We start from the raw sequence: 72,089 nt of genomic DNA on the forward strand, positions 1-72,089 counted from the left end.
CTTTTCTTTTTTCTCTTCAGATTACAAAAATATAAGAAAACTTGCTTTATTTAATTCCTTAGCAACTCTTGAAGAAATTAAAGAGACACTTATTTTTTATCCTCTTATTAGAATGTAAACACTTCATCATCATATAGTCCTTACAGTTGCTCAAACATATTCACCTTTCTATTGTTCTCTTGACTCCTGGTTCTTGTTTTTTTGTTTGTTTGTTTTTGTTGTTGTTGTTGTTGTTGTTTGCATGCCCAAGTGTCTACCCAGTTCTGGTCTCTTTGTCAGGAATGTTTGGAAGTCCTATATTTCATTAAAGGTCCATTTGTAAGATAATAGTCAGTTTTTCTGGGTAAGTTATTTTTGGTTGTAAAACTTTCCCTTTTGCCTTATGGAATAACAAATTCTAGGCTCTCCTCTACGATGCTGACCCTCTTCTGCTATTGGAGAGTTCCTTTTAGGGTTTCCATTTTGGGGAAAGGCCCAGGCTAGTTATGGTTCGTTCCCTTCCCTGCTGTGCTTCTGACTCTATGAACTTTGCTACCCTGCCCCTTTGGGTGTTGTTTGTCCTTCATTTTCAAAGAGACCAATGACATCACAGGGTAATGTCTTGACTTGTGAGTGACTTGGATTTAAGTGAAGCAGAGTTGCACAAAGTTCTCAGCCTCACTCTCTCTTCCAGAGTCATTGAAGTCCAGGGACAAGGCAAAAGTCAGCATGATTGGTGATGACCCAGCATGTAGTAGATGACCTTGGCATCTTTGATATCTGAAGAAGCTCTAAGTGCTACACAGCACCTGCTTCAGCCACCTTCATGGCCATTGGAACAAATTGTTCTCATACACCCATTCCACTGGGGAAGTCTTCACATGATTGGGATAAACTTCTTCTAACTCACTGTTGTGTTTGAAGCCCATTGGTTACCCTCAACCTGTTTTAGCCTGTTTGCCTAAATGGTTTACCAGGCTGTGTTCACTGTACATGCTACATCTGATTGGAACCACAAGTGAGAGTTGAGTGCCAGGGAGACACCAAAGGATGAGCAGCCCTGAAAAGGCCCAGCAAGCCCTCACACCAGATGTCAGTCCTCCTTCAACACCCCATATACCCCAAGCTAGTGGATAGAGCACTAGGCCTGGAGTCAGAAAGACCTGAGTTCAAATCTAGCCTCAGACACTTCCTAGCTGTGAGACCCTGGGCAAGCAACTTAACCTCTGATTGCCTGACAAAATGGATCCACTAGAGAAGAAAATGGGAAACCGCTCTGGTATCTTTGCCAAGAAAACCCCAAATGGGGTCATGAAGGGTCAGATATGACTGAAACAACTGAACAACAGCCATTCTCTCCTTCGGATACCCTTTATCTCCCCCTTTCCAGCTCCCTTTTATGTATTTTCTTCCCCTATTTAAATAGAACCTTCTTGAGGGCAGAGTCTATCTTTTTGTTTGAGTGTGGGATCTTCAGTGCTTAACACAATGCCTGGCTCATAGTAATTACTTAATAAATGTTTATTGTGGTCTGTCTGCCTGCTTGCCTTAATAGTGGTAGTTTACAGGTCTTGTGTGAGTGATCCTGACTAAGGTTCCTTGGCTCTTGAACTCTTTCTTTCTGTCTACTTGCAGTATTTTCTCTTTGACCTGGGAGCACTAGATTTTTCTAGACATTTCTAGGAGTTTTGCTTATGATGTTTCAGGAAGTAGCTGGTGGATTCTAATCCTAGGATAAAATATAAAATCTTTTATTTGGCGTTTAGAGCCTTTTACCACCTATAAATGACCTAGCAACTTTTCTCATTGGATTTACTAGGCAGTGCTAGGTCTGGTACCATTTCCCCCTCTAATTCTTGCTGGAGTACTTGGGAAAGGACTGTGCCATTCTACTTCTGCTTACTCCACCATCTTATGGAGAGTCCATGTCTGCATTATTTTGAAAATATCTTGGGATGTCTAGTGAGAACTGCAGACTACTCAAAAATTGATTACAAAACATTTAATGATTTAAGCCCACTATTTGAGGAACAGAAAAAGACAAAATGAGAGAAGACAAGACCCGAGTGACGTTGTTGCAGTATATTTAACAGAATAGTAAGATTTATAACACACCCAAATTGTCTTCTTAGAGACTCTTTTACTGTGGGCCAAACCAACCTTTACATGAGAAATATTTTACTTCAATCCTTTAGGAAAATACATACAACTTTCTTTAAAAAAATTTTGTTGATGTCTTTTGTTCTTTGCATTACCATAGTTTTCCTCAGTATCCTTTCCCCACTTCCTGCTATCCCATAGAATAAATAGTATTTTTAAACACAAGAGAAAGAGAGAAAAAGAAGAGGAAAAATCAGCACAACCGATCAATACATTGAAGAAGTCTGAAAACATGAGCAACGTACAAAATCCATGGACCTCCTTCCTCAACGAAGGACTAAATTGGGAGCATCCTCTCATCTCTTCTTTCAAGTCATGCTTTTTCTTTGTCATTTTGCTACATTCACTTTTGATTTGTGTTTACATTTTGTGTATATTTGTTTTCTTGGCTGTGCTTATTTTACCCTTATCAATTCATGTAGTTATTTCCACACTTCTCTGTATTCATCACATTTGTCATTTCTTACAGAACAGTAAAATTCCATGGACCACAATTTGTTTAGCCATTCTCCAAATCATGAACATCTACTTTTTTCTTTTTTTTTTCTAATTTTTTTTTAAGTGAAGCAATTGGGGTTAAGAGACTTGTCCAGAGTCACACAACTAGTAAGTGTTACATGTCTGAGGCCATCTTTGAACTCAAGTCCTCCTGACTTCAGGGCTAGTGCTCTATCCACTGTGCCACCTAGCTGCCCCCTCTAATTCTTGATATCACAAAAAATGCTGCTATAAATAGTTTGGCATATATAGGGACTTTCTTCTTATCAATGGCTTATTAATCAAGCCCAGTAATGGAATCTTTGGGTCAAAGGGTATGGAATTTTAGTCACTTTATTTGAATAGTTACAAATTGCATTCCCAAATGGCTATGCCAATACATAGCTACACCAATAATACACCAGTGTGTCTATCCTATGATAATCCCTCCAACATTGATTATTACCATTTTTTGTCATCTTTGCCAACCGTATATATAACTTTCTTATCCAACTTATTGGATTGTTAATTTGGGTTTTGGGGGGTTTCATTTTATTTTGCCTGCTAACCCACCTACCACAGGACATGTAGGCTAAACATAGAAAAAGAAAAATAAGTAGCTGTTTATAACTTTTCCCCCTAATGGCTCAGCATCCACTTTTATTTGCTCTTAATAAAACTGCTATGTATAAAAGCTGCCTTTTTCAGACCGTGGCAAGGAGGACAAGGATGTGAAATAGCTGATGAAAAGAGGAAACTTCCATGTATGTAGCATTACAACTCTCAACTATCTTAAGAAAGTTTAAAAAAATGTTTTAAATTAGCAGTCCACACAATTAAAAATGACTAGAATAAATTCTACAACCTCTCTCTCTCAAAAATCCCCCAGGATCCAGATCAGGGGTAGGGAACCTGTGGCCTGGAGGCCATATGTGGTCCTCTAGGTCCTCAAGTGAGGCCCTTTTACTAAATCCAGACTTCACAGAACAAATCCCCTTAACAAAAGGATTTGTTCAGTAAACCTTGGACTCAATCAAAAGGCCACACCCTTCATGTGTTGTCTTTCTCCATTATAATGCAAGCTCTTTGAGGGCAAGGAGCATCTTCTTTTCTGGTATTTGTATCCACAGTCCTTAACACTGTGCCTGGTACATAATACATATTTCATTCTTTAATCATTCATTTATTGATCACTCCCTAAATTCTGGATTCTATCCACTGCCCTCATGAATTCACAAGGTTGTGCCACATTCCTGGACAAGTCACTTAGCCTCTCTCACCCTTGGTTTCCTCAGCTGTAAAATGGGGATAATGATATTACCAACCTTGTTGGGTTTCGCAAGCATCAAATGAGAGAACACATGTACAGCACTTTGCAAACCTTAAAAAAAGGCAAAGCATTCTGTCACAGGTCTGTGATCCCTGCTACTGTGGAGGCTGAGGCTGGTAAATCATTTGAATTAGAGTTTCTGAGATGCAGTAGAGCTAAAAGTGATTGGGTATCTATTTTCACTGTCTGGCACTAATAAGTCCCTGGGAAGAGAGTGCCACCAGACTATTTAAGGAGGGTCAGACTAGGCCAGGTCAGAAACATGAGCAGGTTAAAGCTTCCCTACTGATCCACATTGGGATCTTACCAGTAGCCCCTGCACTTGTAACTCAGGTGAGATGGAGAGATACAGAGAAAAGAAAAGAAAGAAAACCAGAAAAAAAAGAAAGGAAGGAAGGGAGAGATAGAATGAGAGAGGAAGAAAGAAACAAAGAAACAAAGAAAGAAAGAGAAAGAAAGAAAGAAAGAAGTTTGTTGACTGATCCTTCTTTATTGGAAAAACATCCAAATGGAGGAGACAATTGCTATTCTGGTGTGATAGGACAAACTCAGGACATTAGGACAAGAGGTACATTAGCACAAGATTAATATAAAGAGAAGATTCTAGGGAAACAATGTGGTTCAAGCAACAGAATTATTCCATCTCCTAAATTCATTATGGCAGCTGGGTGGCATAGCAGATAGGATGTGGGACCTAGACTCAGGAAGACCTGAGGTAAAATCCAGCCTCCATTTACTCTTCTCTAAAACAAAGGTATTAATAGCACTTACAATCCAAGGTTTTTGGGTTGATAATAATGATAATATTTGTAAAGTACTTTGCAAACTTAAAAGTGCTAAATAAATGCTAGCGATTATTAAAATTGCTCATAATATTCTTATTTTTTTATTTTAGAGGTGTGACATGTGTGAATGAATGAAGAGGGAAAAACTATCACTCTATTTCTATTTTATTTGTGAATGTTCCGTGAAGGAGATAGTTTGAGTGTTTGAAGGCATCAAGAAATAGTTTTGTTCTTACACACACATACAATAAAACATGTTATTTATATAACTCTCTTAAGATTTACAAAGCACTTCCTCAGAACAACCCCGTGAGTAGTAAAAGGTTTTGTTTGTTTGTTTGTTTATTTTTTTTGTCCAGATCTGCAGCTGTGCCAGTGTAATGAATTCCTGGTTAGAAACATTTTTCATCAATGCAGACTGAAAAAAAATCTCTGCACACCCTTTGCAAAGGGTTTTACGGAATTGCCTCTGGCATTGAGATATTAAGTGACACAGCCATGGATGCACAGCCAGTGTATGTCAGAGGTAGGATTTCACAGAAATCAGGTCTTCCTGATTCCAGTCTTATATATACTGTGCCTCACAGCATCTCTGTGAAAATACTATCATTCTTATTTTACAAATGAGGTTTGAACTGAGGTTCAGAGAGATTGTGACTGGTCCATGTGGGCTAGGAATTGAACCCAGGTCTCCTGACTACAGGTCCAGGACTCTTTCCACTAAATCACACTGCCCCTGTATCCCCCAATTTTACCTACTGATGTGGCAAAATGTTGTTTTAGAGTTATACTAAAATAGCTTCAAGCTGTATCTAACTTTAAAATCAAGTATAGTCTGTTCCTCCTATAACTGTATACTTTAAACACCAGCCTAAATCAAAGGAATACCTCAATCGGAGTGAGCAACCTGCAGCCTTGAGGCCACATGTGTGGCCCTCTAGGTCCTCAAGTGCAGCTTTGACTATTGACTATTCAAAGGGCCACACTTAAGGACCTAGAGGACCATACGTGTGGCCTCAAGGCTGCAGGTTTCCCACCCCTGACCTAGATCATCCCTGAACTGCTGGCCAGAGATTGCTCTGTCCCTGGTGTCTATCTTGCCATGTTTTCTATCATTACAGGCATTATTCTTTATGATTCTTCCTCCATGCAATTTTAAGATGCATCTTAAACTGTGTTATCACTTTAAACAAATTTACTTTGAACCCTCCACTGAGTTCACCAAAGACAAGTAATCCTCCTGAAACTGGTAGAGCTGAAGATTAAACCACTCTGGGCAATTAAGCCTATCTCAAGGTTCAGCTGCTGAGATGTGTTTTACATTAATTACAGCTGTTTAGGGAGGTTCTATGGCAACTAGCATTTGTATGCTCACATCCTTACTTGGATTGAGTGTTTGCATGCTTCATTAGTATTCTAGCATCCGGCCATAGTATTCTTCCCTAGCTCCAGTCCAACCATATTAACAAATTCAGAGATTAGGGCTGTGTTATTCACCCTTCTGCCACTAGTGGGGCTCCTCAGTGAATTTTCTATTAACTTTGCCTCTGTGTGAAGCTGTGCCAATTTCTGAAGTGTAAGGCTGGAATGGATGCCAGAAGTAAGTGTAAATGTGATTGGCGTTGTTTATATTGTTATAGAGTCCCAGGTAAGATGCCACTGGAGAAGAGGGTTGTGGTGAAGGTCTAAAGTGGATACAGAAAGAGGGTGGCTCTTTCAGGATGCCAGATTGGACCTCTTTTATGAAGGGGGCAGGTCGAGGTGGGATCCAGGTTTAGTAAAAGGGTAAACCAGCAAAGAGACTAGGAAGCATACCATTAGTGGAAGGGAAGTCAGAAACTCTTTTTGATAATGAATTTTTGATAGTTTGATAATTTGTTTTTAAAAATAGAATACCACCTGGGTCTTCAATTAATATATAATCCTTAATTGTAAAATAGTAGAACTATGAAGGACTCTAAAGGACTTAAAAAAAAACATTTTAAGGACAGAGTCTATGAGGCAGGGTAAAATATAACTCTTATGAACAACAAAGCCAAAGGACAAAACATACCTGGAGTACATTACACATTGAGATTTTAAGACAGTTTTGAATGTGTGTGTTTTATTAGTGAGGGTGTGTGGTGAGGTAGAAAGAATAAAGGTCTGGGAGTCAGGGGATCTGGAGTCCAGGACTGGCTCTACTGCTAACTTATTGTGTGACCTTGAGCAAGACAATTCACCAATGTGAGCCTCAGTTTCCTCATCTATTAAGATGAGAAGAATATACTAAACAATCTTTAAGGTCTCTTCTGGTGCTAACATTTTATGATTAAAGATTAATTATTAAGATAATATATAGCCATGCCCACTAATCAACCAAATAATTTCCATGAGCTTATTTAAGAATACTACCACGATAAATCATGACAAATCATCAAACCATGTTCTTAATCAGAGTCAGTAAAAAATACCACAGATTTTTCATTTATTTATTTTTCTTTTTTACAAGTCACAGACCAACAGATCCCAAAAGATTTTTTTGTTTGTATAAGGCATGGAAATTAGCTTTTGCTATGAGGGGTGGGAGGTGGGGAGAGAGAAATAGCCCTATTACAGGTAGGGCCCATAGGGTTATGTGGGTCACAGAAGGAGGTCTTTCTTGGGAATCACCAATCTGAGACAGGATAGCTTTTTCTGATTTATAATGGCTACACCAGGCTGGCAGAGATACAGGTATAAGCAGTGCTTTTGCCAAAGATTTTTGTAGATTCCAATTTCAGAGGTTAACAAAGATTCCCTTTTGGTTTATGCACTGCTTCCCAAAGTCATTGGAAACTGACAGATAAATGTGTAGCCTCCTTTGATAGCCCCTTTTACAGTTAGGTACAGCTGGATGGAAATCAGTCACAAAGGACAACTCAGCGTTATCATTAATGGTGACTTTGTGTAACAGATGTTGTCTACATATTAGAGAAGGCTGCTTAATTTGTCTCTTGCAAACATGAAGCCTCTTAAAACGATTATGTGCTAAACATTGTCTGGAAAATTCCTTGCTTTTGTAATGCAGTCCTCCTTCAGGGAAAGAAGCAGTTTAGAATTGAAAGAATAAAAGGAAGACAAAAATAAAGGAATACCACGTCCATTACATTCATGTAGATTATGATTAGGATGAACAGAGACCAAAGCTGATATTACAGTATTGCCAAGGGAAAATACACAGATTTAAAACAAAAGAGTAAATGAATAGACAGACACGGGAAGGGTGATGAGAAATTTGAGTGGTGTTTAGGTTTTGCTCCCTCTTCTGTTACTGGCAAAGCTCCCCATGGACTTGACTACCTGAGAATAGCAGGGTGGGTAACAAAGAGAAAAAAAAAACCTTATACACAATAGTGGTAAAATGATTTTTTAACCCCATTGATCAGCTGATTGATTAACCCCATTGATAAGCTCAGTCAATATTTCTTAGTAAATCTAGCACTCTGGATCACCTCTACATAATTTCCCTCCCTGACGTTTTGCCCTTACCGTGTTGTTGCACAATAGTTTCTGGCTTAGTCAGATATTCTTCTCCTTATAGGCTTATATTTATTCAGTTCCTTTTTTGATATCCCAAATGACTTTGGCTCTGATCGAGGAAACCTTTTTGAAGTCATGCAAAGCAGCAAGCATTTGACAACCTAAGTAGCCATATTTTCTTTTCTTTTTTTTTCCTCCTCCCTCCTCAATGGACACTTCAATTAGGTTCTAATCAATACAAGAAATTTTTCTGCTTATTAGCCCATTTCATTACACACTTCACATTCTTCGCTGAAAACAAAAATTACAATTTTTTCCCATATTGCTCAGTGTAATTTACTCAGAGAAGGTAATGTCATTTGGGATATTGATGCAATCGATAATGACAGCAATTCCATTTTTCCTTGTGACTCTCCTGTGAGCTCAGAGGGTCACATTCTCGTCTTTTTCACAGAAAAACATCAAGCTTGGAACTACTGCCTGGAAATACACAATAAAGACAAAACACAATCCTGGCATGTCCTATCTAAATACAATTCTGCTGCTAATAGGTACAGAATAGGTTCTTGTGTGTGTGTCATTGCAATTATATTACTTGATAATAAAAGACCAATCCACCTTGTAAACCCCTTTAGAGTTCTAAGGGTTGAAGAGTTGGTTGGCTCAAGAGATTATTAATGGACTTCAGAGACTTTTACATCTAGAGTATCAGTGTAAATCCAGCTGAGGTCAATAGCAACCAAGTGTCATTATCAGTCTCAGAAGAGAAGCCAAGGACTAGTTGCAAGTGAACAGCCAAGTGCTTCTAGATGTCCAGACTTAAAGTGCATTAAAAAAAAATTCAAACGCATATAAACTTCAATATTCCTGCTCAGCACTTGTTGACACTGACAGCTATAGCAATGAGGTGCTTGGGTGCAGAGAGCCATTTTAATTGAAAAAAAATATATTAATTATGTTATTCCAAGCACCAAGGTGAGGTAAGCCACCTCAATTAAAAACAAAAGAGAAGAACACAGAGAAATTAAGTGTCTCAGAAATATCACAAAGGAAGCAAAGAGAAATTCAGGATGAGAAACTGAACTCAATTAGCAGGTACATATGGAACCCATCCCTACTATACAGCCAGCCAGCATTTTGCTAGACATTGTAGGGGACACCAAAAAAAAGTCTAATACCTGTTCCTGCTCTCTTGGAGCTCCCAATCTAAACAAATGATAAGACTAATATACATAAAATAATTAGGTAAGAATTAAATATATATTATATATGTCTATAGTAATTAAGAATTACTATAGATTCATTGATACATCTAGACTAGAGGTTCTTAACCTACAGTCCTTGAACTGTATTTTAATAAATTGGTTTCCTTTGATATCCTATGTATTTTATTTTATTCATTTAAAACCATTATTCTGGAAAGGCGTAGGTTTCACCAAATTGTCAAATGACAAAAAAAGTCATCTGTGAACATTTATTAAGCATCTAATACATATCAGGCACTGTGCTAAGTACTGGGGATACAAAGAAGGGCCAAAACAAAAAACAAAAAAACTAGTCTCTGCTCTCATGGAGCTCATAGTTTAATGGGGAAAGATGACTGGCAACTATCGATATACAAATGAGATATACACAGGACAAATTGGAGATGATCATAGGAGGAAGGCACTAGCATTAAGAGGAATCAGGAAAGACTTCTTGAGGAAGGTAGGATTTTAGCTGGGACCTGAAGGAAGCTAGTGAAGAAAGGAATTGGAGATTTGGAAAAAAAAAAAAAAGGAAGAGAACACGAAGCATAGGGAATAGCCAGTTGGAAATGTTTGGAGTTGGGAGATGGAGTACCATGTTCAAGGAACAGTTTGGAATCCAATGTCACTGGATTGCAGAGTATGTGGGAAAGAATAAAGTATAAGAAGACTAGAAAGGTAGGAAGGAGCCAGGTTATAAAGGATATTATAGAGGATATTGTTCTTGGAAATAATATGGAGCCAATGGAGTTTATTAAATGAAGGGGAGGGGAAGAGGAAGGAACATGGACTTTACCCCTGATGTAATCTAAACTATTTATTTAACAAGTGAGGAAACTGAAAGTCCTCATTGGTCAGCGCTCATGAGAGCCTTTTCTATCTTGCTCACGATGTAGTGATGTAGCCTGTGTGCTACTTCTAACAGTTGGTGTAAACCCTTCTGCCTTGGGTGTCTAGTATAGTGCTGAGCCTCTAATCAGTGCTCACTAACTGTCCACTGAATGAGTGGCTAGATGAACTATCAAGGTAGTACTTAGAATGCTCATGGTCATAGAGGCAGCTAGGTGGCACAGAGCACTGGGTCTCTAGTCAGGAAGACCTGAGTTCAAATCTGACTCAGATACTTACCAGCTGTGTGACCCCAAACAACCCACTTCACCTCTGTTGGATTCAGTTTACTCAGCCGCAAAATGGGCATAGTATCATCTACATCCCTGGGTTGTTGTGAGAATCAAATGAGATAATATTTGTAAGGTATTTAGCATAATGCCTGGCACATAATAGGCCCTTAATAAATGCTTATTTACTTCCTTCATGGATTGTCCAGCCAATGGGGATATAAATAGAAAGCAAGTTAGTCCTTGTTCTTAAGGAGTTCACATTATTTGGAAGAGAATACATAAAAGAAAATTTAGCTGTAGGGAAGACAGAAAGGCCCAGAAGTGTTAAGAGTTCATTGACCTAAGGATGGCAAAGCCAAGGGGCCCTTGGACTTTGAGTGTTGATGAAAATGCTAGGGTTCAGCAGGGCATAGAGAAACAGCTGATGATGAGTCCTACATGGCCTTAGGAGGCAGCAGCAGAACAGTTGATAAGAGCATGGTGAGCTAAGGGATGGCACCTTTAATAAAAAAAATCAAACTGGAAGGGAAGACCTTCAGGGTTTCTGGCCCAAAGAGAAAGTTACTATTTACATTCACTCTCACCTTAGCTTAAAAGGGCCACGGTCTCCCATTGCATCCTGAGCTGCCTCCAGTCGTCCTGATGAATATCTGGCCACTGGACCCAGATGGCTCTGGAGGAGAAAGTGAAACTGGTGACTTTGCACAGCCCTCCCTCATTCAAATCAAAGACAATTGCAAGTCATGTCATCATCTCCCTGATGTCATGGTCCTTTTTGAGATCAAAGGACAAACACAACACAACAATGAGGCCTGGTGGACCTCCATCTCACAGGAAGGAATAGTGTTGGTGACTCCCATCTCTTCCAAGCTGTGTGAATCAATGGGCTCTGGTAGCCCTGATCAGGGAGGAAATCAGAGGGGAAAGGCAAGAAGATAGGTTGCCTTTGATGACACAGTCATCAGGGATGAGTTCTGAATGCAATAGGCAAGCTAAAGCATCTCTCTCTCTATCTCTATACATATGTATATATATGTATATGTATATGTATATATATATATATATTCATTTGTGTGGATGTACTATTTAAATATTTAGCCATCAAGCAAAAGTGTCTATATGTTATTGAATACAAAATTCTCTCTTTTCTCATAAGAATTATGTAATATTTTTGTACTTATATTACTCATATATTAAAAATCATGACTAACTTAACAGTCACTCCTTTAGACTATAGCTTTATAATCCATTCCTTAAGCCCTCTATGCGCCCCCCCACTATGTGCCTACCAGCCTAGCTGATATCAGAATAACCCAGAGAGAGAGAGAGAAATGACCTTCTTAAAAAAAAAAAACAAACCTCTGCATCTCTGCGTCTAAGTGAGCCCTTCCTTTAACTGGTCTTACACGAACAGCTTTTTGGGACATATGCAAGAATGGATACAAGTTAATAAGCATAATATTCCTAGAATGCTTTGAGGGAAGACCTATCTGATTGCTAATGGTCTCTTCCAAACAGTGAAACTGGCAAAAAATGAAATCTCCCCCATTTTAACCAGTCATCATTCTTTATCTCTTCTTCATTAACAATAAACAAACACCAACATCCACATTTTGCTGCTGGATTTATTTTCTTACAACAGATAAACAAGATATCCTTTAGCCTGGCCAACTTGCTTCAGCTCATGCTGCAAATAGCCCCAACATTTCTCAGCATAAAATTCTCATGAAAATCAATATTCTGTGGGGAGGGAAAAGAAGGAAAAAAAGGTGGCTTTTTCATATTCAAACCACATTGGCAAAGAGAATTAATTATATAATTAGTATATATACTATATGTTCTAGAACAATATATATTATAAATATATTTATACACAAATAAATTAAAATTTTAATGCTAAACTATGGATATAAAAATTGAAAGCATGGGAAGGGGGGGGCCTGGCAGGAAATAAATTGTGGGAGAATTTTGGCAAGGGGGCAACAAGTTTGCCCAAAGGCTCTGAGTCCCTAAGCTAAAGCAGAATGGGAGGTACAAGGAAAAATGTCTCTCTAATTTTTTAAAAAAATATATAGTTACTTTGCATAAAATATGTTATTCATGTTAACATATGATAAGTTTATTATTGTTATTTTAAATGAATTAATAAATATCTTCAAACTTATCAATAGATATAACCAGGGATATTTTATAGCCAGCTTGTACCAGCTCATGAGAATCTATTGTTAAATTTTCAGTATGAGTATTCCCTACAAATCAGGACTTGATTTATTGTTTTGAAGAATTGTATAAACTTAATAAAGTGTTAATAATTCAAATTAAATTTAAAAGTATATGAGCATACATTTTCCTTCCAACTAGTCTGGTTGTTAAACACTTACCAGCATATCCCTGTACTGCTCTATAAACACTGCTGAAACTCACCAGGAATGCAACAGAAGGCTCAGGGAATGATGTCCACCACACTGGAGGAGTGATGAGTATCGCCTCATCATCATCATCGTTGTCATCATAACTATTATTTATATGGAGCATTAAGGTTTGCAAAATGTTTTACATCCATTATCTCATCTAAGCCTCACAATACCCTTGGATATAACCCATATAAACAAAAGCTCTTTGAAGTCCTCAATAATTTTTAAAACTATAAAGGAGTCCTGAGACCCAAAAGTTTGAGAAAGGTTGTATTAGAGTAACTAATAGCCAGGTACCTAACACAGGGCACTGCTACAAAGGGGTAGAAACAAAGGAGCAAATGATATCTAAATAAAAATGGTAAATGTCTATACGATGTCTAAGGTTCCAAAAGTACTTTTATGTACATTATCTCATTGGATTCTCACGACAACTCCATGAGTTGTGGACACGTGGAAGTGGCAGTACTGGGTGTGACCTTGAGCTTATTAAAGGTCTCTGCTTACTTGAAGCAGTTGCTATTGTAACAGCTGCTGTTGTCTGGGTTAACAAAGCTGTATTTTATTGTCAAGGTTGTCACTCAGAAAGAAGACAGCATAAAAGGTTTTTAAAAAAAAATTTTAATGAAAGTGGGTGGCTGTACAGTAACTTCTTAACACTGCCCTAGATAATCTACTTAGAGAATGCCAGATAGATGGCATTACTGGACCCTGAGATTTTCTAAGAGGCGAATACTCAACTACGATTAAGCTCATTCTGGTGAAAGAGCGAAAAAAAAAACTGATGAAAAGCTAGGAATGCATCCACATTCACACTTTTCAGATTCCTCCTTATATCTCTCCTCCTCTTCTCCCTACCTCAGGCCACAACTTTGACCACTAGAATATGTTACTTCTGCCATCGAAGCTACTATTTTCCCACCACTTTCCAATGAACACCTCAAAATAGCATTTAATTATAATGTGTGTTATGATCTTGTTATGGAAGAGTAATCAGGTAACTATTCCCCCCCAAAAAAATAATAATAACAATAAAACACGCCAAGGGAAGAATTATGGCCTATCGAAGGCCAGGTCTGACTTAGACTGGTCCCATGGCAGTTTAGATTTGATATTGGAATGAAATGAAGTGCTTGTAGAAGATCTCACAATTGAGAAAAAGAAATGTATTTAGCTATATAGCAGGGTAAGAATATTCAACAAAAATACTAAGCAAGGGTACTGCATTGATTTAGCTAAATGCAGTTCTCTCATTCTCTGGATTGCCCTTGGTGGTCTGTAGGCAAATATTGGGAGCCATTTGAATCTCCTCCTGACTTCTTATAATCAGGCAGCCAGGAAGCCATGTCAATAGCCTGACTTATAGATCCCAGAGCCAATTAAATCTTGAGTAGTGTTTCAATAATTTTTAAGGACAAATTAACTTAACCTGCATAGTAGTATGTGTGGGATGGGGTGTCTTAGCATGTTGCTGACACCACAGGGCCCTTGAACTTGAGATATTCTTTCTCCTACCTATCATTACAGCTTTCTGGGTTTGTGTAGATCACATACCAACATTGACTTACATGAGGCCCATTAAGGACACTGAGTAGTATCAGTCAACATTTACTAAACCTGATCGATCCTTGAGTTCGAAGGTCTAACGTGCCCAGAACCCAAATCCCTGATCCAGAAATTAAAGTAGAAATGTTCAGGCAGAAGTGAACACTTTTCAAGTCCGTTCTAGAAGGCACTCCTGAAAACATTGGCAACTGTGCTAGAAAAGTTGCTAAACTGTCCATATTATTTTGCCCAGAGATCCTACAATTTGGACTATACCCCAAGGAGTAACAAAATATCGACAGCAAAAATACATACATAATATATACACACATACATATACCTATATACACATGGATAAGAGTTACACAAGTGCCTGACATGTTGGCTAGACCCCCTTTGGAGGATTTATGGGAAGATATAGATGGGTCACACAGATTGTCAATTGGTTGTCTTTTGCTCTTTCTACATTACCAATCAGAGAGATTTATGGAATTAACACTGCATGCTAAGGCTGCAAAGATGGCAGTCAGAAATCGAACCTTGTGTAATATCTGAAGTGACTACCTAAAGCTCATTTTTAGGTATATGTTTGGATAGTGGCTTAGTAGAACAACCACAGGACTTGTGGACAAAAGCCCTAGCGTGGAACCTCCATTTTGGTACTTATTAGCTATATGACCTTGGAGAAGCGACTCAGGTTCCTTCAACCCATTTCCTCAACTGTAAAATAGCAAAAGTCATTAATTGTACCATCTCAGGGTTATTGTAAGGCTCAAATGAGGCAATGAATGCAAAACACCTTTTAAGCCTTAAAGCACAATGTAAATATAAACATATTGTTAGTTGGACTCTTTCCTTTTACAAATGAGGAGATTGAAGCCTAGGGAACTTGAGTCACTTCTCCAAGTTCCTATTGCTTGATTGTGGCAAGAGCTGAGATGGGATGCCATGTCTTCTTTTTCCCAATCCAGAACTCTTTCCACTACACTGTGTTTGAAAAACATTACAAAATTTATTTTTATTTTTAATTCTCTTTCTTCTCATGCTTTATTTGTATTACTTGCAGTTTAGAGCCCATTGAAATATGTGAGGATCTTAGTAGACTAATAAATCTAATAAGGTAATGAGGATTGTGCAGATTCTGAGAAACTAGTTTTTCTTTTTATTATTGATGTATTGCCACTAGTTCAACAAGCATTTATGAAGTGAATATTTGGTGCCAGGTGGAGTGCTACACGTTGAAATACAGACAAAAATGAAGACAATCCATCCCCTCAAAGAATTTAAATATGCATAGATAAGTAGTCAGTCAACTGGCATTTACTAAGTGCCTACTGTGTATCAGGCACTGTGCTCAGGGCTGGGGATACAAAGAAAGGCAAATGACAGTCCCTTCTCTCAAACAGTTTAACGAAGAGGCAATATGAAAATAGCTATGTAGAAACAATATATGAGCAGGGTCAACCAGGGACAATCTCAGGGGGAGATTCGGCTGCACTTGGAATACTCCTTGCTCCCCGCTGCCACTTTCAGTTTTTTCCTACCATCATCACTTAGCAACCTCTACTCCTTTGATGCTCATATAATCCAAATTCAAGTTGCCTTCATCTACTTTCCCCTCTGGGATGTTCTCCTATATTTTTAAATGAGTCCAGCATGAGGCTCACAGTATTCTTCACTGCAATTCCTGTCATATAAAGGGAATTCAAGATATATAGATGTTCTTTCAAATATCCTATTTTCCTAGTTCCTAAATCTACTCAATGTCCATGACCTACTCCTCCACACCATCTCAGTTATACACAGAGATGATCATCTCCACAAGTGTTCCACTTTCATATTCAAACTTTCTGAAATTCCTTTATCTAATCATCATTATAATTTTATTTCTCTTTATGCCTTACTCCTCCTAAAGCTATCCTTCATCCTCCTCATGACTTCTAATCCTTCCACCCCTTGATATTCTCCCAGGTTATCACCCCTGCTTTGGCTACACTCTCCTTCCTTCCCAACTCAACTCCTTAATGACCCAGTTCATTCTTCTCTAGAATTCCTTGTTCCCTTATCAAACATGTCTTGCTAAGGCCCCAACCTTGTATTACCTCCATCACCTACCTGCATCACTACTACTCACATGCTGCTGAATTGAACTGGAGGAAATCACAAAACCCTACTGCCTGGGCCCACTTAAAATTTATTCTGTCTAATCTCAGCTGTTTGCTTACTGAAGAAAGGCAATCCTACTATTCTTTCCTGATCATTTCCCTGTCCCACTCACCACAGCAATTGTTCCAAGTTTTTTCTCTCCTTAGACCACAACACCAATGAGGACATCTCAGCTAGACCATATGTCCTCATACTTCACCAAATCTAGTTGAAGAGTTCTGTCCTCCTCTCTTCATCATTTAATATCCCTCTAACATCATTCCCTACTACCTCCCATCTTCTGAACTTTTCTGTTACTACTGAGGTCACCACCATCTTCCCAGGCACCCAGTTCACACCCTCAGAACCATTCTTGATTCCTCACTCACTCACTCTACATATCCAACTAGTTGCCACATCTTATAGTTTCTTTCTCCACAATATCTCCCCATACATTCTCCTCTCCACTCCCACAGCCACTACCCTAGACCCTTTCCTTTTCCTCAGTCTTCTTTATTATCATTCTTTCCCATGTATTCTATAATCCAACCATAATCCAACCAAGCCTCCTTGCTTTTCCTCACCCATGATATGTCATCTCCAGATTCTGTGCCTGTGACTTCTTCCACATGCTTGGAATGCTTTCTTCTCTCACCTCTGCCTCTTAGAATCTCCAACTTCTCTGAGTATTCATCTCAAGTGCCACCTTTTTAAGCTGGCTTTTTCCCAGTCCCCCAGCTGCTAGTCCCTTCCTCCCTAACCCTACCTTCCAACTGTTCTGTGTATCTTGAATATATTTATGTACATGCTGTCTCCTCTATTAAAATGTAAGCTCCTTGAGGTAAATGATTGGGGTTTTTTTTGCCTTTTTATGTGTCCCCTGAGCCTAGCAAAGTACCTGACTCATAGTAAGTGCTTAATATATGTTTTTTAAAAAGGATTTATTGGGGCAGCTAGGTGGTGCAGTTAATAGAGCTCTGGCCTTGGAGTCAGGAGGACCTGAGTTCAAATCCAGCTTCAGACACTTAACACTTACTTAGCTGTGTGACCCTGGGCAAGTCACTTAACCCCCAATCGCCTCAGCAAAAAGAAAAAAGAAAAAAGGCATTTATTCCATTGTAGTTTCAAGTGTACTTGTCTTACCTTTCTTTCTTCTCCCTTATCCCATCACAACTAGATTGTAAGTTCCTCAAAGGCAGGAGGTGGTTTTTTGAAATTTATTTTTAAACTCTTTCCCTAGGCTAAGCACAAGAATGTGTAGATAGTAGTTGCTCAATAAATATTTGTTGAATTGCATTGAATTCCCTTTCCTAGGGGCTTCAGTTGCCTTATCTGTAAAGTGAGGAATTTGGACAAGATGATCCCTAAAACATCTTCTAATTCTAATGACCTATAAACTCTAAAAATTAACAATTGACTCAGTTCAGCACTTCAATTTTTGTAAGTAGCTAGACCACATTAAAAGGCATATCTTTTAACTTATTAATGATTATTCCATTTATTGAATGTCCATGTAACCACAGAGAACTTGTAAAGTTGGATCCTGAGTGCTTGTTAAGAATGACTTTCCTTCTGAATTCTGTTGGTCTCATAGTAATGATTCATATTTCAAATAGCATCAAAAACAGATTATTCTGGGCTCTACATTTGTGATATGCTTTGTTTTTCTCTAGGCTGAGATTTATCTGAGTCCATCTGGCTCCCGGGTGTTAAAGCCATTGAAGAATAAAAGTCCTCAATAATGCTGAAGTTCATGTGAAAATGTAATTTTATGTGCATATGTTTTATGTTATTAAATTGTATTATGATGCCTGGAAAATGATTTTGTTTCAAGGTGATTCATTTTCTTTAGGATTTGGACTTTATACAGGCAGTTTTCTTCATCTCATTTTTATGGAATTGCAAGTCTGTTTTTTTCCATATTCAAAAGCATTGAATATATAAATGGCACTACTGTTTTATTTATAGGATAGATGCATTACAGTTTTGTATGAAAGCTGTATGTTTATGTCACAAACATTTGATAGTAATTCAAGGTAACATGACAATAATTTATATTGCTTTCCTTATCTTTATTTTAAGTGAACGAAGACTCTTATATGATAAGCACTTTGCTAAAGGATGGCAAAGATTTTTCATTCCAGCAGATAAAATTAATAGAATTCCCTAAACTCTGAAATAAACTGGATGTGATTGTCCCGCTACAATTGTCCTTCACATGTTACTCTTCCCAGCTGACTTTTTCCTTTTCATTAGCAGCACTTGTTCTTGAAATATTAATAATAACATCACACTATACTCACCGTCTCATCAGCCACCTTGTGGCTAAGCCAAACAAATACACATTCTGATGATACAGTCTCAGAGCTAGGATAAGGATAAACCATATAGGACATCAGCTCTAGTCAATGGAAGGCCAGCTTCATAACTCAGTTACTAGGGCTTTCAGAATGACTGAAAAGGTGGAGGCAATGCTGGAGACTAAAAACCTCTGTCACTTAACTGAAGTGGTTGCCAAATTATACTGGAAACCCCAATCATGCCCTAAAATGTATATAGATAATAATTTCAGATAATTCAGAGGACTTTATTCTAATTCTTGTGGAAAGGAGAGGAGAATAGGTGAAGGAAAAGAAGAGGAATGAAGTTGTGTGGAGGTAGGACTCATTGGAGGGGAAATGGAACAAACATAATGCACTCTGATATTGTCATTCCCAAGATGTCTAGTTCCCTTATAAATTTGGCCTATGTTAAAAGTTATTTTGAAATAGATCAAACATACATTTATGGCTTGTTCCATGTCAAATATCCAAATATAGCTGAAACAGTGAGCAAAAGTTTTGGTGAGATTTCACAGGCACTCCAATTGTATGTCTCTTCTCTTATAGACATATGAAGAAGGAGAATGGAAGATTGGTTGATAAAGGAGGAAGCAGATACAGTGCATGTTTTGGTTAACATTAAAGCTTTATTGACATTGACTATTTCTAATTGATTTCAAAATAACTACAGACAGAGTAAAAATTTTAGTCACCTAGATAACCAATATAAGAATTGGAAAAGACATCACATTTAACATCCTAATGTTAACCAAATATCTGAAGAGCTGATGTTCTCACTTTTCATGTAGATGTTTTGGCAGCAAGGAAGCATAGCTACTGTCCCAGACCAGGACCACACACAAAATTGTGATATAAGCAAGTTTTGTTTTAGTGGCCCTCCATCTTAAGCTACATTGGGAGATGGTTACACAAGAAAGGGGGGTTGCACTGAAGAAGGAAAAGGAATTATGAAGTAAATGCAGAGGGTTTGGGAATTGTCACCAAGGTCAGAGATTAAATTTGGGGAGAAGCAATTTGGGAGGACTTGAAGAGAAGTTGAAAGAGGAAAGTGGGAACTAAAGGAAGAAGATTGGACTTAAAGATAAAGGACTTCCACTGAAGGAGAATTCAAGCTAAAGAACTAGGAGAGAAGAAATAGTAGAAACAGAGGAGGTCAGACTTGAGAAGGACTATGAGGAGTATGACTCTAGAAGATGAAAGTTAAACAGACATGATAACCAGGACAAGATAAAGAAGACAAGTTAAGACAAGGTAAGAGTTATGCAAGACAAGTAAAAGGAAATTGAATGTGATTGCCAAGATACCAATGAGATGGTGTTTTTGAAGGAAAGGGGAGGGAGACTAGATCTATAATTTTATGAGCAGCAGGAGCTTCCTAATGAGGAACTTCTACTAATGCTAATGGACACTTTCCCTGCAACTTCTAGTATTTTGGAATTACCTATAGCAGCTAAAAAGTTCATTGACTTGCCCATGATCACATGGTCAGTGTCAGAGGTTGGACTGGAACCCAGGTTTTCTTAACTCCAAAGGCAGTTTTCTATGTACTGTGTCATGCTGCCGTCTAGCTATAAGGTGCTATAAAAAAGCTGGCATTCATATGGCTCTTTAAGGTTTAAAAAGGGTTTTACGGCTATTATCTCACTTGATCTTCACATCTTATGAGATATTATAACTTCATCTTATGGGTGAGGAAACTGAAACTCAGAGAATTTAAGTAACTCTCCTACCTACTATAGCCACATGGCTATGGCCAGAGGCAAGATTTGAATCAAGTATTTCTGGATAGTAACACATTTAGGATGATTCCAAACTTGAATAGCCATACAAAAAGACATATCATTAATGGTTCAATGTCAACTTGGAAGCTCTCCAGTGGAGTGCCCTATGGATCTGTGCTTGGCTCCTTGTTGTCTTTTTGTCAATGATGTGAATAAAGACATAGATGCCATACTTATCAAATCAAATTTACACATTAGTAAAGCTGACAGGTTGCATTACATGAAAGAGTCACAATCCAAAAATACCTTCACAGGCTAAAACATTGCAGATGACAAAAAGTTAAAGAGGGGGAGAGGGAACACGGCTAGCATACTGGATGATGAAGCTGGGATTCAAAAATGTCCTGGTAGGCTAAGACATTGGACTGATTCTTGTCATGCCTTACTCTTAGGATAAAAAAAAATCATCTTTATAAGGTGGAGTTTCCAATTTAAAAAGCAGTTTATTTGAAAAATATAGTTTTAGTGGGTTGCAAGCTCAGTATGAGTTAGGAGTATGATATGACAGTTTAAAAAAATAAAATCTTAGACTACATTGAGGGAAGCATAGAGCCTGGCACATAATAGGTACTTAATAAAAGCTTGTCAACTAATTGATTGATTAGGTAGGTAATAGTCCCATAGTACTCTGCCCTGATCAGATCACATCAAGTATTCTCTTCAGTTCTGGGTGCCACATTTTAGGAAGTTTATTGAAAAACTAGAAAATTCAGGGGAGGACAATGACCCTCAAGATAATATTATTCTTTATATGGGGTCTAAGAATCCTTTTAACTCTCATATTCTGGGATTCAGAAATTGATGTTAGCTTTTGGATATTGGGAATATTGGATACCATTCCTATAGACAAACATTTCCATGTGGAATCAGAGTTAAAATGCAGGTTGTCTTTCTTGGATAATTTTTTCTGTTTGCTATTTATGTTTCTATTTTTCATTTTTGGCAAGTCAAAATAATCAGAAATTAAATGAACAAAGCAATAATAAGTAATAAATTTTTTATTTTAAAGGTTAAATGCTTAATTTTAAAATACATCAGACAGTTGATTCACAAGATCCTATAAATGAGTCTGAATTGATTCTATGATCACTAAGCATTTTCAATCCCAAATATTCACTTGTTAACTACTTCAGCATATCAGTAACATGATCAAAGACATTTCTTGGCACCAGTCATCATTTTTAAGTTGAATGGATCTTAATTACAACCAGAGGCATTTTCCTTCGTATCTCTGGATCAACTACTTCATTTTTCTACCTAGAGTCAGAAAATTGTAGCTCTTCCCTGATTAAGTACTTAATTGTGGTCAGTGCTTCTCCAAGTATTTCAACAGTTAGTTTAAGTTCCACTTCAGACACACTGTTATCGACATCTTTATCAACTCTCTCCATTTCCCTGCATCAAATGCTTTCTGAAGTATACTTAGAAAGCCTTGATCACATCACTGTTTCAGAGAAAGTGGAGAATCAAGCCACAGGAGCTAAGTGCTAGAGAGCTAGACAGTTCTTGAGGGATAGGATTCCAGTGATACATTTTTCAACTAGGAGACCCTGTAATTCCTTTCAAGATTTTAGTTTAAGTGGCTAAGTTACACTTGGCCTTTTGTGAAGGCGTAACTGATGGGCAGCTCTCCAACCAGATTGAAATTCCAAATCATCTTTAAGCATTTGCAATGTAATCAATAAAATTTTAAGTAACTATAACTGATTTTCTGCATTTAGTGTTGCCAAAAATTCTCTCAAACCAGTGGTTTCTCTCTCTATCTGAGCCCTGTGAACTAAGTCTCCCAACTAATTCCAGTATTTATACAAATCAATAGGCATACTTTGGGTTGTGTTTTTTGCATGTGTATATATGTATGTGCCCAGTTTCTAATTTGTAGTAAGTAGATTTTCCTAGGGCAAATATTCAAATGGATTTGTGATCTCATTAATTCAGGTTCTCCCTCCACCGAGGCAGACTGTCACACGTTCATGCCTTCTCATTCCATAGAACACTTGATCATTTCTTCTCACAAGTTCATAGCCAGGGGTCCATGCAATATGGTGAGAGCTTCCCTTGCTTCCTCTTGGCAGCATGAAGATATGAAAAACTTCTTCAAAATTCTGTGGCATGATATTGGTTTAATATATTTGCTTCATGAAAGTTAAATTGGTAAAGTTCTTTATTAGACTAGGATAGATGACTGAGAAAAATAGGACAGAACTAATGAAGAAAAGCAACCAGATACTAAGTATTGAAAGCCTCAAAGGAGCTCTAGATTTTAGGAAGAAGAGAAGGAACAAAAAAAACCAGTCATCACCAGGGCCAGCTTCATATATGCTGTAGGAAAAATAATCAGCTATATGTTTTCTTTTCTATTGTAATTTGAGGGCCACCAGAAGTCTAAAAATTTCTCCCCTACCTCAGCCTGATATGGAACTTGAAATTCCCATATTAATTGCCATTTGGATAAAGGCCTTCCACTAAAATTCTTACATAACTTTATGGCAGCATGAAGATGTCTTGGGACTTACAAAGGCTGTGTTAGAGGAGCAGAAGCTGTAGCCTGAGCAAGTTGGCTCAGTCTCAGTCCATTATGGACTCTGCCTGTTGTTCAAGGACCAGCCCTGCTAAGATCAGGAAAGTACATTCTGATGAAATTCTCAGCCACAACAACTTTCAAAGTCAAAGGCAATGATATGTGCAGTTATAGAGATTGGATGAAATACAGATTTTTGACATCTTGAATTATTTCATAAAGATCATGATGCTTCATATGTCATCATTTTATCTTTTAATACATCAGCACAATTAGATTTACAGTTTAGATAGCCAATCCCCTAGGATAGAATTTGGCATAACCTGGATCTGTTTTAAATATGTTTATGGGCCTAAGATAGGCCTGGCTTAGATGGTGCCATGAAAGTACTACTAATACTTAATTCCAGTATGCCAACATTGAGAAGGTAGGTGTGAGGTGCTGCCTTCATTTGGCTATCCCATGGCCCTCATTCCCCTAGTCTTGCAGTTCTCCACCAATTCTATGACTGAATGGCACCAAGAAGGTCTCACCCTTCTACTAGGGACCACTTCTTGCCTGCCCCTCCTCCAACTCTATCATCTGCTCCCTGGAGTTGCACAGTAGTCCCAGACCTAATCAGGTAAGACTTTCCCTCTCCCCTCTTTCTATGACTGCATTTTCCCTGGGTGCCAGAATTCCTAGCTATAGTTTTCCAGAAGGGCAGTCTCACCTATAACATCATTGAGGCCCCATGTTTTATTTAAGCTTCTTTTATCTGAAAAGTTCACTTATCCTCCTTCCAGGTCAACACATAGGGAAATCCCTCCAACAGTGTGCCCTATATGATATAGTACGTGTGAAAGTACCTTCAGTGCTCCACTACAGGTATGCCTCTAAGAAAACCTGATAGAAAAGATTTAAGTTTATAAAACAGATAAATTAGGCAGAGGTGGTATGTTCACACTGGATTCACCCCAGCGCTGCTTTAGTGATAGAACTTCTCTAGTGAAGTGAAAATTATTTGAAAAAATATATACTAAATTTAACAAAGTAGTAATAAAACTGTCCTATTTATTTGTGTTCCTTTCTGAACTTTTTCTGTTTATTTTTAATATTTTATTGACTCTTTTATTTCTGTAAAAAATTTGCATCTTTTTCACTGCCAGCTAATTCCCCCTCTCCCACAAGTAGCAGCCTTCCCTTATGTAGGTATAGTCACCTTTCAGTTAAAGTAATAACACAAAAAGTTATGGAGAATGAATGAATAAATGAATGAAAAAAGCATTTATTAAGCCCTTATTATGTACAAAGCATTGAGGATACTACTACTACTACTACTACTACTACTACTACTACTACTACTAGGCATGTATATAGCATAAGGTTTACAAAGTACTTCACATAGTGTTTCATTTGATTCTCACAATTAAGTAAGTGCTATTACTATCTCCTTTTCATAAATTTGACTTGTGGTTCTCTTCATTTCATTCTTCATCTTTACATACAAGTCTTCTAAATTGTTCATTTTTATGATATGGATGTTATAATATATATGTATATATATGTTTTCTTTATAAATTCTGCTCACTTCACTCTGCATCAATTCATACAAGTCTTCTCAAGTCTCTTTGAAATAATTTTTTTCCTAATTTCTTAAATAGTATTGTATTTTATACAATAACAACATTGTGAAAACAAACAACTGTGAAAGCCATAAGGATTCTGATCAATGCAATGACCACCCACAATTTGAGAGGGGGCCGATAATGAAACATGCTATTTACTTCTTGATGGAGAGGTGATGGACTCAGAAGGCAGAATGAAATATATATCTTTTAGACATGACTAGTGAGGGAATCTGTTGTGCTTGACTATGCATATTTTTACAAAGATTTTGCTTTTCTTTTCCAAAAGGGGAGGGGGGGAAGGAGAAGAAGGTTTTTTTGTTAATATTTAAAATAATAATTTAAAAATCTCTATTTTACAGATGACAAAACTGAGACTGTGGTAGGTTGAATAACTTTCTGGTTCACACAGCTAATAAGTGTCTGAGGCAGGATTTGACTCAAGTTTTCTTAATTCCCAAATCCAATGCTTTACCCATTACCTCTATGATCCCATACACACCTGCTTCTAACTAACTGCAAGAGATTATCAGGTAAGTTCAATAACCCTAGGAACAACAGCATCCCACAAACCACTGGCTCTGCTTTGATCCTAGCCCCAAAGCAATAAATAGTTCAAAGAAGCAGCCTTCTAGAGATGTGACTTGACAATTTCCTCTGTAGGTACTACAGCCTCACTTTTTTTAGTGACCTCAGCTACCCAAGACCTAGAAAAGAAAATTCTTATCACTAAGTTCCTTGGCATTGTCAAATGATTCAATATTAGAAATTGATATTGGAATTATATTGTATTGTATCATTATGTTGTATCATATATTATGTGAATGGAAATAACATTAAAGATGGTGAATTATCTGCTTCACTCTGGGAACCATGAGACCTTTCCATCTGACTTGCAGTTGAAATTTCCTGTATGTGTTGTCTCCTCCTATTAGAATATAAGCTCCTTGTGCACAGGATCTGTCTTGCTTTTCCTTTTGTTATCTCCAAGGCTTAGCACAATCCGTTGCACTCCTAAACTTCAATCTAAGCCAACCTCATTAACAGAGACTCCAGAGGCCAAATCCCAGGCTTGGCCTGTCAAAACAGAAGCAGGGACAAAACCAGCTACCATAGATCACTGTGCAGGCAGGCAAGAAGGGCCATGCCATTCACTATGCAGAACACTGAGAAGTACAACAGGAAACTGGGCAAACTCCTCACGGCAGTTTGAGGGGAAAGGAGAGGAAAGCAAAGTATACAAGAGACCTAAGACCAATATGATCTCCAACATTCCACTGGGACCTATCAGAACTACAGTAGGGAATGCAATCAAGTCCCAGCTTATTAAGGATTGTGCAAAGAGAAGGATAAAACTAATATCTTAAGCCAGAACTCACCCTGGATGACCAGGAGATTGAGACAGAAGCCAGGTACAGAAGCAGAGGGTGGGGCCTAATGCCAAAAATCCCATCCAGATCAGCAGTGGCATCCAGAGTACAGAATGGATAGGACCAAACAAACCTAACCCATTCAAGAATGCCAGAGGGACTTACCACAAAGTTCCATTCCAAGAACTAAGGCTAAATATATATAATAAGAATTAATTAAGAATATATATAAAAGTAAATGTTTAATGGAGTAAGAGAATCCCAGGAGGTGAATCCAGGTGAAACAATAACCCCACAGTAACTACAAGCAGAGCCTCCAGTGAAAAACACTGCTTGGCCACAATGACTACAAGAATTACTATAAGAAATGAAGCAAGAGATAAAAAACTAAATGAGAGTTTGAGAGAAAAAAAATGAAAAAACAATAAATAGTCCAAGATAGTAGTGGACTCCCTGAAAAATAGAATGAAACAAACAGATAGATTCCTTCATGAAACAATAAAAATATTAGAATGAAGTCAAAGATTGAAAAATGGAAGAAAATAGAAGACCTGGAAAACAGACTGAGGAGAAACAATTTCAGAACTATTATATTCCCTGAAAACTATGGCCAGACAAAAAACCTAGGTACCATATTCTAAGAAATCATAAGTGAAAACTGTCCAGATTTATTAGAATCCAAGGACAAGGTGAAAATAGAAAAAAATCCATAGATAACCACCTCAAAGAAACCTCAAGCTGAAAACACCAAGCCAAAATAAGGAGCTTCCAAATCATAGAAAAATGAAGCAAGTAGCCAGAAAGAAAGAATTTCAAGTACCAAGGAGCTATAGTCAGAATCACACAAGACTTGATAGCAACTAATATAAATATAAAGAAAAGAATATCTTGGAATATGGTATTTAAAAAATCAAAGATAAAGACTACCAACCAAGAACAAATTGAAAACCAGGTATAATCGTATAGGGGTAGAAATAGACGTTCAGAAGAATAAAATATTTTCAGGCATTCATGGTGAAAATACCAGAGCTGAATAGAAATTCTGAAATTCAAACAGAGAAAGCAAGAGAAAACTAGAAAAGTTTCTAAAGCAACTGGAAGGGTGATAAGTGATGGTAAAAAAGTTAAATTCTAATAGAGCAAAAGAGACAAGTGTTCCTTCGAAATTCAAAGGTCAGAGACAAACAATACAAATAGAATAAATGCAGGACCTTGTTCAGTTTTGTTAGTTTTAAGAAAGGAAAGAAAAGAAAGGCACCCCCACCTAAGGAATACACTAGGGAAGAAATGAGGGAGAAGAAAGAGGAACTTGCTAGAAAGGTATAGAAGGTTAGGAGGACTGGATATCTCAAAACTTCAGTTTTATCTGAACCAGCTAAAGGATGATTGAACACACACATACACACACACACACACATACACCATGTAAAACAGCTAACAAGAGAGGACAGTAAAAGGGAAATAATAGACAATCACATCAAAGAAAATGGCAACAATGAGATATAACATAGCTTTTGGCATACAGCTAAAGCAGTGCTTAAGGGAGAAAAGTTTTTTATCTCTAACACCATCAACAAAAGAAGAGAAAAAAGATATCAACAACTTGGGCATACAACTAAAAAAATTAGAAAAGCAACAAATTAAAAAGTCTCAACTAAATACCAAAATACAAATTATAAAAGTCAAAGCAAAGATTTTAAAAAATTGAAAACAAAAAAAACTCACATTAATAAATAAAACTAGAATGTGTTTTTGAAAACAATAAACCATTAGCTAAAAGAGAGAAAAACCTAATGGCCAAAATAAAAAATAAAATAAGAGAATTTGTATTAAATGAAGAGGAAACAATGGAAATTATTAAAAACCATTTTAATCAATTATATGCCAGCAAAAAAGATGACTTACAGGAAATAAAATAAAAATAGGCAAGTTAAACAATCCAATACATTGACCATGTATTAAACTGTGTATTACTCTAATTCTCTACCAAGAGATGGGGGACATGCTTCATCATATATATTTGTATTCATGATTGGTAACTGCATTGATAAGAATTCTGAAGTCTTTCAAAGTTGTTTGGCTATACAATACTATGCTCATCACTTCCTAGTTCTCCTAATTCATTCTTCATTAGTTCAGGCAAGAAGGTAGGCATTTTATAGATGAAGAAACTTAGGTTTAGAATGATGATGTGATTTGCTCAAAGTCACACAGCTAGGCTCGTTGACCAAAAGGTAACTTAAAAATCCCATAATGCAACCTCAAACATTAGAGTAAACGAGGACCAGAGTGTTGAAGTGACTTGCCCAATGTCGCACTAGTAGTAAGTAGCAAAGTCAAGATTTGAACCGAGGTCTTCTATAGAATTTGGTGGTATGAGGGAATAAATCACTCCACTCACCTTGGAAAAGACTGAGTAGGCTATTGCTGCATTGCAGTGCTCTCCCTGGTCAGTACCAAAAAAAACAAGACATATAAGCAGACAGCATTTTACAGATGAGTAAACTGAGGCTTAGAAAGATAACATGAATTGTCTAAAGTTTAGAGCAGCAAGGGATCCTCAGCAGTCATTTAGTTCAACTCCTTCATTTTTGTTTTTGTTGTTGAATCATTCAGTCATATCTGACTCTTCATGACTTCATGGACCATAGCATGCCAAGCTCTTCTTTATTTTACTATCTCTCAAAGTCTGTCCAAGTTCATGTTCATTGCTTCCATACACTATCCATCTCATCCTCTACCATCCCCTTTTCCTTTGCCTTCAATCTTTCCCAACATCAGGGTCTTTTGCAATGAGTCTCATCTTCTCAATATGTGACCAAAGTCTAGTGAATAACCTGAATTGATTTCTTTAAGGATTGACTAATTTGCTCTCTATTTAAGAGACTCCCAAAAGTCTTCTCCACCACCACAATTCAAAAGTGTCTATTCTGTGACACTTAACTTTCCTTATAGTCCAATTCTTACAGACATGCATTGCTACTGGAAAATCTGTAGTTTTGACTATACAGACTTTTGTCAGCAGGGCAATATTCCTACTTTTTTGGTATGCTGTCCAAATTTGCCATAGCTTTCCTCCCAAGGAACAAGTGTATTTTAATTTCATGGATGCAGTTCCATCTACAGTGATCTTTGAGCCTAAGAAAATAAAAATGTTTCGGTTTTTTCTATTTGCCAGGATGTAATGAGGCCAGTTGCCAAGATCTTTGTTTTGTTTTGTTTTGTTTTTCGTTAAGCTTCAAGCCAGCTTTTACACTCTCCTCTTTCACCCTCATCAAGAGGTTCCTTACTTCCTCTTCACCTTCTGCCATCAGAATGTTATCATCTGCATATATGAGATTATTGACATTTCTCCAAGCAACCTCAATTCTGGCTTTTGATTCAGCTAGCTTGGCATTTTGCATGATGTACTCTCTATATAAGTTAAATAAATAAGGTGACAATATACATCCATATCATGCTTTTTTCCCAATCTTAAACCAATCAGTTGTTCCATGTTTGGTTCTAAGGGTTGCTTCTCGGTCTGCCTACGGGTTCCTAAGAAGACAAGTGAGATGATTTGGTACTCTCATCTCTTTGAGGACTTTCCACATTTTGTTGTGATCCACACAGTCAAAGACTTTAATGTAGTCAATGAAGCAGAAATAGATTTTTTTTTTGTTTTTGGAACTCCCTTGCATTCTCCATAATCCAGTGAATGTTGGCAATTTGGTCACTAATTCCTCTGCCTCTTTGAAAACCAGCCTGCTCTTCTGGTAATTCTTGGTTCACATATTGCTGAAGCCTAACTTGAAAAATCTTAAGCATAACCTTGCTGGCATGTGAAATTAGTGCAAGTGTTTGGTAATTTGAACATTCTTTGGCATTGTCCTTCTTTAGGATTGTGACATAAACTGATCTTTTCCAATCCAGTGGACATTGTTGAGTTTTCCAAATTTCCTTCATCTTACAAAAGAGGAAACTAGCAGGCTTGGGAGTTGAACTCTAGTGCTGTGACTCTAGAACCAGCACTCTTTCTACTACAGCATGATATCTTCTTTACTAAATGACAGAGATAGGATTTGATCCCAGTCTTTTGCCTCTCAAATCTAGTGATCTTTCCAGTTCATAAAGAGTTGAAATCTGTCTATCTAAAACTTTCACCCATTGGTCCCCATTCTGTCCTCTGGAGGAGGGCAAAACAAGAGAGACAAGGGAAGAGAATAAGCATTTATTAAGTGCCTCCTATGTGCCAGGTACTGTGCTAAGTGTTTTACAAATATTATATCATTTGATCATCACAACAATACTGGAAGGTTGGTACTATTATTATTCCCATTTTACAGTTGAGGAAACCAAGGCAGAAAGAAATTAAGTTACCTGCCCAAGGCTATATACCTTCTAAGAGACCAACTGTGAACCCAGGTCTTCTTGACTCCAAACTAGTACTCTATCCACTGTGTCATCTAGTGTGTAGCTAATGTCTGTTATCTCCTCTAAATACTAATCCTTCAAATATTAAGTGATCATGTCCCCTTTAAATCTTCTATTTCCTAGGTTCAATATCCACAAGTTTTTCACTTGATCTTCATATGGTATGTTACTGGGTTCCCTCACCGTCTTGATTATGTGTCTTTGAATCTGATTAGTTTGTCAGAAGCATGCCTAAAATATGACACCCAAAACAGGATACAGTACTCCACATGGTACCTGACTAGGGCATGATAAAGTGGGATTATCACTTATCTTATTCTGGACACTATGATTTTATTAATGGAGATGCTAATCACATTTTTTCAGGGGTTACATCACAATACTGATTGATGGTGAACTTGCAGTCCATTAAAGTCTCCAGCTCTATTTCACATCTCCCCTATCATGTACTTGTACAGATGACTTTTTAACCCAAGCATAAGACTTTTCAGTTATTCCTAAATTAAACCTTATTAGATTTAGTCCATCATTATAGCCTGTAGCCTTTGAGGATTCTAATTCTGGCATCCAGCATGTTAGCTACAGCTCCCACCTCCATGTCATCAGCAAATTTGATAAGCTTTCCCTTTATGCTGTCATCCAAGTCATTGATAAAAATGTGGAACAAAAGAGGGATAAGGACTGAGCCTGCATCACTGCACCTGAGACCTCTCTCTAAATTCACATTAAACTATTAACCTACAAATTTTGAATCTCATTGCTCAACCATTTCAGAACCCTACCATATCTTCCATTCCACTTCTCCTCACATTGTCTACAAGGATATTATGAGAGACTTCGTCAAATGCTTTGCTAAAACATTTGCATATTAAGCCTATGGCATTTCCATGATCAACCAGTTAAAAAAAAAAGAGGTGTAGTTAGTCTGATATGACCTGTCCTTACTGTGTAATGGTCACCACTATCCTTTCTAAGCAGTCACAAGTCTTTCCTTTAATTCATTCTAGTATTTTCCCTGAGGTTGAAATCTACTTCCTAGCTTATAGCTTGAAGAATCTGTCCTCTTCCCCCTTTTGAAAATGGAGACATTGTCTAGTCTCCGGTAGTATGTCACCTCTCCCCTTCTCTCCCATTCCCCAAAGATTAGCCACAGGTAAGCAATTACATTCACAACTTCTTCCAGTGCAGTGGGATATAATTTGTCCCCATCATGTGACTTGAGCTCATAGAGGACAGATATGTAGTCATTTTATTTATCTTGTCTTAACTATGTTCTATCCTTTTCATTCTAAAAATCATTTTCCTTCATAAAGAAAAGAGAAACAAATTAGGAATAGTACTTTCTGTCCATTATCATCATTTTGATCTCACTTCACCTACCCACTTACTGAAAGCCGGATTTCTAGCCATTCCTTGTTCCTAGGTGGCATAGTAGATAAAATAATGGTCTTGGAGTTAGGAAGACTGAAGTTCAAATCCTACCTGAAACACTTAATAGCTGTGTGACCCTGGGCAGAGTGACATAACCCCTCTCAATATCAGTTTCCTCATCTGTAAATGTGGATAACCTGATTCACAATTTGTTGTGAGGATCAAATGAGATAATACGTGTAAAATGCTTTAGGGACCTTAAAGTGCTATATAAATGCTAGCTATTATTATTCCTTACCTTACCCCTGATATAATTTTAAGAAATCCTTTCTTTAGAGTTCAACCCACAAAATATGGGTTATATATTAATTTAATTATATTACATTATAAGAGCTTATAGCCTAGTTGGCAGCTATTATGTCTATAAATAAGATGATAGATTAAGTACTATAAGAGTTAAGAAAATGGAAAGATGATCAATTTCAGCTATGGTAGACAAGAAAAGCTTCACGAGGGAAGAGATTCGGGAGCTGGTGCTATGGAAAGGCAACAAGTATTTATTAAGCTACTACTTTGTGCCAGGCACTGTGCTAGGTACTGGAGCTATACACACAAAGGAAGTCCTACTCTCATTGTGCTAGGGGTGAAGGGGTAGAAAGAATATTGGATTGGAAGTCCAGAGTCTGAGTCCAGATTTAGCCTTGACCATGCCATTAACTCCTCCTTTCTTGTTTGTTTGTTTTTTTGGTTGTTTTTTTTTGGGGGTGAGGCAATTGGGGTTAAGTGACTTGCCCAACATCACACAGCTAGTATGTGTCAAGTGTTTGGTCTGAGGCAAGATATGAACTCAAGTCCTCCTGACTTCAGGTCCGGTGCTCTATCCACTGTGCCACCTAGCTGCCCCAAATTCCTCCTTTCTTGTAATGTACTATTCAAGGTATGTGTAGCCTTGGGTGCAACACTGTATATGAGAGAGAGAGAGAGAGAGAGAGAGAGAGAGAGAGAGAGAGAGAGAGAGAGAGAGAGACACCGAGAGAGAGAGAGAGACACCGAGAGAGAGAGAGAGAGAGAGAGACACCGAGACAGAGAGAGAGAGACAGAGAGAGACAGAGAGAGAGAGACAGAGTGCTTAAATACCTTTATTCATTAGTGGAAAATTTCATCCTTGTGAAGTATATTCCACTCTCCTTTGATGAAACAACTGTCAACAAATATTTATGAAACCACCACTTTGTGCCAAGCTCTGTGCTAGGTGCTAGGGATACACACAAAGAATGAAACAAGTCCTCCTCTCAATGAGTTTATACTCTTGTTCATTTCCATCAAATAACAGGTAGTTAAGTATGACATTGAACAAATAACTTCACATCTTTGGGCCTCTGTTTCCTCATCTTAAAAATCAGGATGTTATACTAGATTATCTCTTCAGGTTTCTTCTAGCTCCACAGCTGTCTGGGGTGGTGGTGATCTTAAGCTTGGATGTAAAAGATTTAGATTGGCAAAGAGGGTATTTAAGGGGGCAAAGGGTGTGGGGAATGAGCACAACTTGGGCACAGGAATGGCTCTCTTCCTTATGTAGAAGTTGAATAGGGCTAAAGGGCCATACCACGGAGCCTTCTTAGAGTTGCTGTCCCTGGTTCTGAAGATCCAAGGGGATTTAGAGAGCTGCTTTTAGCTGTGGCTTATTAGGGATAGGGCCTGGCACTGGTTTCTTAGATGTATAGCTCTGGGTGAAAAACCTCCCCTGCTGATGCAGATTAGCACCTTCCTAGCCACTTGTAGTATTCATGAATTGCCTAGAGCACTGAGCAGGTCTCCAGACAGAAGCAGTTCTTCTCTGGTTCCAAGGCCAATTCTCTACCCATTTCACCACGCATTTTAGCCTGCAGAGTACGTCATTCCAAATGCCAGATAAGTCACAGTCTGGAAGAGGTAAAGATTAACCCTTCTTATTGAAGAACAAGCTCAGGGAGTCCCATGGATCAGAGGTATCAAACACAGGGCCATTGGGCTCACCCAGATCACTAGAACTTAGATAATGTTAATATGTGGTTTTCTAAGTCAATACGTGTCCCACAAGGATCCTTCTATATGGTTAGTGGCTTCTGTTTCTATTTGAGTTGGACACCTCTGCAGTAGATCACAGCCTGAGTAGCAGCAGCCAAGTAGCCAAGAAACCTTCCCAGCCTAATCCAGTAGTTGCCCAGTGACAGAATAGCCTTCTCTTTCCAGCAGCACAGACCAGAGACAGAACAACTTGCCAGCGACAGTCCAGTAGTAACTAACAGGGTTAGAAGCTCAGCAGCCAAGTGTCCTTGACCCAGTCAGCAGTAGATTACCTATCCAGTTAAACTTCCTTACCCTTCCAGGATTAAGCCTAGCTTAGTAGTGGAGTGTCACATCTATCACTAACAACAATGCCCTCTCTCACAAGGAATTTCATATGGACCCTCCAGAGACAGAAGGAACACCAGGGTACTGCTATTCCAGAATTTTGAGTTACCTTGACCATGAGTTTATTTGTAGGAGAGTGTGCCTAGAAGTTTTGGGGCAGGGTAGGAGGGGGAAGAGGGAAATGCTTTGTAACTACTGTTCTTACTATGCTATTTGAATAGGTTATTTTTCTAGAAGCTGAATCTACTGGCTAAGTGTAAAGGGAAGTGTTAAGGGAAGGGTGGTCATGCATAAGCTATAGTGTTAGGAGAGTAGTCACCCAAAGTTACTCCCTAGACTCCAAAGAAAGTCTGGGGAAAAGAGACAGGAGATGCCTCTGGTAGAAAGAGGAAATGAAATGACAGATGTGAGGAACAAGTAGGCCAGTTTGTCTGGATTGTAGAATGTAAAAGGAGAGTAATGTAGACTAAACCTGGAGAGATGGGTTGGAGCCAGGTTGTGAAATACTTTAAACGCCCAACAAGTTTGTACTTTATCACAGCAGTAATAGAGAAACACTAGAGTTTATTGAACAGAAGAGTGACATGTCAGATTAGTGCATTTTGTCTGCTGTGTAGAGGATGGAGAGGGGAGAGACATGAGCCTGGGAAACCAATGAGAAGTGATGATAACCAGAACTAGGATGGTGGACATTTGAGTAGAGGGAAAGGCATGGATACAAGAGATGTTGTAGAGGTAGAAATGATAAACCTTAGGAAATGATTGAATTGGTGGAATGAAAGAAAATGAGGAGTCCAAGATAACTCCAAGGTTGAAAACCTTAGTTACTGGGGTGGGGGTGGAGGTGTCTTGACAAAAATAAAGATGTTCATAAAAGGTGTGGAATTTGGAAGGAAAGATGATTAGACCTGTTTGGGACATACTGAGTTTGAATTACCAGTAGTATATCCAATTCAAAATTTACACTAGGCAGTTGGCAATATAAGACAGAAGCTCAGGAAGTAAACTGGAGCTCGAGTCATTTGCAAAAAGATAATTGAACCATTGAGAAATTGTGATAGGTTACCAAGAAATACTATGGACAGAGAGAAGGGAAGAGGGCTCAGAACTGACCCTCAGGATTCCCCTAGGACTAGAGAGTAGAAATTTCGTAATAATCCAGCAGAGGAGACTTACAGGGAGTACTCAGACAGGCAAAAGGAAAATCAAGAAAGCAGTATCATGAAGACTCAGAGAAGAAAGTCTATCAAGAAGAAGGTGACCAACAGGGTCAAATGCTACACAGAAGTCAAGAAGGATAAAGACCGATAAAAGGCTATCCATCATATTTACACTTAAAAGATAATTGGGAAGTTTGGAGTGGAGGTGAATGAAGTCAGAAACCAGATTGCAAGTGTTGAGAAATGAGAGGAGAGGAAGGAGACAACAAGAGTAGATAGTTGTTTCTAGGAGTTTGGATCTGAAAGGGAGGAGAGATATAGGATGAACATTTGAGGGGATGGTAAGATCAGGTAAAGGTCAGAGCAGATCCTAAAGCCTTCCTCTAAAGTCAAAGCCAAAATCCCCAGAAAGGCCAAGATATCTAGAGTCCTCTTCTTTCAACTACCCAATAGGCACCTGAAGCACCAGGGTCCAGGCTAAGGTCATGGGCACAGTCAATTCTAAAATCAAAGGTTGGTAGTGCTGTTCTTGTCTCAGGTTAGATAGGTCTCTGAGTGATTGCAAGTCAGAGTTATTGGGGCTCTGTGAAGGCATAGCTCTTGTCCTCCAAAGAAGCTGGTAGTAACCTATTCCTATTCTAAGGAATAGGTTACTTGCTTGGGTCTAAGGATAGTTTAGATAAGATACATAGTTATTTGCCCAGTACCCCTTTTCCATGGGGAACAGTCCCGATGGCACATGAGGAATATTCATTTTGTTGCATATCACATGATATGCAAAATAAGGTATTCTAGGGCACAGTGAAGTTCACAATATAGTCCTATCTTTCTAGGCAGGAAATTAATAATATGACTTTCTCCTTCTGCAGTTTATCACCACAGACACAAAAAGCTATCTTTCAACTTTAGTGTAACAATGATAGCCATATGTCCCAGTCCTAAGAACAGCTTCTCACCTAGGAAAAAGAATAATAAAGCAACCAATTTGGGAAATATCAATTAGGCATAAATGAAAGGCCAAAACACCACTAGGAGCAAGGGAACCATGCTTAAGTCAATTGTATTCCATTATGCTGTGGTGGGGTTTAAAAAAAAAAAAGATGTCGTAATTGAGTACAGTCAATACTATACCAGCTTTTTAATGAATCCAATGTTAGCAAATGTTGGGGAGCCCCTTGCAATCACATCTTAGAGTCTTATGCACCAGCCAAGAGGGAGAGATGATTATTTGTTAGCAAAGTAGTCACTGAACAAGGCTTCATGATTTATTCAGGCCTCTTAAAGGATAATAGGAACATTTTGATATCGAATGAGATAAGAATATCTGATGTTGCAGGACTACCTTATGAGTTTAAGCATAAACTAGGACATTAAATTGCAATATTGGAGGTTCATAATATTGTCTGATACTTTAAGCAGTTTTATGAAAGCAGTGACTGATAATATCACTGTTACATTTTTAAAACATTATTTCATCATCATATTAGTGGCGTATTTATTTTCATGAGGAACAAGATAGAGCTATCTTTCTATTATCAGCATGTAGGTGTGTTGAATGCAATCTGGAGTTAGGATATTATAATGACTACATTGGTCATGTAGGATGTCAGCCCTGTCGAGCTTTTCCAATATAAGCTGAATTTCCCTACCTTGATAGATGAATGATCAAATTATTTTTTGCCTTTTTTAAAGTCTAGCTCATATCAGAGAATATACTTTTTAAAATTTTAATATAAGCTTTCATGCTTTGTAATCATAACCTTTTTGATTGGGAAAATTATTTTCTGTTATTTTAACTTTTTTAAAATTAATTTATTTTTATTTACCAACAATCAATTCCATAAGCTTTTGAGTTTTAAATTTTTCTCTCCCTCCCTCCCCCTATTTTAACTTTTTAAAAAAGTCTACCTTCCCCATCTTCCCCAAGGAAATTTGAACTAGGGATGGCCTTTTATATATATATTATTTTTGAAGTTTTTATCCCAATGAGTTTTGATTTGGCCAAACATATTATACAAAACAAACTTCTGTCTATCTCTCCATCCTCAAAACACATGTAGTATGAACTTGATCTAAATTTGAAATTCCTATTGATCTCAAAAGAAGTGTTGTTTTTGGATCACCTTTGGGAAATCATGACAGAGAAATTTGATCTAGAAAAAATGATAAGGAGATAGAAAAACAAATCCATAATTGAGATGTTTCTGGAAAAAAGTGGCCAATATTCCTGAAAAACCTAGAGGGGAAACATGAGTTATATAGAATTAGTTTTCTACACGGAAGTTCAAAATATCAGAATTTAAAGAAATATTTTGACCAAGAATATCTGGATTCTGTATGTTAGAAATAAATATGGAAAGGATAAGGATTTTTTTCCTTTTACATATGACAAAGTTTACGGATATTCATGGCATAGCATGAAGGAGTGAAAAATGAGTTAAGTTCTGCTTTTCATTTTTCACTAAGCACTTTTGACTGGCCTTGCAAAATAGTATCCATCATGGAACCTAATTTATCTCCAAACAAAATGTTTCTGCAGAGATCTGTGTAGCCAATCTAAAACCAAGAATCCATTGAAATCAAACATAAGCCAATAGTCACTTCCACTCTCAATGAAGGCAGTAATGACTGATAAATAAAATTTCCCACATTTTAACTAGTACTGAGGGAAATGGTTAGATAGGTAACACTGTGAAATATGCAACGTATGAAAAACAAGCAGTTAAGGGCAGTAACTGCAGCCTAAACAGACAGAATAAAATTACTGACAATGATGGAGTGATTTCAGGAGGAAATGAGAAAATAACATATCAATGAATAGAATTTTCACAAAGGAAAATAGCCATAGCTTAGCCCAGCTTTGATACTAAGCATTCTAAAAAGAAATGTATTGCTGACATCTGATTCATACCACATTAGTAACTAAATCACCAAATAATGCAAAAACCCAAAGGACAGATGCATGACTCTTTGTGGAGTACAAGGTCAATGTACCCCCCAAAGAAATCATAAATATGAGCTGAAAGAATTGGATATGATAATTTTAATGCTTTCCCAACAGAAATGTCTAGGCTGTCAGAGAGCCTCAAGCTGAGTGAGACCACGTCTACACGGAGTCAGGGATTCAAACATTGTGTTCAAATCTGGTTTTTTGATTCCTATATGACAGAAACAAAAATATCTTCAGGTAAATATTTTTGTGGATAGCTCTTTCAATTAACTGAAACAATGACTTATTAGTACCTTCTTTCCAAGCTCAGAGTAGGTTGTGGATCCCAGGGGTACTTAAATTTTGAGTTAAGCACTTAATGGTTAATAATGTGTTTACAGAGCTACTTGTTTTTTCTTTTACAAATTGGTCAAGCTTGTTTGGCTGTCCTAGGAGGCTGAAAAGAATGTAGACTTGGTATATCTGGTCAAGGCTGTCTGTGTCAGAAATGAATTTTTTGTACAATCAATCAAAAATCCTCCCTTCTTTTTCCTTCTAAAACACTATGGAAATAAAACTGTTGTTCAGACACAATTCTTTAAGGCATCCTTTCTTTGTGGAGTGCTAGACTTGGAATCAGGAGAAACCTGGATTCTAATCCTGCCTTTGATACTTGTCACATAACACTTGTTTGTGAGACATATTCTCCATGTATCTCTTTCCTTGTCTGTAAAATAAAGATAATAAGGACACCTATCCCACAGGATCGTTGTGAGGATCAAATATAATTGAGAATATAAAACTCTTTTAGATCTCAAAGTGCTATATAAATGTCTGCTACTAATATTACTATTACTAGTATTATCATTTGCTGGGTATAGAGAGAGTTTCTCTTTGCCTTCTATTTTCTTGATTTCTGATTTAACATCTTCACAACAGCTGGCACACTGCTTCCCCCTCTCCAGACTTTCAGGTTTTTGCTCCTTTGCCTTAAGGGTAAGTCCATAGTCAGATCTTTGTTTCTGATTTTATGAAGAAAATTCATTTCAATATACCAATGCATTTATTATTAAGATGTTCTTTTTCTGTTTTTTTTTCTTCTGAGTTATTTAAATCCAGATAATCTGTGAAATTTCTCTTGGGAGACAACCTGATCTCCTATGTAATTACTATCATAGTAATACTCAAAAATCATGATTTTTTTCCAAAGTAAGAAGTTAAAATCCCTTTGTAGCAGTGTCACAGTAAAGTTGGATATATAGGCCTCCTGTAACATGAAGCTGAGAGTAGTGCCCAGAGTTCAAGGTCTTCCTAATATTCAACCTGGAATTTCACACTCAGCTGACCAGTCCTCACAAGTTTCATTTAATCTAGGTCATTGGAAGTTGGGCTATGTTTCCAGCCTAATGTTTAGTGTTTGGGGGAAGAATAGTAACGATCAGCAGTAGTCTGACCTAGAGAGGAACAAGAAGTCTATAGTATGTCTGAGAAAGGCCTTATGCTACATGGTAGCTGTGTCATTGCTGCCAAGCATGGTGATGTCCAATTCTTGCCGCTGTTCATGCTTCATCTGACTCTAATCAAGTATGACTAGAGAAACATAAGAAGGGATGAGGGCCATGGAGGTCACCCCAGTAGGACTCCTTGCCAAAGTCTTTTTTTTTTTGAGTTAAGCTTTTTATTTAATGTTACAAAAAATATTTAGTCAAACAGACCAAAGCCCATGTCATCATCAGACTCCTCGGATTCTTCTTTTTTTGCTTCCTCTTTCTTCTTCTCCCCAGCTGGGGCAGCTGTGCTAGCAGGAGCTGCCCCTCCAGCAGGGGCAGCACCACCAGCTGCTGGGGCAGGTCCATCAACTCCTACATTGCAGATGAGACTTGCAATGTTGACATTGGACAGGGTCTTTGCAAATAATACTGGCCAGAATGGTTCAACATTTACACCTGCTGCTTTAATGAGGGCATTGATTTTATCCTCCGTGACTGTAACATCATCGTCATGAAGGATGAGAGCAGAGTAGATGCAAGCGAGTTCGGAGGCAGTCATTTCAGCAGAAGGATGAGGAGAGACTTGTCTGTAGTGGTGCTAGTCGCTGGATGAAATGAGGGGTCACCCCAACGCAGCCTTAGCTTCCAAAGAAGAACCAAGCACCTTACAGACAACTGAAGAGAAAGCGCCTTGCCAAACTCTTAAGAAAACTCTCAAGGCCTCTTTACCGTGGGTATAGCTACCAATGACATTGCAAAAGACGTAGTTCCACTGGAAGAAATCTATGTCCATGGAATGGCTGCCTTAGCAGGTAGTAGGTTTTCCCATACTAGAAGTCTTCAAGCAATGTTTGAAAGATCACTTTCAAGGCATATCAAAGAAGGGATTCGTGGTCAGGTGTGGTTTGGACAAGATAGTCTCTGAGGTCCCATCTAACTTGAAGATTCTACCAAATGATAAAGTGACTGTTTCTGCATGATAGGTGAGGTCTAGGTATTTTCAACACTGTGCTATTAGTTTCAGCAGTGACTATAATATTGTATTATACTTGAGTTGTAAACAGTTGACTATGGATATATTTATTCTATGGATTTATGTCCCAAACATATTTTATTTCTTGTGTGTGTACTTCCTCCAATAGTGTGAAATTAACCATCCATGCCTTCTTATCCTGTGCAACTCTTGTTCATGTCTTCCCATAAATACTCCACAGAGGCTGCCCAATGTGCTTATAGGCCTTTCTAGGTCTTTTTAAAAATGTCCTTTATAATTTTAATTTTTATTATTTATTTTTGACATTCTTTTCTTTTTAAATTTTGAGTTCCTGGGGCAGCCAGGTGGCACAGTGAATAGAGCACCGGCCCTGGAGTCAGGAGGACCTGAGTTCAAATCCATCCTCAGACACATAGCAATCACTAGCTGTGTGACTCTGGACAAGTCACTTAACCCCAATTACCAAAACAAAACAAAAAAAAATTTTGATTTCCAAATTGTCTCCCTCCCTCCAACCTCCCCCCTACCCACTGAGATGGGACACAATATGACATCAATTATACATGTAAAATCATGTAAAACATATTACCATATCAACCATATTTCCACAAAAAGAAAGAAAAATAAAATGAGAAAATTATACTTCAATTTGCACTCAGAGTTGATTAGTTCTCTCTCTGGAGGTGGATAGCATTTTTTCATCATGAGCTCTTTGGAATTGTCTGGAATCATTGCATTGATCAGAGTAAACAAGTCTTTCATCATTGATCATCATTACAACATTGCTGTTATTTTGCACAACGATATGCTGGTTCTTCTCACTTCACTTTACATCAGTTATACAAGTCTTGCTATGTTTTTCTGAAACTACTCACAACACAATAGTACTCCATCACAATTATATGCTACAAATTGTTCAGCCATTCCCCAACAGATAGGCATCCCCTCAATTTCCAATTCTTTGCCACCACAAAAAGAGTTGATATAAACATTTTTCTACATATAGGTTCTTTTCCTTTTTCTTTGATCTCTAGTAACGGTATTGCTGGGTTGAAAGGTATGCAGTTTTAGCCCTTTGGGCCTAGTTCCAAATTGTTCTCCAAAATGGTTGAACCAGCTCACTACTTCACCAACTCATTAGTGTACCTATTTTTCCTTCATCCCTTCCATCATTTGTCATTTCTGATAGATGTGAGGTGGTACCTCAGAGTTGTTTTAACTAACCTTTCTCTAATCAATGGAGATTTAAAGCATTTTTCCATATGACTATAAATAGCTTTATTTCTTCATCTGAAAACTGCCTGTTTATGTACTTTGACCATTTATCAATTGGGGAATAACCCTTATTTTTATAAATTTGACCCAATATATATTTGAGAAATTAGATCTTTATCAAAGAAATTTTTTATATTGTTTCATTGTCTATGGTATCTTTTAGCAAAATGTACTTTCCCTGATTATCCCTTTTAATTAGATCTATTTTTGCTTTTGCTTTGTCTGAGATCATGATTGCTACTCCTGCCTTTTTTTTTTTTTGTTTTTTGTTTAGCTGAAGCATATTATATTCTGCTCTGGGTTTTTATTTTAACTGTGTATGTCTTTTTGTTTCAAGTGTGTCTCTTGTAAACAACACACTGTTAGATTCTGGTTTCTATTCCATTCTGCTGTCTTCTGTTTTATGAGTGAGCTCATCCCATTCTCATTCACAGTTATGATTACTGTGTATGTCCCTCCCTCCCATTTTCTTTTGTTTCTTCTTCTCTCTTGCTATCTTGTCCCTCCTCAAAAGTCTATTTTGCCTCTAACCACTACCTCCCTTAATCTACCTTCTCTTTTATCATCCCCCTCTTCTCTTATCCTCTTCCTCTCTTATTTCCTTATTGGGTAAGTTACATTTCTGTACACAACTGAGTATGTATAGATCTTCTTCCCACCTTGAACCAATCCTGATGAGAATGAGGCTCAAGCAGTGCCTGCCACTTCATCTATTTTCCCCTCCTGTAAAAGTTCTTCCTTGTGTGCCTCTTTTATGTGAGAAAATTTTACCCATTCTACCTCTCCCTTTTCCTTTTTCCCAGTGTATTTATCTTTCTCACCCTTTCATTTTTTGGAGATCATTCCAACATAATCAACTCATATCCATGCCCTCTGTCTATATAAACTCCTTTTAATTGCCCTAATAATGATAAAGTTCTTAGGAGTTACATGTATCTTCTTTCCATATAGGAATGTAAACAGTTTAACTTTATTGAAACCCTTATGATTACTCTTTGATGTTTACCTTTTTATGCTTCTCTTCAGTCTTGAGTTTGAATGTCAAATTTTTTATTCAGCTCTGGTCTTTTCATCAAGGATGCTTGAAAGTCCTCTATTTAATTAAATATCTATTTTTTCCTCTGAAGGATTATACACAGTTTTGCTGGGTAGGTTATTCTTGGTTGTAACACTAGTCTCTTTGCCTTCAAAAATATAATATTCCAAGCCCTCTGCTCCTTTAACGTGGAAGCCACGAAGTCTTAAGTGATCCTGACTGTGGTTTCGTGATATTTGAACTACTTCTGGTTGTTTTTGAAGTATTTTCTTTTTGACCTGGGAGCACTGGAATTTGGCTATAAATATTCCTTGGAGTTTTCATTTTGGGATCTCTTTCAGGAGACGATTGTGTATTCTTTCAATTTGTATTTTACCCTCTCAATCTAAGATATTGAGGCAGTTTTCCTTTATAATTTCTTGAAATATGATGTTAATCTCTTTCTTTGATCATGGATTTTAGGTAGTCCAATAATTATTAAATTACCTCTCCTTGATCCATTTTCCAGGTCAACTGTTCTTCTGACAAGATAGTTCACATTTTCTTCAATTTTTTCACTCTTTTGACTTTGTCTTATTGTTTCTTGATGTCTTATGTAGTCATTAACTTCCACTTTTCCAATTCTAATGTTTAAGGAATTATTTTTTTCAGTGAGATTTTGTAGTATTTTGTACATCTTTTTCCATTTGGCTAATTCTGTTTTTTAAGGTATTATTTTCTTCAGTATTTTTGTGCCTCTTTTACCAAACTGTTAATTTTCTTTTCATAATTTTCTTGCATTACTCTCATTTCTTTTCTCAATTTTCCCTCTACCACTCATCTCTTTCTCTAACTCTTCTAGTAATTCTTGTTGGGCTTGGGTCCAAATAGCATTTTTCTTTGAGGCTTTGTTTGTAGCTGTTTCACATTGTTTTCTTCTGAGCTTGTCTTGGTCTTCCCTGAAACTGTAGTAGACTTTTATAGTCAAAATTTTTTGTTGTTGCTTGCTCATTTTCCAGCCTATTTCTTGACTTTGAATTTATGTTAAAGTTGGGCTCTGCTCACCAGGGGGTGAGGAGGCATTGTCCCAAGATTTAGACTTTTTCATGTGACTGTTTTCAGAGCTAGTTCTGGGAGTCTGCAAGTTTTTGGTGCTTTCAAGATGGTGTGATTGTGGAAGAGATATGACCACTGCTCTCTTATCTGCCCTCTGGTCTTTGCCCAGGAAATGCTCCTGGTCCCTTGTAACCACAAACATTAGTGCTCTTTTGCCTTAGAACTGTGACCAGAGCCCCTGCTCTCTTGTGATTGATTCCCAGCCCTCCTCTTCACCCTAGAATTATTAACCAGAATTCTGTATGGGCAAAAATGTTGTTAATTGGTTCCAGCTGTACCAAGTGCCAGCAAAGGATCTCTTATAATAGCTTTCTGACCAGTTGTCCAACTCCCTTACAACCTCTGGGCTGAGAGCTCCCAAAGCTGCCACCACATGGGTGGGTTCCCGACAGACTTCCACTTCAGTGTCCCACTTCTCCTCCTTACCTCCTAAGTTTTTTTAGGCTGGGGAAAAATGTCTCACCCTGACCTTTTGTTGGCTCTGCCACTCCAAAATTTGATTTGAGACGTTATTTTAAAGTTGTTTGAAGGGAAATGTTGATAGAGTTCATCTGGGTTGCCTCTAATCCACCATCTTGGCTTCTGTTACAATAGGAACAAAGTATTTTCTAAAGAGGTCTAGGTCTTTTGAGAATAGCTGGATAACAGTGCAGCACTTGAGCTATCCATCTATTATCCCAAACTTGCCATATAACTGGCCCTCCTTTTCTAGGTACACATCTTCTGGGATGATATTTTTTATGTCATTTCGTTCAAGTCAGTGTAAGACAATCCTCTACACTTTGTCAAAATGGTATCAGTTTGCTTCCTAGGATATCACTGGACAAGTGTTCTTTGGTTTCTTAGTTGTAGATTTATAAAGCTGAAGGAGATCTTGAGTGAGGCAGTAATAAAACCTGATACAAAAAGGGCATGAAATGTGGTTAATAAACATGACCAACTGGACATCTTTAACATTAGAAATTACAATTGACATCTCTGGTATTACTGAGATTTAGTGGGATGTGACTTATGATTGATATAGATGGCTGTTGAAAGCAAAGTATATGAAAAATGAACTTTTTAGGTAACGGACAATAGAATAGTACTACATATTAATACGATATGCTCTGAATTAAGGAAATTCAGGAACTGGTGCCTACTGAAAAGCATGGTGAAGAGCATTTGGGTAGGCTAAACAGAGGGAGAAAAAGAATTGATAATGTTGAGCATATGCTGTAAAATAAAATGGACGATGAGTTCAAAACTGATACAGAGGAATGATATGGGGGACTAGGATCTCCAGATACCTGCTGAAGTCCTCTTTCTCTCTCTCTCTCTCTCTCTCTCTCTCTCTCTCTCTCTCTCTCTCTCTCTCTCTCTCCCTCCCTCCCTCTCTTTCTCTCTCTCTTCCCTCATCTCTCTCTTTCCTCACCTCTCTCCTTCTCTCTCTCTCTTTCACCCCCTCCCCCATTCACCTTCTCTGTTTGACTGTCTCTCTGTCTCTCCTAAAAGCATAATGGTCAACAAATGTTTGCAGAAGAAATAAGGGAAACTGCTACTCCAAATCTGATCAATAAAATTATTGACCAAATAATTAATCAGAACTAATGGGAACCTCAGCTTAAAATGACCATTCCATCTCAGAATTTCTGATAGATGAAGAGGGAAATGCCAGGAAATGTACCCTAGATTTTAGGATGGAAAATTTCAAAGAGTTCAGAGAAAGGATGGAAATAATTCTTGGCCTAAAGTTTTTCCAAGCAGCGAAGCTGAAAGAAAGCAATTCTAATGACACAAACACAGATGACTCCAATGAAAGAAGATAAGAGGAAGCTATTAAAAGAGACCCATGTAGATAAACAGGGAATTAATTGACCAATTTAGATTTCAAAAGACATATATAGAAGAAGAGAACCATCAGCTCTCCCTTACCCTTTCAATTCAAGGCTCTTAAGGTGCATAGTAACTTGGATATTTTGCCATGTAAGTGTAACCAGGGACTGGCCACTGAATTCAGTCCTCATGAGCATGAGCATAAACTGATGATAAATTCAAATCTGGTACAGAGGAACTATCTGAGGGATTAGAATATCCATGAATCTGATGGAGTTCTCACTCTCTCTTATGAGCATATGCAGAGTGCCAGTGATGAAGTTCCACGCATGGAAAAGACTGAGGAGCCTGCTTCTGGGAGAGACTTGATGACTCTTACTGAAATTGCCTTGGGGAGATTTGGAGCTAATAACTGTAACTGGTTGCTAAGGCCTGGTGAATAGCAGTCTCTGATTGGCCAGAACTCAGGGTTCATTGAAAAAACAGTAGCTGATGAGAACCTCTATTTGTGTGACTTCTTCTTGACTAATGTCATCTAGTGAGTGCTAAAAGAAGAAAGGCCTCAGACCCTCTCCCCCTCCCCCTAAGGCCAGCACTTGGCACATGAATACAGTTCTTGATCCTTTGCCTCAGAATTTGTTCTTTCATTTTAGGTAAAGAGAAATTAAGACACCATGACCATTTGAGTTTGGGGGTTTTCCAGTCAACTCAGCATGGGTGCCATCAGCTTTACTATGTACATGTTCATAAGCACTAGGCTCAGAGACCAATCCCCTATTATAAAAGCTCTTGATACAGCTTTATTCATAATACGGTGTTCAGTTTGCCAAGAGAGTGCATCAACATGTTCTCTAAATCCAGTTCTACTTTGTGGCAACTATGTCACTGCTGTGATAGCAGGACTGCCTTACACTATCAGCAACCTCCCACAAACACATGTAGGTGCCTCCCAATGCATTGTTCTTGCTTTCAATGTGCAAAACCATGTTTTCATCCCCTACCTAGACTACTTTTCTATTGTCTTTGATGATACACTTCTCTTAATGAACAACATGACCCACCCCTGTCATGTAACCCGTAAACTTCTGTTTCCTAAGAATGTATAAGTAAATATACACACACACACACACACACACACACACACACACACACACACACCTGCTTTTAGGTATAGAAATGCCCCATGGTGGGAACTCCTAAAACTTCTTACCCCCTTTACTACATTTGTACAATTAATTGTCTCCTCTCTACTCATTCTTATCCCATTTGTCACAATTAATATTAAGTCATGCCCAGTTTCCCATATCATGACCTGAAAGTCTAACTCCTTTGCAGAGGTGGAGTTTCTAGCTAATTAATGAACAACACTTAATCTCTATAATGTGCTTTTGTATAACCTTAAGATTCATCTTTCTCTGGAAATGTGGGTTCTCATCCAATTAGTGTATCTGTAGCCTATATATCAATCTTTAATGGGTTCAATCTTTAAAATCTATCAATAATAAAAGCATGACTCCTGCTGCTATGTGGAGAGTTTCTGCTTTGAGAACTTGTGAATTTGACTTGCTTCTAGTATGTTTGAGTCAATTCACCTACTAGCAATCAAGGCAACTGTTTTGACCGTAAACATATTTATTACATAACAGATGGCATAAATGAACTTGGAAATCCAGTGGAAAAGAGCACTGGGTTTGGAATTAGAAGATATGGATTAGAATCTTGGATCTACTTCTTGTGGGATAAATCACTTAACCTCTTGAAACTTTAGTTTCCTCATTAGTAAAATGAAGGGGTTTGGCTCAATGACCTATAAAGTTCCATCCAGCTCAAAATGTATGATTCTATGACATGAGTCCAGCAGCAAGAAACAAACTCATAACATCTATCCAAAAGTAACATGAGTAGAGGGGCTTGGTGATGATTTGGTGATGATTACATCGATGTTTCCTTTCATTTCCTATTCTGTTTGAATATGGCTTCTCCTTGGAGTTTCATTCCATTTGTTTCTCATTTTCGTCCTTGTATGAATGAATAGTCCAGGTCATACTTTAATAGATCCTACCTTTGCTCATGCATAGGCCCAAAAGTCAATGCTTCTGCCATTATTGTTACTGTTATTCACATAACTTGCCTTCCCCCTCCAAGAATTCTCTTAATAGTTCCCACAGTTCCTGCTTGGTAACTTTTGTCATTTTTCAGTCACATATGACTCTTTTTTGGGGGGGGGTTGGGCAATGCGGGTTAAGTGACTTGTCCTGGGTCACACAGCTAGTAAGTGTTATGTGTCTGATATCAGATTTGAACTCAGGTCCTCCTGAATCTAGGGCCGGTGCTTTATCCACTATGCCACCTAGCTGCCCCACGTACGACTCTTTGTGACCCCATTTGGGGCTTTCTTGGCAAAGGTACTGGACAGGCTTGCCCTTTCCTTCTCCAGGCAAACAAGGTTAAATGACCTGCCCAAGGTCACATAGTCTGAGGCCAGATTTGAACTCAGGAAGATGAGTCTTCCTGATTCTAGCCCTGACACTCGATCCACTTCACCACCTGATTGCCCAATGCCCATTTTACAAATGATGAAATTAAAACTTGGAGAGTTTAAATTACTTGCCTGTGGTCACATAGTTAATAAGTAACAAAGCCAGGATTAGAATTCAGGGCTTCTGATTCTGAGTGTCATGCTATTTCCCCTACATCACTCCATATAGTCTCTGGATACAGGAGCTTACAAAGTTACTGCAAGAAATAACAAAATGTTATTTCCAACTTCTGTGGAAAATACCCCTAACTTACTTATCATGTCTTATTCTTGAATAAGGGTGAAACAAAACTCTTTGGAATGAGGAGATAATTACGGAAACAGACAGAGAAATAACCTTTATTATAATGGCTTGGATGTGATATCTGAAATATTATTTTCACATGACAGATTTAAATATGGTAAAATTTTCATTTCATTATGCACAAAACATAATTACTTTCAGGGTATAAGAATTGAAGGTGTTGATCCAAATCTAATCTCTGTATTTTAGCTCTGAAATATAAATGTCAATGGACTACAGTTGCCTAAAATATTTTACAAAGAAACTTATTTGTATTTAATTGTTGAGAAAGTAGAGAATTTTCTTTTCAACTTTTTGCTTGCGTTTCAGCAGCTTAATTAGGAAAATTGCGGCACATATCACTAACCTACCATTGGTCACAATGCACAGACAGGATGATAGGATTGAGAAAGAATTACATTTTCAAACCAAAATGGGCATCTGGCTCTTCATGCAGAATTGAACCCCATTTATGTATCTGAGTCCCAGAGATGAGCTACTAGAATCAAAATCTGTATTGCCGGTGGGCCCTGGATGAAATGGTGAAGTTGATGATGTTCATTTTCAGTAACCTGGCTTCTATTTTTATTGTTATGTCTCCTTTCCCCCTATTTTTATGGGTCCAGGGGCTTCATATTTTCTCCATTGTCAAAACTCACCACTGGTCACTTCCATTTTAGTATGAATAGATTTAATTGGAAAAATTGCATTTTAAATGTCATGTTAAGCCTAACTGTTGAATGAAAGTCCATACCCTGTCAAAGGTTCTTGGGCAAATGGAGGTGGTTTGTTTGGCCATCATGGATCCTTTAAATCATACCTATGTGTGACATACATTGTGATAATGCACAAGTCCACCCTTGAGTATGCTTGAGAAAACAAAGGTCTATACAAAAAACTAGCACAAACTGGGCTTCACAAAATAAGAGGGAAAAAACAACCAACCAGAAATATTTTTATCAAGGAGCAAGTCCCATCACATTTGAAATGTAACCTAGAAAAAGAGAAAAGTATCTTCTCTGGAACTCTTCATCTTGCCTTCCTTCTCCAGGACACTTATCATTATGAAATCTCATTATGTTAAAAGATTGAAACTGCCTACCACTCATATGTCATCAGATCCTCTGCCTCTCTGACTGGGCTCAGGGGCCCCAGGGCTTCTAGTTAAAGACTGGCCTTGGGGGCAGCTAGGTGACGCAGTGGGTAGAACACCGGCCCTGGAGTCAGGAGGATCTGAGTTCAAATCCGGTCTCAGACACATGATATTCACTAGCTGTGTGACCCTGGGCAAGTCACTTAACTCAGATTGCCTCACCAAAAAAAAAAAAAAAGGCTGGCCTCAGCATAGTTTTTCAGCCCATTTCCCACCAGTTACAGGCTTTTAGACTTCTTTGGAACTCTTCATCATGCCCCAACACTGGTACTTTCCACCTCACCCTTTTCAGCTTCCTTTTGTGTGTTACCTCCTCCCATTAGATTGTAAGCTCCTTGAGGGCAGGGACTGTTTTTGTTTTTATTTGTATCCCCAGAAGTTAGCACAGTGCCTGGTACATAGTAGGCATTTAATAAATATTTATTAACTGACTTACTGACAACAAGCCAACAGTTGGTGATTATGACCAAAATCTAGGGAAATATAGGGCCTCTACTGTGGACATTCCTCAAAAAAGTTATCTTGACAACTTATTTAATAAACTGCAATGCTCAGGAGTACTCTAGAGGAAGCTGAATTATACTGTGTTACTCTGGAAAATACAACCAGTAATTCCTTCCAGGATTATAGGAAAAATTGGTCAAGATCAATATGGTTCAATTCTATTCAGCAATTATTAAGTTCCTCTATGTACAGAGCATTATTATCTTCTGGGGATGGAAAAATGAAAAACAGAATAATGACTGATCTCCAGGAGTTTATCATCTAGCAGGAGAATGAATCAATCACCAAGCATTCATTAAGGACTTAATAAGTGCCTAGTGCTAGGAATACAAATATAATGAATGAAATAATCTCAACATCCAAGGAACTTACATTCCAATAGGGAAAACAAATACATATATAAAGATGATATATACCCCAATAATTATGATACAAGTCCAAATACAACTAAATGGATAAGAATATTCAATCACAGAGATTTAAGGAGAAAAGATCATTTCTGGCTGAGGCGCTGGGATATTGTACCTGAACTCTCCTTGAAAGAAGAGAATATTGATAGGTAGAGACTGGTAGGAAGTATGTAGTTGAATGCCTCATGAATCTGTTTAACATCTGAGGCAAATGTTTACCAGAGAAGCAGTATGGTATAGTAGGTAGGGATCTGACCTCTCATATATACTGGTTCCATGATCTTTGGCATGTTATTTAACTTTCCATTGCTCCAGGATAATTGCAAAAAGACAAATTTAGCTTTGGTGGCAGGAGAAATTTTCTAATAACTAAAACCATCCAAAAGTGAAATGGGATGCCTTGGGATGTAGTGGGTTCCTGAATGTAGTGATTGACTTTGGACTTACTCTCCTAGACCAAGGCTAGCTACATTTTCTTCCTCCAGGTGCAGTGTCAGGAATGATTCTAATGCCATCAGCTCAAGCCACCACTCAGGTATGGTCCTCTCACTGTAAAATGCCAGTGATTAGTGATTCAGTTCTGTTTAACCAATCACCACCAATTAGCTTTTATAAAGGGATATTTACTTTGAAAATGTAGCAAGAACAGAAGCTACAAAAAAATTTCCCCTAACACTTCAGGGTACATTCCTCCCTATATAACTTTGGTCCCTAGGGATAGTGGGCTTAGATTTAATGTGATCTCTATACAAGATTTGCCCTCACCAAAGTCACTTCCAAATGTGGTATGGCTGATGGATAAATACGCATCTTTAATAGTCTGCATCTCTGCTAATGCTGGATTGTACTGAGTAGATCATACAATATTTTACTCCTTATCATCTCCATTCGAGCACATCCTGGCATGTTATCCAGCTCCTAGACCTGGCTTGTTCTCCTGACTTTTTGAAGATCATAAAGTCAGAACCATCTCCAATCTTCTTCACCTAACATACGAAAGAACAAATGCAGAGACAAAGAACAGAAGTCTATATTCACTGGCCACATGTTGGCCTCAGATAGCTAGAGCCTGAGGCCATTCCCCTTACAGAAATCTTTCTCAAACCTGAACTGCTGCTAGCCAGGAGAGAAACTAAGCAAGAGCAAGGTCTCAACTGACTAGTGCCTTATGACTGGCAATCCTCCTCTATATCTTATTTTCCATATCTTATCACAGTCCATAGCCTCATCACAGAGTTAAAGCACTGGAACCAGCTACAGAATATATACCCATGCAACAACTATGGTTATACATGTCATTATACACATCATCATGATTTTCTTGAAGAAGTTTCTCTAGTCTCTTCCACATAAGGGATTATCCCTCATGATAATTTCATCTACCTTACAGTGTGATTGTACGGATCAAATGAAATATGGAAAGTGCTTTACAAATCTTAAAGCCCTAAATGCCAGCTATTTTTAAATTTTTTTATCTTTGTATCCCCTGCATTTATCACAGTGCCTCCCACACAGTCATTTAATAAATATTCACTGAATTCATGTGAGAAAATGAATATGAAAGGTATTTCAGATGTACAATGGACAGAACTTGGCAACTGACTTAAAGTTAGGAATAAAAGAGAGGGAAAAATAAAGCTGGTGTTGAGGTTTTGAGCCTCAGTGACTGAGAGAGTGGTGACACCATCACCAGATTGAGGGAAGTTATGATGAGGGGATACACCTGAATTTTGTTTTGAACATTTTGAGTTTTAGATATTAATGGAACACTGAGTGGCAATAGGAGCAGATAGATGGGGATGCTGGTCTGGACTTCAAGGGAGAGGTAAAGGCTAGAGATTTTTATTCTGAGAGTCATTTGTATTGAGATGATAATTGGAGACATGGGGAGGAGATGAAATTTCTAATGGAAAGAGTAGATAAGAGGGTGAGAACAGAGCCTTATAAAATATTAATACTTACAGGCAGGAAGAGAAAGAAGAAACAATGAAAGAACAAAAAAGAAAGTATTAGAGAGGTAGAATGTGGTGTGGTGTAGGAGAAAAGACTTTGAACCTAGAGTCAGGAAAGACCTGGGTTCAAATCCTACATGACACTTACTTAATCACTGTGTGACCAGTGTCCAATTATTTGACCTGCTTAAGCCTCATTTTGTTCATTTGTTAAAATGAGATATTTGGTGCAAACCTCACCTCATAGAATAATTGTGAAGATTGAATGAAATAAAGTATGGGTTGGCCCTGGAGTCAGGAGAACCTGAGTTCAAATCCATCCTCAGACACTTACTAGCTGTGTGACCCTGAGCAATCCCACTTACCTCCAAAAAAGAAGGAAGAAAGGAAGAAAGAGAGAGAGAGAGAGGGAGGGAGAAAGAAAGAATGAAAGAGAGAAAGAGAGAAGTAAAGAAAGAGAAAGAAGGAAAAAAGAAGAAAAAGAAGGAAGGAAGAAAAGAAAATACTTTGAAAATCTTAAAGTGCTATATAAATGTCAGCTATTTTTATGAAAAGAACCGAGAGAGTGAGGTGTCACAAAAAGAGAGTATCAAAAAGGAGAGGATGGTTGACAGATTGAAGGTATTGATTAGTATGTAAGTATTAGTATGTAAGAGGGTGATTAAAAAGTGGAAGCAAGAAGTATGGGTTCTTCTTTCTACAAATTTGATAATGAATGGAAGAAAGATAGAGACAGAGAGACAGACACAGAGAATAGTCAGAGACAGAAAGAGCTTGATGACATAATAGAGTCAGAGAAGTCTTTTTTAGGGTAGGAGACACCTGGCAAGCAAATAGGATCCAGTAGGAAGGGAGAGATTGCAGATAAGGAACAGATGCAAAATTGGAAGGATAGTGGAGAACAAAGGGTCATATTAGTGGTACAGAAGTTAGCATTGGCAAGGAGTGAGGCTGCTTTCTTTTCTTGGTCTAAATGAAAGGAGACAATAGGAGCCTACAAAAAGAATCTCAACTTTTTTACCTTCCATTTTCTGAGAATTTACAGTTACTTCCATATGAATCATTGTAAAACTTTAGAGGACAAGAGTCTCCTAGATTCTTACTTCACCCCGGAGTAATATAGACTATTTTGCTGAAGAACTTAGTGGTACTCCAGAACAAATTTCAATTACTAATGGATTTCAATGGTCTAAACAAATAGAGACTCACCCAATTATCTAACACAGCACTTTGCCTCTCTTCCTTCCAAGTGCTCTCTCTGTTCCTCCCTACAACTCTCCCAATAATCAAGAAGATTGAACATAGGGAAAACAGCAAAACTCAATCATTTTCATTTTCATGTTTGGCATATGCATATATACAGCGTATATATAGAACTTTTTAGGGCAAGTCCAGATTCACCATCACCAATATTAAATATTGACTGAGCAACTACTATATTCAAGATACTGTACTATATATTAGGGATACCAAGATGAATAAGTATGACTCCCTGTCTTCAAGGAATGAACAATCTAATTAGAGACAGAACATAGATATAGCATGTAAATAACAATATAAGATAGGAAATGTCATAAGATTTCAAATGAATGATATAGAGCAGTGGTACTCCATATTTTCTACCAAGGGATCTACTTTTCAATGCCATAAGAGGGAAAAGATCCATGAGGTGAGTGAGTAGTTCTGTACAAAGAGTTGATAGACAGATGGGCATAGTAAAGGAAGTATACTGAGTATACAGTACATAGTAAAGGAAGTACACTAAGCATAATGTTAGTACACATTTTTATCTCAGCATCCCATATCTTTATTGATTTGGCTGCCATAAAAGGTGCCTCCTTCCCCATCAGAAATAAATACTCGGTAATTTATTCTGTAGGTAATGGAGAACCACTGAAGAGCTGTGAGCAAAGGGAATGAGGAATGCAAAACAGTTTTAGAAAAGTTAATTTGGCAATAGTATAGGATAAGTTGGAGGGGAAGCAAGGCAGAGATACCAGAGAGGAAGGTGTTGCAGAAACTCAGATAAAAGATACTGAAGGCCTTGATTTGGATGGTGGCATTGAAAACGGGAAGAAAAAGACAGATGTGAGATAAATGATAAAGAAAGAATCTACAAGATGCGTTAACAGACTGAATGTGGGGGAAATGGTGTAAAGGAACTCAAAACTTAGGATGGTGTGTTACCAGACAATTATAAAGGCAGAGATGCAGTCCAAGTGGATGGAGCATATTACATTTCATTCTGGCTCAAATTAATTTTCATAGGGTATTTCCAACACTAACAGATAGTTGTCTCTTAAAGCAGGAATTTACAACTTTTTTGTGAGGAGAGTGGAGTGGAGTGTGGGAGGGAGCTCTATTAATGATTGAACTCTTCTCCCCACCAAGGATTCTGACAGACTTCATAAAGAAAGGTAAGCTTGGAGATCTATCCAGTAAGAGTTTAGTCTACTGATTGGTGATTGCTATGCAAAAAAAAGCTGAAGACTAAGCCTTGGGGAATTTCTATATTTAGGGCACAGGAGAAAGAAGAGAAAGCAGAAAAGTAGAAGGAAAATGAGGATAGTGCAGTCATAGATTATAAAAGAAGGGCAAGGTGACAAGAAGGTTGGGCTTATTCTCTCAGAGTGTGTGTGTGTGTGTGTGTGTGTGTGTGCTTGCACATTATAAGACCGCTAATCTAGAAATCCACAGCTGGAAGGGACCACAGAAGCCTTCTAATCTACCCTCCTCATTTACCAGATAAGGAAATTGAAGCCCAGGAGGTTAAGTGACTTGACCATGGTCATACAGGTAGTAAGTGTCAGGGGCAGGATATGCATTTATGTCAGAGATTGATTATCTTTCTTAAGCCTGAATTCAAATAAATCAAGTAGAATAATAAAGATGTAACTATCATCCTAAATACCACTCTTGTTAATTGGAGTGAGGAAGATATTGGCAATTTAGAAAAATAGTTTTGCCTTTTAAAGCCATGACTGTCATAGTTACTATCAATACTAGTTTAAAAATCATAGTGCACACCTATCTGATTTATGGAGAACAGAAGAATTCATGACCAAACAGGAGATAAAGAACATTACGAAATGCAAAATGGATAATTTTGATTACATTAAATTGAAAAGTTTTTGCACAAAGTCAATTTAACCAAGATTAGAAGGAAAGTAGAAAATTGGGAAAGAATTTTTACAACCAGTGTCTCTGATAAAGGCCTCATTTCTAAAATATATAGAGATTTAAGAAAAATTTATAAGAATACAAGTCATTCCCCAATTGATAAATGGTCAAAGGATATGAATAGGCAGTTCTCAGATAAAGAAATTAAAGCCATCAATAGTCATATGAAGGGCAGCTAGGTGGTGCAGTGAATAGAGGACCGGCCCTGGATTCAGGAACACCTGAGTTCAAATTCAGCTTCAGACACATAACACTTACTAGCTGTGTGAACCTGGATGAGTCACTTAATCCCATTGCCAGCACCCCCCCCCCCAAAATAATCATACGAAAAAATGTTCTAAATCACTATTGATTAGAGAAATGCAAATTAAAACAACTGTGAGGTACCACACCACACCTATCAGATTGGCCAACATGACAAAACAAGAAGATGATAAATATTGGAGAATATGTGGGAAAATTGGAACACTAATACATTGTTGGTGGAGTTGTGAAATGATCTAATCATTTTGGAGAGCAATTTGGAACTATGCCCAAAGGGCTACAAAAATGAGCATACCCTTTGACCAAGCAATAGTACTTCTAGGACTGTATTCCAAAGAGATCATAAAAATGGGAAAAGAACCCACATGTACAAAAATATTTATGGCAGCTTTTTTGTGGTGGCAAAGAATTGGAAATTGAGGGAATGCCCATCAATCGGGGAATGGCTGAACAAGTTGTTGTATATGAATGTAATGCAATAGCACTATTGTGCTATAAGAAATGATGAGCAGACAGACTTCAGAAAAACCTGGAAAGACTTGTATGGACTGATGCTGAGTGAAGTGAGCAGAACCAGGAGAATGTTGTACACAGTAACAGCCATGTTGTGCTGTGACTAATGTTGATAGACTTAGTCCTTCTAAGCAATGCAAACATCTAAGACATCTCCAAAGGTCTTATGATAGAAAATGCTATCCACATCCAAAGAACTATGGAGTTTGAATGCAGATCAAAGCATATTATTTGCTATTTTTTCCTTCTGTTTAGTTTTTTTCTCTCTCTTAAAGTTCCTCCTATTGGTTCTAATTCTCCTTACAACAAGACTGATGTGAAAATATGTTTAATAGGAATGAATATGTATAGCCCATATCAGATTGAGTAACGTCTTGGGGAGGGAGGCAGGGAGGAAAGGGGGAGAAAAATTTAAAACTCAAATGCTTATAGAAGTGATTGTTGCTAAATTAAAATAAATTAATTAAAAAATGAAAAAATCATAGTGCAAAGTGTTATATTAGAATCAAAATAATACTTTCATTTCTAAATTGTCTGATTGCCATTGCACTAACTATAATAGATTTGGTTCTTTACAGTCATATTTAACTTACACATTTGAGTTTCAGTTATGATTACACAAGATGTAGATAAATTATATTTTCCTGTGTTTGTCTAAGACTATGGAAAAGCAATAGCAATATTAAACCACTTAACAAAATTATGGGGAGAAATGATTAATACTTGTTATTTGAATAATTTGATATTATTGACTATTATCAGCAATATTCAGTAACATTCAACGTCCTTAAATTTTTTTCAAGAAATCTAGTTTCATTATTTTAGCCCTCTAATCTGGCTTCAATTAAATCCATTAAATCCAACAATCATTTATTAAATACCTACTGTTTTGTGTAGGAAAGTTTTGGGCACTATGGATTTACTAAAATTAACAAGACCTAATCCCTGCCCTCCAGAGTTTACCACCTAGTAGAAAATATGCACACCCAAAAATTATCATTAAAAAAGAATATGATAAATGCTACAAAAGAAATGCAAGTGAAGTATTATGGGAACACAGAGAGAATACTTTTACCTGAAGGAATCAAGAACGGCTTCATGGAGGTGGCATCAGACTTGGATGAATGAGCAGAACTTCAATAGGCAAAAATAAAAAGGAAGGACATACTAGGTAGAAGGGATAAAGGTACATTTTAACCACAGCTTCCTAATTTTCTACCCCTCCCATCCTTTCACTCACACTAAACATACCCTTCATAAGTGGTGTAACATAAGGATCATGACATATCTTGACCAAGCTTCAATCCTGGTGCATTTACATAAGATTTTTCTCATTGATTAAGACAATGATTACCAGAGACACTTTGAGAAGGCAGACATGTAAGGGAAAGCTGATCCCCCAGCATGTCCCTGAATTTAAAATTGCTTCCCTGAAGTTCAGAGAATTTCCTCTTGGGTGAGATCTGTCTATTGAGCTGAGATACCTCATTCCCTTTGGGAGAGCTCATTCACTTTGTGTTGGAAAGCATATTCTGATCTATATAACTTTTCTGATTTATGTTTGTTATTTACTTGAATAAATGAGTTTACTTCCAGCACTTAGTACAGTGGCTGACACACAGCAGGTATTTAATAAATGTTTATTTATTGATTATTCACTATTTGTAATGGTCTTTTTTGGGAACTAGGATTTGGTAGGAAAGTTAGGATATAAAGTGAACTTCTTTTTAAAGGATGGTGACTACTGAGACTAAGAATATTTAAAGGAAAGATAAATATAATTCTCATCCAGTACCCCTCTCTGAGCAGAGTAGAATGGTCAGTTTAGTGGCTCCAATTCCCACCAGGCAAGAATCAAAGACTCCCTTAGGGAGAAGGGAGCAATATTCCAGAAATATCTATTCATGCCTCCTCACAAGCCACATTTAGACAACTAATGTGAACATACACGCATACATGGGCAAACACACATACCCTACACTTACTTGTTCAGTCCATATTCCCATTATTTCACTTGCTTCTATACCTAGGCTTTTAGCCTCACAGTTTGCCACTTTAATGATTCACTACCTGTTACGACAAAACCCTCTGCCCCACACTCTTCCAACACTCCCAACCTATGTATCCTTAGCTCTAAATAACTCCCACCATTGTATTTATCCAATTGTGATCCATGGTTGTTTATTGTCAATGGCACAAAAAAAAAATCATTGACTTAATTTCACACTACAAGTTGATTCTATACCATAGACCTTGATGCTGTTGACTATACTATTTTACCCTTATCAATTCAATAATCCATAGCAACTTTTAGAAATATTTTCTTTATTCTTGCACCAGTCATATGACCACACTCAAATTTATAGCAAATGAACTAGTCTTCTAAGATTAAGGCCATCCAACATGAACTCCTTTAGAATTTAAAGATTCCTTTAAATCTGTCAACATAACCATTACCTCTCTTCTCCTTTCCTCTGGTTATATAAGAAGTAATATATGTATTATTCATTAAGAATAATCTCTCTCTCAATCCCTTCATCCTATTCCCTCCAACCATCTCCAGGAGTTGTTCCCTTCTCTCTTGTGCAGATTAAATCTTTTCATCACCATTGGTTCCTTTTCATTTGCCTACAAATATAAAACAAGTCTTCCCAAACCTAAAATAACTTCCGCTTGACTTCTCTCTCCTACTCAGCTACTGTATGAGCTTATTTCCACTCTATCATCAATCCCTTTTTTTTTAATTGTCTATACCTGGTACTTCTCCATTCCATATTTTTGAAATTGATTTTTTTTAACCTAAGTGAAGGAGTTCAGGTTTATCCCTATTAAAATTAATTAGCTTTGGCTGATTAAGATGTTTTGGGATCCTGACTCTGCCATCCAATGCATTAGTTAATCCACTCAGGTTTGTGTTATCTGAAAATTTGATAAATGTGCTGCCTATTCTTCCTTCCTTTAACCAGTTCAGATGAGAGTGAGGTTGAAGTGTTAGCTGATCCCCATCCATCCCTGCTCCTTAATTATATAGGTATTTACTTGCACATTTTGATTATCTGAGATAAATTTCCCTAACCTTCCCTTCCCTTCTCTCCTCTCCCATGTATTCCCCTTTCTCTCTCTTCATATTCTTCTCTTAAAATCATCAAGGCACAATAGAATAACTTCCAGGTCTTGTTTAATTAAACTCCCTTTATGACCCCTGATGATGATAAAGAAAGGACACATATATCACCTCCTCTTATTGGAATGTAAGCAGTTTATCTTTGTTTAGTCCCTTATCATTGTTCATTCATTTTGCTTTATCTCTTCCAGGAATTCTAGTTGAGTTTGTTTCCAGGCACTGTTTTTACTTTTATTTTTCCCTGAGACTTTGCTTGTAAGATGTTTTGGAGTCATTCTCTTCTCCTGGGTTTGTGTCAAGCTTCATGGCTCTTTATGGGTGCATTTTTTTTGTTTGCTCATTCTTCCAACTTCCTGCCTTCAGACTTGATGTTAAGGCTGAGTGATGTAATATTTCTAGAGGGAAGGTCTGGGCTTGACTTATTGCTGCTTTCATGGAGTATTGAGTATTGTGTTACTCCAGAATCTCAGGGTCAGTTTGGGGACCTGCAAGCTTTCAGTGCCCTCAAAGTGAACCGATCCAAGGCAAAGTTTGACTGCCCTGGTCTGAGCTCCACAAATTCCTTACCTGAGTTTCAATCTCAGCAATAGTAGAATACTGCTAGACTCAGCTGGAAAGATCTGTTGGTTCAGAGCAAAAGAATTACAGACTCCCTTTTGATCTGGGATTTCTGCCCTGGTTATTCTTCTGCAGGCTTGATGCTAGAACTGAGACTCTGCTCTATTCCTGGGGCCTGAACCAAACCACTGCTTCTTTATTCTGAACTTCCTTTCTCTGTACACCCCCCAGGGCCTTCCTACCCAGGAACACTCTCCCCCCAGGACAAGTCCCCTTCTCAGTTTGCCTTGTATCTGGGTGAGTCAGAATTGGTAGTGGGCCACAAAACTGCTGGTTGGTACCTGTCCCCAACATGGTGCCCTGGCATGTGTCTGTAGGTACTCTGGCATGGGTCAGGGACCTCCTCTTGCCCTGGTGTACAACTTCATCTTGAGCATTAACATGTTTACTGGCATGTTCCTGGCTCAACCTTGTCCCAGTTGTCTACAGATCTCGGTCTGTCTGCTTATGCCAACCTGGGCTGGACAAATGACTCATTTTGACTTTTCCTGGATATCTCCATCAGGATTCAGTCCGGCGCATTTTCTAGGTCTGTTTGGAGGAGTTTTGTGAAGAGGAGCTCTGCTGAACTGCTTTCTGCTACGCTGCCTTCTTAGTGCTGCCTAACATTGCTAAAAAATGTTACATACCAAAGGTCCCAGGGCAGATTCCCAGGACACTGCCTAATATAGACCTCCAAATTTGACATTGAACACTACTGACTTTTCTTTGGGTCGACCAAATATTCAACCAGTTCCAGATAAATCCATCTAACTGCCCTGTCATCTACTTTGTATCTTTCCATCTTGTTCACAAAAATATATTATAAAACTTTGTCAAATGCTTTGCTGAAATCTAGGTATACTATGTATACAGCATTCCACTAATCTACCAATCTCGTTGTTCTTTAGTTTGTCATAGTCTATTCTTGATAAAGCCATGCTGAATTAAATGACTTCATAGTCATCACTTCCCTTTCTAAATGCACACAAACCATCCTATCAATAATATGTTCTAGATTTTTTCCAGGAGTCAGAATTAAACTCCTCTCTCTTCTTTGCTAAATTCTCTTCCAGATCACACCCTCTAAGCATAGGTGTCTCCCAGAGTTCTGTCCTGGGTCTTCTCTTCTCTCTATATACTACTGCACTTGGTGATCTCATCAGTATCCATGAATTTAATTACCATCTTCATGCTGATGATTTTCAAATCTTCCCTGCCCCAATCTCTTTCCCAGCCTCCAAACTTACTTCTCCAACAGTCTTTCAGATATCTTGAACTCAATAGACAATTCTCCTTTTAGTAAATTTGCATATGCAAGTTTGACTTTACCTAAAGAATTCTGAAGGAAATCTGTATTCCCCAAAAAAAGAAAAAACCACGTATGTTAACATCACTGTACAGTACGGTGCTCTCTCTCTGCCCCTGCCCCTTGCCTCCTAAATCAGTGGCTTCCCAAACCTCTTCCCACCAAAAACAAACACACAAACAAGCAAACTGAAAAAAAAACCCTGTAAGTGAAAGCAGAAGAATGGAATGGCTAAGAGACTGCCACTACCAAGTAAGGCTTGACTTGAAACCTCTGGAGCCCAGAGAGGAGACTTTTGCAGTTCTTTGCCCACCTCTAGTGTGTCTAGCCCCTACATGTCTTTCATCTTTCCTCCTTTGAGTATCCTGTATCTGTCCCCAGCCTCTGAGTGTCACCCATCCTCTCCTGTGTCCCTGTCCAACTCCCATTTGTTAGTCCTCACTTCTTCCTCTCAGTTCTGGCCAGGCCTCTAGGTGGCTGGCCCTGCCCCCTCCTTCCTCATCCTGCTCTTGCTTTTCTGTCACATACACACACACACACACACACACACACACACACACACACACACACACACCACACCACTCAATAAACTCCAGTGGCTTCCTGTTGCCTACAGGAGCAAATATAAAATGCTATGTTAGGTATTCAAAGCCTTTTATAACCTAGTCCTTTCCTACCTTTCCAGCCTTCTTAACAGCTTCTCCCTCTCAGTTCTGGCCAGGCCTCTAGGTGGCTGGCCCTGCCCCTTCCTTCCTCATCCTGCTCTCGCTTTTCCTGACTTCCCTGACAAGTTCTCTTTGATCCTATGACACTGACCTCCTAGCTATTCCATGTACAAGACATTCTATTTCTCAGCTCTGGGTATTCTCACTGGCTGTCCCTTGTACCTGGGATACTCTCTCTCCTTTGCCCTGACTGAGGTCCTCAGCTTCTTTTAAGTCTCAACTAAAATGCAACCTTCTACCAAGCCTTCCCTATCCCCCCTCCCCTTAATTCCACTTCTTTCCCTCTTTTATTTCCAATTATTCTGCATATAGATTGCTTTGCATATATTTTGTATGTGGTCTCCTCCAATGGATTGATTGTAAACTCCTTGAGTGCAGGGACTGTCTTTTACCTCTTTTGCATCCTCAGAGCTTAGCACAGTGCCTGGCACATAGTAGTCATAAATGTGAATTGAATTGAATGAATAATTTGCAGACTTGACTTCACATTTTTAAAATTGGGGACATTATTCGTCTAATCTGTCAGAGCCTCTCATTTTCCATAATCTTTCAAGGACCATCAATGTTCCAGGAATCAGACTTCAAGAAAACATGTAGTGATTTTTCGCTTCATTCTTTCCAATCTAGTGACTATACTTCTAGCCAATCAGAGAAAACAGAAGCAAAATAATAGTTGAATACTGTTGCCTTTTCCATAGCACCCTATATGGGATTGATCTGGAGAATTCCCTATTCAACTGGGTAAGTTAACATGGTAATGAGTTTTTGTCTGAGACTTTATTTCTCGTCATTTGAGGATGAATCAATTGACTAAGACTGTTGTGGGACTGAATCATCCCTTTATGTTGTCCTGTGAAAAGATATTCAGTCGAATATTCAGTCTTTATTTTCTCTTTGGAGAACAGATCTGTGAGCAGTAAAACCAAATAAGGCCCTGGGGAGAAGGAATTGCCCCTCTTATTTGTGAGCTCCACCTCCACCTCCACTCCCACCACCGATAATAGCTGCCTTGGGGGCAGAAGGAGAGAGTTGTTAGTGCTCTGATCTATATAACCAGAGGGGAAAGAGTATGTAGACTCCAAGTTCTAGGATACAGAATTATGGAAAGGAGAGAAGAGAATGCCTAGGCATTTCCAGCCTTGGGGTTGCCTCTCTAACAACTCTTAATTCAAGAGTTCCCAGATTCAGCCTTTTAGAAAGAGAAGGGGAGCTTCTGGGTAGTACCAGACTCTTGGGGCAGAGAAAATTATGCAGATGCCCCCTGGTACTGGAAGAACAGCAAGGAGAAACATGGGAAAACAAAAACCTGAACTTTGCTTTCTGATACTACCTGTAACAGTTATTTGGACAACTCAGGTCCAATAGAAAAAGACTTGTTGCTTCTAACGGGCCCCATCTCTCTTCCGAAGGAGACTATAACCCCAGAATAGTACTATAAAGCTGTCTCTAGGGTAAAAGTGGTACTCAATAGAACTTGGAGGATATACATCTAGCAACCCTAAGTTTGTTTCTCTTCTGAAAGGAATCAAAGACCTTGGGATCTACCATAAGTTTAGATGAGTGAATGCCTGTATTTTGGGATTGTTCCCCTAGCAAAGTAAATTAATGTCCCTTCTAAGGTGAGTTCAAACCATTCTTCTGTATTGATAGCTGGATTCTCTGATATTTTATACATCCTGCAGTAATTTTTTTTATCTCTTCCTGTTTTTTTTAAATATATAGACTGCTATTTTATGTGAGTTTACTCTATATCTTACTAATTTATTATTTCAATTAATCTTAGGTCATTCTCTTGTGTTCTCTAGATAAACCATCATATAATTTACAAAAGTGATCATTTTATTTTCTTCTTTACCTATGATTATCCCCTCAATTTATCTTTCTTGTCTTGCTGCTATAGCTAGAATTTTTATAAATGTATCAAGTAACAGCAGTGATAATGGGCCTGATATCCTTGATCTTATTCAAAAGGCTTCTATCATTTCTCCATTATAGATAATTTTTGCTCCTGGCATTATAGAGATACTATTTACCATATTAAGGAAGGTCCATTTATTCCTACATTTTGAATTTTTTAAAAATATAAATGGATATATTTTCTCAAAAGTATTTTCTGTACTTATTGATATAGTGGTGTGATTTTTTATTTTTCCTATTAATATAGTCTTTTGTTTATAGTTTTCTTAATTTTGAAACAATCATACATTTCTGTAATGATTCCAAAATGATCACACTGTATAATCTTTTTTAATGTTAATGTAGCCTCTTTGCTAATATTTGTGTATATATAATAACATGTATATGTATATTGTATGTGTATATAATATATAAATATACATATATTCATATAAAAAGTACCTGTTGACACTTTTATGCACTAACACATGGCCAATTTTTATAAAAGTATCATGCACCTCTAAGAAATATGTACTTTTTGAAAGATGCAATACCTGTACTCTACACAAGTTCAGGCCCCTCTGTGCTGGATCTTGGTTCCCTTCTTGCTCTAATCACAACTTCTCCCTGAACTGGAATGCTAGGCATTTGCTTCAGAAGAACATCAAAATACCTAAAAATGCTCTCTAGTTTCATTCTGGTTGAATCATTGTCCCCCATGAAGTACCAGGAGAGGGTAGGGGTTATAGGAGTTGAAAAGTCTAAAAAGGCTTTCCTTTTATGCCTGAGATGAATGTCCACAGAAGACAGAGAACCCTTTCCATTGTGAGGTTGACAAATCAGCAGGGAATCTCTAACCATCACTACTCATCTCTTCTTCTGTAGTACCTACCTCACAGGGTTATTGTGAAGATCAAATGAGAAAATGTGCATAAAGCACTTTATGAACCATAACAAGCACTCTATAAATGTCAGCTATCATTATTGAAAGACTTTGTGTCTTTAACTTTATGTCACTAGCTTACTCAGCTGCCTTTTATGGGCAATTAGCAGGTTCCTGCTAAGCCCTAATGCAAAGAAAAGCTTCCTTCAGCTGTCTTCTGTGCTAGGGTCTTAATTAGAAGTACAACTAATATTAAGGTTTAATAAAATTTAATTTTCCACCTTTTTTTCTCTTCTTTCCACTGATAGTATTTAGGTATTCTCTCGTACTTCCTTGACTAAAATGTTCTTTACCTCCCAAGCCTTCTGCACTATTACATCCCCATGCCTTGTTTCCTACCCCTGGAATGCCCTTCTCTTCACCTGTTAAATTCTTACCTATTCTTTAAAGACTGTGAAATACTGTCTCTTCCATGAAGGCTTCCCTGATCTCCTGATTAGCAATGACGTTCCTCCTTAGAACATTTTCATATAACATTGCACATTACAATGGTCTCTCTTGGTATCTTATTATCTATAAGGCTGCAATTTCTTGAGGGCAGGCACTTTCTTATTTAAAGTTCACCTAGCACAATGTTCTGGATCCAACAGATACTAATAAATGCTTGTTGTATTACATTGCATTGTACTGTGCCAGGGTAGAGGTAAAGATAGCCTTTCTCATCTTCTCCCTACTCTCCACACACATATATACAAATATACATACATCTACTTATGTCCTCCAGAGTTAATAGGTTTATCATTTTTTTAAATTTCAGAATGCCACTGACTAAATATATAGCTGCCAATCAATTCAACCAAAAGGGTTATTAGAAATATTTGATTTCTTTTTCAAATTATCCAAAGTGAATATGCTTCTGATACATTGTGTTCTTTTAGCATCTTGCTAAGATTCTGATTTTAATATTTTAAGCATAATTTTTTCTTGAAAATGATGGAAAAATGAAATAGAATGGTTTATGTATTGTTTAAAATGAAAAATCTTGAAGTAGGATGGTTACTCCACATAACATTTTACACAAGTCTAATAAAGGGTTTTATGATATTTTAGGCCCTCCTAAAGAAAGAAGCAAAATGATATCCCATTTCATCCCAACTTACTTTTAGCACCACACGTAAGAGAGAACAATAGAACCTTTGATGTGAATGGAATCTTAGACATCTTATTTCAATCTCCATTGGTTAAATAAGTCTGACAAGGTCATATATTTAATTAATGGTAAAACTAGTACTGGAACCCATGATTTTTGATAACTCATTTAATATTCTTTCTATTGTATCATTCCTAGGGTCTTCTTTGTTTTCTTCTAAGTGAATTTCATTTTGAGAAGGAAAAGGGGAAGTTTTTTGAAAAGATCAATGTGTATGCACATGGAACTTACCAACTAATTTGAATTTTAAAGACATGCACAGATATGTAAAAGAAAGTAATAAAGGATGATTTTCTGTAAGAAAAGCTTCAGTAATCCTAAAGTCCAGAACAAAGTGAAGCTGGTGAAGAAAGCTAAAGACATGAAAAAGGGATATTTTAAAACTATATTGGAAGAAAGAGCAGGATCAAAGATGAGTTAGGACCACTGCTCAAGATAGAAGGGAAGAGGAAAACTAAACAGAGAGAAGGTAAAGCTGCTCAATTTTCATTTTACTTCTGTTTTCTCTGTAAAGAAGAATGATATTTGATCTAGAAAGGAAAGAATCAAAATGGCAAATGAGAAATTAATGCCAAAGATAAATAAGGAAATACCAAAAGGAGAGCACCTAGCAAGCCTTGATGAATCTAACACATGGCCCACATGAATCATCTTTATGTACCAGGAGATATAATTGTTAAGCCAATGACACTAATCTTTGAAAAATCATAGAGGTAGGCATAGAAGCACACATATATAATCACTGCTACTGGGGAAGATAAGGCTAAAGGAAGTTCAGCTCTTTAGCTCAAGAGTTCTGAGTTTCAGTGGGCTAGAACAATTAGTTATTTATACCATACTTTATACTTAAGGCCCAGATCAGAAAGAGAGCAGATCAAAGCTCGTATGCTGATCATTCGTAGAGTCAAACCAGGGAATGGCTCTGCATTTTCAGCCTGGGCAAAATAGGACAACCTATCTTGAAATAAGAAAAAAATATAAGAATAGATGAAATTCCCCAAAAAGAGCAGAAAATCTGTACTATATGTACTATATACTATATACCAGTAAACTTGACATTTAATTTTTGGCAAAGTTCTATAACATTATTTTCAAAGAAATAGCTAGTGAACATCTGGGAAAAAGCACTAATTTCAAAGAGCCAACACGTCTTCATCAAAAACAGGTTACATTGCTTTAGATTTCCTTTTTGGACAGAGTTACTAAACTGGTAGATTAAGACAATGTTATAAATATGATATACCCACACTTTAGCAAAGTATTTGATAAAATCTTTCATGTTATTTTCTATGGATAAGATAAAAAGATGTAGATTGACAGCACAATGAAATTGATTCAGAAATACTTAAACATTCTGACCAAAAGAATAGTTAGTAATGATCTGATGTCAACATGGAGGGTAGGTTTCTTCTAGAGTGCCTCACAGATGGCCTTGTTGCATTTAACATTTTTATCAATGACTTGAATAAAGGCATAGAAGGCATACTGATCAAAACTGCATATGACCCAGTTAGGAGGGATAGTTAACACTCTGATTGACAGATTCAGAATCCATTCAGTGTTACATCACTGAATCTAATAAAATTAAATTTGCTAGAGATTGTATAAAGTTCACAAAATTAACTTCTTAAATATAGATTTTTAGCTAATTTGTAGTTCATCAGAAAAAGATGTGGTGTTAGTCTACTTCAAACTCAATATGAGTTAACATGATATAGCAAAGAGAATTGAATTTGAGGTTAGTATCAAGACACATCTTTTACATTCTAGTATGTCTCTGGTCTTCCTACAAAGTTTCAGAGTCTTTATCACCCTTTGTTTGGGATTCATCCCAAAAGAAAAACATAGTTTGGGGCTGATGAATGAGAAATTCCCTTCCAATTGGACTTGCACTGTCCAAATAATTCACTGGCTTTGCTCTCCAACTACAATGCTTTTCACATGGGCAAGTCCTCTTTTTTTCTCCAGGAAGCATGATGTATGAGGAAAATCTCTATTCTCCCTATCCTGATGATCCCTGAACTCTTGATCTTGAGAAATCTCAAACTTGGGGTTAGCCATGAAGCAAGTCTCAAGCCTGGTATTGCCCAGAAAATCTCTATTCCCTAGTCATATGGAGAGATACTAGGATCATGTTGCCTAAGGAATTAAAAATCTCTTCTTCACACAGAAATGTCAATGAACTACCCTTTCTGACTGAGAAGATCCTGTCTGTCCTTGCCATGTACTACTGCAGGCAATCTCTTAGTCCTCCCAGTTGCTGCCATCTCTCAGATTGGAGAAGTCCACTCTCAGGATTTCTCCTCTCAAGACACCTGTAACTCCCACATTGGTCTATGCCAAGGCAATCATTTCCAGTTTCTGTGAGGAAACACTGGATGACCACCGATTTCTTCCCTGACCAGGACTAAGTTTACTCTGGTGCATGCTGAGCTAAAAATTAAGGATAGACTTAGAAAACTGGATCATTCATCAAAGGTACATTTTATTTCCAAAAAGGATGGTTTCATGATGAATTAAAGAATACAGTGGTTCAATAAAAATACGTAACATGAGCTATACCATTAAGAAGCTTCTGACCACCTGTGATCTAGACAAAATATCCTATTAACCTTCAAACATAACATTTGTCATTTTCCCAAGATGATAATTTTAATGCCGTTATAATTTTATCAAAAGTATCTTATTAGTGAAGCATCTTAAATCCTAGTGTCTTTCTGCATCACTGTATCTCTAAAAATATACAAAGGAAATTTATATTTGAATTATAAGTTTGCAAATCAATTATCCATATAATATACACTTTAAGAAATCACAATAGAATTTTTGCTTGTTAGTACACTTCACACTTCAAACTCTGGTAACACCAAGCTTAGTGTACTAAATTGAATAAACATTGATCATTATAATTCATTTTGTCAATGTTGATTTCTACATTGTATATAAATATCTCTCCATCTTAACCTACAGATCCAGGCCTAACCAAAATAACAAATAGGTTGTGTTCCAAAAGTTCATTTGTTAGTCAATTTGGAACTGAAAGTATATTTTCCCATAAACGTTATCAATGGTGGTTAGATAATCAGGCTATTTAGCTAGTAACATAGCTAAAGGCTGTGTAGTATAGTGGATGGAATGTTGGCCTTCAGCCAAGAAGCCATGGGTTCAAATCTCACCTCCAATACTTAGTTTTGTGATCATGGACAAACTCTGCTATCCTTACAGCTCTGTATTATGGAATTAATAGTTCTAGAAAAGTAAACTTTTATAAAGATTGTTACTATATGAAAATGCTGACAAGTTGTAATTCTGGAATCGAGTAACCTATCTTCTACCATAGCAGTAGGAACAGGGGTTTCTCCTCCCTCTCCCATACCAGCACTAGCAGTAAGAGTAAAGATGATACTAATTTCTACAGCTAAGGCTTACTAGCAAACAGTAGATTGAAGATTTGACTAAAGAATACAAAGGAGTCTAGTGGGAGGGTGGCTTTAGCCAGCAATGGTGTTAGAGTAGAAAAAGGAACTCAAGAGGGAAAGGGGAGTTCTAGTTGTGGAACTAGTAATTTGCATATAGGTTAATTATATGTCAGGAGTGCCTAAGTCTGTCTACAATTGTTTTTCATTTAAAACCATCTAAAGTTATTCAATTTTGTAGATAGTAGAATGTAAGAAGATACCACGAATTCCACTAGATTAACAATAGAATTTAAGATTCCTTCTATCTCTTAAGATTCTATGATTTAATTGCATGTGAATCTTTTATTCAGTATGAGTTATTCTCATCCAACCAATAAAAAGACAATGCTAAAGCTCCCATTTTTGCTTGCAAGTTTAGCCCTTAGTATCAGCTTCCCAGGTCACTGATCTGGACCTCCTCTGTCTCTTTCTGTCTCTTCTCCTGGCTCAGGGGAGGGCAGGGGTTGCTCCTGGCTAGGCTCTAGCCTCAAAGAGCAGACTTCCCAAATACCTTTTAAGCTAGGGAGTGGGAGACTAGGGAACTCAAAGTGAAGCAGTAAAGGGGAGAGGAGTCCACTTAGCCTTCACTGCCCATTCCAATGAATCAACCAAGTAGGCTAACTGGTTGCAGACTTAGCTCCTACTGCAAGGATTTCTTGAGGTCAGTGGGTAGACTAGTAGGCTGTCATGGAGGAGTAGATTTAAATTTCTTTCCTGTCATAACTTTAAATTTTTTTGCATGTACCACCCATTCCTGCGCCCTTGTGTCTGTAGTCATAACATTAACTGCCAGGGACAGCTAGGTGGCACAGTGGATAGAGCACCGGCCTTGGAGTCAGAAGGACCTGAGTTCAAATCCAGGCTCAGACACATAACACTTACTAGCTGTGTGACCCTGGGCAAGTCACTTAACTTCAATTGCCCTCCTCAAAAACAAAACATAAAAAAGGTAACTGCCTATATTCCTATGCTACTGATACAGCCTCCACATTAGCAAACAAATTAACTCCTAAGGAGATGTGGTTATCTCTGCAACAATCAAGACATTTCTGTACTTCCTGTTAACCTAATCTATGGTTTCTTTGTTATTTTTAGGAAAATCAGGATGAGGCCCAAAGAAAAGCTCATTATTAGGCCATGCACAATCTGGCCAATAGGAGGTCCCTGGGGGAGGGAGGGACGAAGAAAGGAAGAAAAGAAGACATTTCATGATGAGGAAATTTTTGTATAATTGTTGCAGATTTTTAGTTTTAATTCTTAGATTTGGATATACACTGACAATGTACGCTATTCCCACTTTGTACTCTAGGAAAACAAGTTTTTTTCCCCCCATATTTGAATTCTAATTGTGTAACAAATTCAGTTTCCTTAGATGTTATTTTTACTTAGTTTGGTTTTATTTTTTTTAGTCTCTATGAAAGACTAACTGGGTGAGAAAGACACAAATACTATAGCTTCCAACATGAAAATGCAGAACTACATAAGAAATTAAGGATAATTTGTGAATGTGTAATTAGACTTTGGTAGGCATAAGGAAATTATATTGTATAGATATGTGCAACTACATGTAATGGTATGTCCTCTATGTTGTGCATTATTTATTCCTCCTTTACAAAAGGAGATACAGTAGATAACCTGATACATACTTCAAAGATCCATGATTAGATCTCTTTATGCCACATTTTTTTCCCTTCTGAATGGGGTCCTTAAACAACACTTACAAGTACTATACCTGCTTTTTATGTGAAAATGATTACAGAGAACATTGGAAGCCCCAGATTTCTTTTCGACT

General features: G+C 37.6%; 1 pseudogene; it reads right to left on the minus strand.

Moving 5' to 3' along the window:
• Window positions 1-40,255: 40,255 nt before the first annotated feature.
• On the minus strand, window positions 40,256-40,641 carry LOC114026710 (annotated as a pseudogene).
• Between the last annotated feature and the right edge of the window lie 31,448 nt (window positions 40,642-72,089).

This window comes from Vombatus ursinus, unplaced genomic scaffold (assembly GCF_900497805.2).
Source record: "Vombatus ursinus unplaced genomic scaffold, bare-nosed wombat genome assembly UNPS02014841.1, whole genome shotgun sequence".
NCBI lineage: Eukaryota > Metazoa > Chordata > Mammalia > Diprotodontia > Vombatidae > Vombatus > Vombatus ursinus.